Here is a 72,089-nt window from a genome sequence, read left to right as displayed (position 1 = left end):
ATAAACCATGACTTTCAAATGAACAGTGTTGATGCAATATGTACTTCATTGCGCAGCTTTACTCCATTGTCCATGAGATCTAATTTTTTGTGCATGAACATATCTTTGTTATATTTATCGAATGGATTAGATTTGGTTCCGGATGACACGTTCATATCCGTTGCTTGTGACATATTTTGTATGTGTGTGAAAGTCTATTTTATATTGCTAATGACGATGTACCTCATTAATATGAATATAGGGTCTAATAGTTCTAGGAAAAGGTTTGCATGTTCGGGAAAACAATGAAACAGGTCTCTTTTTTCTAATAAAAATAGCATAGTCCCTTTGGCAGAAGAAGGAAAGGCAGAGGTAGAACGAGCGATAACTTACTTCATCTTCATTGAAGAAAACTTCCTACACAGCACCAACTTCATCCTTTCAATTGTGTCATTATTTCGTTCATGGAGGGTTGAAAGAAAAAAAAACGAACAAGGGTTCCCTTCTTCGGCAATAACAGTTTCTTTACCTTCCTCCCTCTTCCACTCATTCCTGGAAACCTGAAAATGGCGCGAACATTTATCAGAAGTAATAAATCCCAACACGGAAGAGCCTACTGGCATAAAGTTGACTCAGAGCGCATGCGCCAGTATCTGCAATCAACTTTAGCCTGACTGGAATATGAACGAATAATCCACCAGTCGACACAAGTTTTTTCCGACGGCATTCTCAAAATGAACAATTCGTTCGAACGAATCGTTCGAACGATCTGACGAATAGTCGACTGGTCGTTCGACTATACCGATCGTTCGATCATGCACATCTCTACTTTCTCGTCAGCTGAGCCGTTTGCTTCAACGTTTAGAATGTACGGACTATTTCCCGACTCGGATTCTGACCATTGCGGCGGTGCAAGGGATTTTGGCTTGAGAGAATCTGCCAATCTCGTGACGTATCTGCTACGTCAGTGGTAAAAGCCACGCAAATAACATCTCAAAAATCACGCCCTTTTTACCCCTGTTCCTCGGTTTTAAGTTTTCACGCTTGTATGACGGAGCCTTAAGAAAGCTTCATCCTCAACCATATAAGTGTCTACACGTTCAGCCGAATCTTTATCGAATTCATCGTCTGAACCGTCTGAATTCTTGTCAGCTTGTCAGAATTTCTCTCGAAACTGTTTTCGTATTGAAAACATGGATAAGTTCCGAAGGCTTTTGGCAACAACAGATCCTTTCATTTCTTCTTTGGGCAAATCATTTCATAGGAAAATGAAGAATTTGTCATCTGAACCTTTTAATTATTTCCAACACGGAAGCTGACAAAAATTTAGACGACTCAAACGAAGGTGATGAAGGGAATAACTTCCATGGAGATTCGGCTGAACATGTAGACAATACCTATAGAGTTATTCCATGTGGAAACGACAAATTATGCCAAAATCTTCGTGCGGTCGCATTCGAGATTTGAGTGTTTGAACACTTATCAATATGTGATAGGAAGGAAAATGGAATGGTTTGTAATGCACGCCATTCATGTTGAAGATACGGCTATAGTTGAATCTTAAGTTATGTTCATTTTCTTGGAGCTCTATCGAAAATGAAAAATAAATAAATAAATAAATAAATAAATTCAAAATTGCACTATAGATATGTGGACAGTCCTTTTCTTTTACCACGTAGTAGTGACGCAAATACACATTTTAGGTTACGAAATATTTCGATCTTTTTAGTCCAAGTCGATGAATTACACCAAAATTATTATTTTCGGAAGAAATATTGAAAAATTTGTTGCGTCAAAGGGAACGTAGTTTTGAGAGAATAATAAGTATCATCTGTACTTTCTATAGAAAAAAAATCATCTTTTGTGTTTCTAATTCCTATTAGTGCTAGTGGTATAAAGTATATAGTGCATAGAGAACGGATGCTGAGCTATGCTCCCTCTAACTTCTGATCGGAAATCACTAAAACGCTCAAATTTGTGTTTCTGAGCCTCACTAAAGTATCTGTTTTCATGTTGTCACTTTATATTGTTGTTATTGCTCCAAAATTCAAAAAGAAGAAGAAGAAAGAAAGAAAGAAAGAAAGAAAAGAAAGCAATACATATCAATCTCCAAAACAGATGTGACCATTACAGCCTTTTGAAGCTCCAACGCTACATCAAGATGGTTGTGTTGTCTGCATTCCAGGGTCTGAAACCGCTACAAACAAAATCAAATTTTCCAAGCAATTACAAACAATCGTGAACTGAAAAACAGAAAAACACGACTCTCGTTGGTGATTACATTCCTTTTTACACCCGGACTTTGTTTACAAGAATTTTTTGTGGAATTTTACAGCTGCTAAGGAACGTGAAGCAACAAGGAACGTGCAGCCACGTAAACACATGCCGGGACAGAAGTAAGTTGAAATACAAATTGAAATTTTCACCACTTGTGGAGGAAGCATATTTCTTGCTGGAATCAAAATATTGTTAGTATTCCACTGTGCCTTTTTGTTCCACACGGTTTAGAACTTTATATATATATATATATATATATATATATATATATATATATATATATATATATATATATTCTGGTTATTATCATTCACATAATCGACCGTCTTGCTCGATTTTTCGCTTTCAGGTGGAATGACTCTATATGGTTGAGGACTAAGCTTTCGAAAATAAGGGGGAGAAGAACAATTGTTTAACTGAAAAATGAATAAATTAATAAATAATATATTAATTAATAAATGACTGGTAGATTGACTCTGTCCTAGCTATTGAAGTAGACAAAGTATCTTTCCCTCCCGAATCTCAAACTTTTTCAGACGCAGTCCGCTATATGGATCCGCCATTTTGAATTTTTAAATTTTAATGTCAAATTAGTAAGTTTGTAATCAACAAAGTCAAATGCACCAATGTATCAAGTCCAGTTCGCCAATTTTACTTTTTCCAAATTTGGTCCTCCATTTTTTTTTTTATTTGATGTCAAATTGATAATTAACAAGATCAAAAGCCTCATTATAGCAATTTTTTGTCCATTTTTACTGATTTTGAATTATGACCACGTTTCAAGCATTTGATCCATAGATTATCGATTTCTGTGCGTCGCCCTTTTGGACCGTCGCTCTCCTGGCTGTCACTTTCTTTGTGCGTCGCCTTTTGACCCGTCGATCTCTTGGCTAACGCTCTCCTGGTCGTCGCTCTTTTGCCATCACTCTCTTTGCTGGCGCTCTGCTGTCGGTACACCCATGTTTATTACAAAACTCTATCCTGACATTATTAACTATCTTCTCTTCAACATGTATGATGGTACCTTCAAAAGAGTACCATATCAATATCACAAATGTAAACTATGCGAGACCGCGAGAAGTCTCGCGAGACTTCTCGAGCGAGACTTGCTGAAGTCTCGTCTCGCGTTCTCGTCTCGCAAAAGATATCAGGTTTCGTCTCGCGTTCTCGTCTCGCAAAATATTATAAGTCTCGTCTCGCGTTCTCGTCTCGTTTGCGAGACGAGACGAGACGAGACTTCTCGCGTTCTCGCGTCTCGCGCCCATGCCTAAATGGTACCGCCTGAAAGGCAGTTCTATTCTGAAGAAAATGATGGGCGAAAGATGACCCTAGGGTAATTAGGGATGTGTCAGGGAATTTTTATCAAACTATACTTCTGTATAGGGGAATATGGGACAATTTCGGTATTTTTTTTTGGCGAGCTTATTTTTGCACCTAGAAGATTGAAATTGTGCACAAACATTCAGTCCACCGAGTAGTATTTAACAGAGTTTTTTTCAGATTTCTGCGTTAAACCAGGGGGGTCCAGAGGAGCTAAAAGTTGAAAAAAGGGATATTTAGACCAAAAATCCCATTTTTCGGGATTTTCCCGCCTTAGATACATGATGGAGACATGTGAATGGTACATTCTCAAAGGAAGTTCTATTCTGAAGATAATTGTTGGCGGATTATAGTCCTACGGTAAATAGAGATGTCTCAGGATTTTTTTTTACCTGAGATCATGGTGTTTTGCGGTAATTTGGGGCATTGTGGGAATTCATGGTAAAATTTCTCCCGCCCTTAGTATTCAAGATAGAAACTTGAAATTAGGCACACACATTCAGTGTACCAAGTACTATTTTCCAGATTCTTTTGAGATCTCTACGTTCAAACAGAGCCGCTCCAGAGTACTCCCCAACACTACCAGTAGTTTGAGGTTCATTTCTGTTAGATGTTGCTTGTTACAAGAGTTGTATTTGTTACATTGTTATGCTTGTTGGTTGCAAAGAGGATTTATCGCTTTCGTTGTAGGCCCGGTATACAGGTTCCCAGACTATGTTGTCTCCAGTTACTAATAATCATAACTACCGTAGTAAAGTTGAAATACTATGAATCTTTCGTAAGAATATCCCGGTCTTTATTCTATCAGGTATAAAACGTGCTGTTAGTTTAGGATTAACATAAAGTGAGAAATTTAGATCCCCTTAAATTTGTAAAATCACGCTTTTCTTTCGATCAACTCCTACACATTCATTTTGTAACCACTTTGTTACAGTGACATCTTGACCATTGCAGTACGCAATTGCCTCCCCCCTCCTTTGTAAAAGGAAACGCTTTTAATAAATTATATACTAAAAGGCAATCATAGGTCAACAACCTTCACAACAATGGCTAATTCAGAAATGATACAACTGCTTTGTGAGCCGCGAGCACAACCGATTGCGATAAAATAATTGAACCTAATGGAGCGAGTGTGGTGATGCTGTTGATTGGTTAGAATTAAAATGACTATGGTCGCTTTTGGTATTTGAGAACACAAAATGGAATAAAACCTGTTATTTACACATTGCGTTAACATTGAAAAAAGTGCGGCACTACTCATGGACTTAATTAGTCTCCAGATCAGGCGAACAACCAGAAATCTTTCTTAGACCGGAGAGGGGCCGAAATTTGATCATGGAGTCCAATTTTTCAGGACACATTACATCTATGTACTATGCACGTTGTATTGAGCCGAAGTTATTCTACACCGAGAAGAAAATACGTAACTTTTAAGCTGCTACTCTTGCTTTTAGAAGCGCCCGCCAAGTGAACTTTGTGGTGGACAAACACCGTGTGCGTGGTTTTTCTCGGGGTTCTCCCGTTTCCTCCCACTTTCTTCATTCCACCATTTCATTCATTACTCGTCATCACCGTCTCCTTTAGCCTAACCGGCATAATCGTGGGACGTAAAACTCAAAGATTTCATTTCATTTCATTTTTTCTTGCTTTTAGAAGAAAATTATAGAACCAGATTGTTTTTGTAAGAAAGGATAAATGTTAGCGTGTATAAGAAATCTAATATCAAATTCTCAGGTTACACTATCAGTCACTTATCTTCAGAGTTACACAAACACACAAATTACAAACATTTTGCTTGAAGCAAGGGCATAAATTACCCATTGCTGCTTCTCTAAAAAATAAATCAATAAAACAATGAAAGCGTTTAGGAGTGGAACAAGGGAAAACCTCTTTCTTCTTTTCTTTTTAATGTTTACCCCTTCAAAGGGTTGCACCCTTCCTTCGGTAAGAGACAGAAAAGCATAAGAGGTCCAAGTTATCATTAGAGGGTCTACGTGCTACTCAATAATCAATTTATTTGAAACTTTATTCATTCAACCGAATTTTTTTGTCCAGCTAGCGGACGCTAGCTACTACCCGAAGAGGGTTACGTCATCTGTAGGGGAAGAGATGCAAGAAAATGTAGTACAATGTACAGGAATCAATGGTGGGGATATGAGTAGATCCAAAAACTTTATTGCACAAACTTTAACCGTCTTTATGGAATTTAACCATAAACATGAGGTAAGGTAGGTACATACTTCAGTGAAGGAAGTAGTAACTGGTAATGATATGATGTGAGATGATGAAATGAAGTGCGAAACACATCACAACATATAGGTTCGGTTAGTGGAACAAATGCAGGTTATCTTCTCGCCTAGGGGCAGCGCTAGGCATTAATGAAGACACAGGAGCCCTGTTAGTACAGAAGTGTTACTGTGCGTATGATGGCCATATGTGAGGTAGATAAGCGGCTGTAGTGTATGGCTCATAGTAGACGGCGTCAGGGTGGTCTGGAGGCAGAGTGTAATGGTTCAAAGTGAATAGTAATGAGAGCGGAGGGTACAGAGCAGCAACGGAGGAGGTACTTCGAGCGTGGTCGGCAAAAGTTTGCTGAAGGAGTGGATGATTGTTGTGCAAGCGCTGGGTGATATATTTAGTACGTAGTGTTTCTAGATGATATAAGTTGTGCGGAAATGTGAGTCTATGGTAGAGATCTTGAGTGGGACTAGGCAATTTGATACGAAAAACGATTCGCAAGGCATGACGTTCCAGGATGAGTAATTTCTCGTAGTATGAGGTCGGAGCAGATATCCAAGCTGTAAATCCGTACGTGAGAATAGGGCGGAGAAAAACTTTGTATGTGTTCAGAATTGTATGAGTATGGAGTTCCCAGGTAGTTCCAGCAAGACTTTTCAGAAGATTGAGGCGAGAGTACGCCTTCTTGGAGATATCTTTCAGATGTGTTGTCCAGGTTAGATGGTGATCGAAGGTTACTCCTAGATATTTGACACTGCGAGTAGGTTTTAAAGGTACATCTTGTACAGTGAGGTTCAAGAGTGTTGGGTTGCGATGTACACGGGAGCGACGCTTCGGAGCAGGAAATACAATAGATTGAGTTTTTGCTGGGTTTATTTTCAGTCTCCAGTGAGAGCACCAATCAACAAAGGCATTGATAGCATTCTGGAGGGTCAAATTGAGCTGATGAAATGTTTTTCCCGTGGCAAAAAGTGCAGTGTCATCGGCATACTGAAAGAGCTTAACAGAACCTGGGATTGCTGGGAAGTCAGAAACGAATAGGATATATAGTAAGGGTCACAAAGCCGATCCTTGGGGAACTCCAGAATGAAGAAAAATAGGAAATGAAAACTAGTGTTGATACAGACGTAAGCCAATCGACAGCTAAGAAAATTCAAGATGAATCGAAGATAAGCAATAGGCAGGCGAAGCTGTTTGAGTTTATAGATGAGAGCGGGATGCCAGACCTTGTCGAATGCCTTCCCGAGATAAAACAGGACCAAGCAGGATGGATTGCCTGTGTTAAAATGATTAGATATGGAATTTGTGAGGCGAAGCAATTGGTCATTAACATTAAAAGAAGGTCTGAAACCAGCTTGTTCGAGTGAAATGAGGTCATGATGTGCCAGGTATGAATGAAGACGTTTGACAATGATCCGTTCCAGTATTTCACTGAAGGTCGATGTTAGTTGAATAGGACGGTATGAGCTAACAGATGCAACAGGTTTATGTTGTTTGAGAAACATAAGAGTTTTCGAAGTTTTCCAGTCAGCAGGTACAAAGCCAGTGCGAAGAATAAAAGTAAAGATGTGACAAAGCATATTTAAGACTATACGGACTTTCTTTAATGTGTCTATATGTAATACAATCCATGTCAGGGGCTGCGTTACGTCTGTATCGGTATGCAGCGGAGTATTGTTGTCGATAAGAGGATATGTTGTGCGAGTATTGTGACCTGTAAGTTGCCGGAATCGTTTCCAGTATTGAGTAGGGTGTGAAAGTGAAACGAGATTGTTGCAAGCTTTGACCCAGCATCCCAATTTGTAAGCTTTAAGGTAGTTGTGCACCGTTCGTTGCAACTGCCGGTAATGATGAAGAGAGTCAAGGTAGATGAAGAGAGTGGCAGCATAATCTCTATAAAACTGTCGGGACCGTTGGATCAGTGGTAAGTAGTGAGGCGGTAAAGAGGGGCGAAAAGTCGAAACTGTTTACTTAGGGATGTATTTGTCTGTGGCGTTATGCATAGTATTGACCAGAGAATCCCGAGTTTCAGAAAGTTCTGATTCTGCAGTTGGTGGAGGTAAATGATGAAGATGATCCTGAAGGTACGATCTGTAGGCAGTCCAATTTGCTTTATCGTATCGATAGATAGTACGGCGAGGACAAGGCTGAGAAGTGGTAGTTACACGGGTCTGAATGTCTAGTTTGATTGGAGCATGATCGCTACCAATGAGATCAAGAACGTTAACACAGCTACGATGTGATATGTTGCTCGAAACAATAAGTATATCTGGAGTAGTCTGACTCGTGGGACGAGTCTGTTTTGGAAGTGGCAGAGTCACTCCAGTAGTATGACTGGTGATGTAATTGAGGAAACGGTTCCGTTGCGTATGTGTCCGGTTATGTAAATTCACATCTGCCATAATTATGTTGGTGTGGAAGGTATTGGAGATATACTGAAAGAAACTGAACGGAATATCGTGCCCAGGACGGATGTATATGGTTGCTACAGTCACATACAATTCCTGGTAGTATAATGATGTGATAAGGTGTTCAGAAAGATTGTACAGAGCCGGAGAATGACTCCGAAATGGGATAGAAGGTGAAAACCCAATCGCTACTCCCCCGTTGGCTCGCATAGCAGGTACAGTGCTATCTTGACGTAACAATTGGAAGCGACGTATGCGGCATGACAATCGGGATGTGAGATGTGTCTCATTAAGGATAAAGGCATGGATTTGTTTTTCGAATAAAAGTGCTTCGAAGAGCGGTTTATGCTGTGGTAAACAACGGATGTTTAAGAACAAGAAAGAGAGCGCCATAATGCAATAAATAATAATATGGATGGCTAGAGGATAGCTCTTAACCCTCGTGTTACGAGTGCATTTGAGTGATAAGACATTATTGCCGGAATATGTTGGGCAGATATTGGCGTGGAAAATTGCCTTAGCCGCGGTTTGAATTTGTTGGGCGATGTGATCTCTAAGGAATGGATGGATATTTTGTAGCGAGAAAGTAAGAAATGTGAGAAGTTGATGGACAGTTATAGGTTGTTGTAAGATTGGATTGGCGGGTGATCAACCGAAAATATATTTATTTTTTATTTTATACGGGTACGGGAATAGGGTAACATTGAAATCTTTATTCATCAAATTTTGTTTTATCATTATAAAATAAGTTCCTACTCCCAGTCATTAGAGGGTTACGCCTTCTCTTTTCAACCAATTTTTTTAGAGTGGTGGGTAGTAACAGTACTTTCTTATTGAGGTGGAAGGTGATGGGCATCAATTTTAGTAAAACATTTATTGATTGCTGAAGAACTTGGAATGAATGGGTGTAAAGAAACGGCCACTAGAGGGTTTCGCCCTCTCTCTTGGCCAGGGGTGTGGGAGCATCAATTATTCTTTATTAAACTCATAGCTGGTCAAAGAGCTGTGAAACAATCATTGTTATCATACACTAACAAAAATCAAAAAATAAAGATATTAAACAACAATAACATTAATAATATATGAATAATAACGAACTAGTAAGGAAGGTGCACATACAAAAGATAACAAAAAGGTGCGGAAAAAACTGAAGCTAATGAATAACGTAGAAAATGGAAAAATGATGATGAGTGAGGTGCTCGTAACGCCACAACACAACATATAGATGTTAGTATAAACAAATGCAGATTGATCTTCTGTCCTGGGGCGTCTCAGGACTGATGAGAAACATGGGGTAAGCCCAGATTACTGTTGTAGAGAGACAAGTGCTATGATGGAAAAAGATGTGGAAGATGTTGACGGGTGAGTTGTTGACGGAAGAAGGTGGCGTGGTGGTGATCTGCTGGAAGAGTGCGGATGTACCTGGAAAGCAAAACTCTGAGTTGTGTATAGCAGTACTTAGGTTGAGATTCTTGTTGCAAATCAGTAAATATGGTGTCAAGAAAGATATCCTTACGATTATGGAGACTGGTAGTTATGAACTTATGACGCAATTGTGCTATGTGTTGAACAAGCGGAGGAAAGGTAATTTTGTCATACAAGTCTGTATTATGATACGGAAGTTTGATCCTAAATGCAAGACGAATGACATGTCTCTCTAGAATTTCAAGTCTATTGTAAAATTTCGGAGGCGCTGAACACCAGGCTGTCTCTCCAAATGTAAGTATACTCCGCATAAATGCTTTGTATGTCCAGGTGGTGTATCAAGACGATTAAATTGATGGAAGATATATATATATATCTTCCATCAATTTAATCGTCTTGACACACCACCTGGACATTTAAGCAAAATAATTTTTTTTTTCATAAACTATATTTTTTTCTCATAAGTACCGGACTTAGTTACGTGTTTCTTTAGAATTGCAGACACAAAAGAAGTACCGGCGAACTCATAACAATACTTTCCGATTTCAGTTTAAGTGAGTCACCTCACCGTTTGTTTGGATGGGCACATGACTAGTGAAGGGCAGTGGGAATATTCTCGGTGGGAATGAAAATAAAAAATAGGAATATTCCCGGTTTTTCCCTGGCATATACAGTCCCCAGAAGGAATTTATTTCCATTATTTTCCAAATTTTCAAACAAAATATGAGTAATTACTTTATTTTCATTTATTATCATTTACTTCTAGGGTTTAGATAATTTGGAGGTTTAAAAAATGAAATTCGTTGGCTATACTTTATATTACTAATTAATATAATTTTTTAAATTCCATTTCCATTTGTACTCGAAAGTAGCAAAATACTAATTTATAAATTATAAAAATGAACCAGTTTGAAAATTATCTAGAATTTCTTTAGAGATAGAGGTCATGTGTTATCAATACACCCCGAAGCACCGTTATTAATAGACGTCGGTCTGTCTGCTCTCTCTGACTCGAATTTCGTTCACTGAGGAAGAATCAGATATTGAATAAAGAATTCTCTGTAGTTGTAAATACATATACATTTAAAATGTAATGTTTTCACATCAAAATCAGAGTTGCTTCTCAGGATGTTTCTTTAGTACCATTGATTCCGGACCTGTGTTAATTAGGATTTGTTTGCTTCTTTCTACGTGTCTATTTATGTCCGAAGCGTTGTTGGAGAATTATTATAACACTACAAATATTGTTCGAAATAGCTTATCTTCTTAAATTAGAGATTTAATAGTACACAGAAAGAAGACAGTAACAAAGCACAGCGTATCTCAAATCAACATTGTATATATATATGCCACAGGTCTGTAGCCAGCCAAAAAATGTAGGGGGTCCCGGCTGAAGTTAGGGGGGCCCGATCCAAGCATATTATATTTCATTTGCCAGCCTACCGTGAAACTTTTAGGGTGCACCCAAAATTTAGGGAGGCGACCCTTCTAGACCCTTACTGGATACGGGCTTGATATGCCATCCCATGCACTGGGAACCTTACAAATTTCTCGGGAGACTACGTATGTTTTCCAGCAGTTACCAAACTATTTTGTTTATAACATTTTAAAATTTAATGATTTTAAAACGCGTATTAGTAGTAGGATTAAATTTACAAGATCCACTTACATATAAATTTAAACTATTTAGCGGTGTAGAGGTATAAGGACTTTCTATACCAAATGTTTTTCCTGCATATTTACTCGCATGAAAGATGTAATTTAACGTATATTTATGTGTAGTCTCTAAAAATACATAATATATTAATAAAATAACACGATACAGTTCTTTATGTACATTTTATAGAATCCTCTGGAGACAACAGTAAAAGGTGTACTGTGATAAAAACGAATTTTAGTTTGAAATCATAATATAGTAATAGAATGTAGTTTTCTTTGTTCATAATTCCCGGAATATTCCCATTTTGGGAATCTTCCCGGGAATATTCGCTGGGAATTTACCCATCACTACATATAACTAATTCCCTTCTGTCGTATGACCCTTACCTCTAGAACCAACGCAATTCAACACGGTTGTCTGGTGAAGTTCTTTCTAGACAACTGCTTTTAAAAACAAAAGACAGGAAAAATATAATAAAAAACTTGTATTTCCAACTTAGAAATTACTTTTTCACAAACACTCTTTTACATTTTCAAAAAATTCAACAGTCAGTGTGTATGAAAATGGATTTATTAAAGGTATATTAGAATAGACTTTCCAGCGAGGGTATGTCTTTGAACACTGAAAAATCAGAGACGGTATGCACCAAATACAACCAAGTTAAAACCTTGCGTTTAACTTACAGGACATACAACATCAACGAACAGTTTATTGAAATTAACTTACGGAAGCTTAGACATAACAAATCTATTGCTTCTTCAAAAACAAAATATATCGGCAAGTGGAAGTTATCACGCACTGCGGGCATACGTCGACAATTGAATATAAAAGTGAGTAATCTTGAAGTAACTATGGCCGGCTCTGTGTGTTATGATATAAGAAAGCAAAATGTATTACATAAACAAAAATAACATACATTTTATGTAAATGTATATTTTTCATTAGCAATTATTCTGTCTTTTAACTTTGTCTTTTATCCTGAGTAAATATCCTTAAATTTCATCCTGATGCACTGTTGCGCCATCTCTGGGCTTTGTTCTTATTTATTATTTTAAAATTTATATATTTTTCTCTTTTTATATTACTAAGTGAATTTGCTAAGTTTTAAACTCATTTTTATAAGTTCGTTCTTTCTGCTTGAACCTTAAAATTATTAGTAGAGATACAAGAGCTTCGGAAAGAAAGTAGTTTTGTAAATTCACCAAAAGAGAACGATACTAATTTTTCATAATGACCATCGGCCCAAATCTGTCTTTAACATTGGGGGGGGATGGGTAAGACCGTTCCCATATTATATATATATATATATATATATATATATATATATATATATATATATAAGCGATGTTCAAAATATTTATGAAGTTGAAAAACAATGCTGTGAAGGATCGATCAGGGGAGCAGAATTGTCTTCAGTGGCGTATTTAGGAGGCTATCGGGCTCAAGTCCCCCCTCCCGAAATAAATTTGTTGGTTTTTCGCATTCCACGTACAACAATAATCCTTCTTACCATTTCTAAGAATGTAATTCACTTTCCATTTCCTTATGCTCTTTGTTCAGAAATAATACTGTATTTGTCAAATTTCATTCCATGTAAGAACTTAGTCCTTTTGTTCTTTCTTTCGTCCTTTCTACTCTTCTGTTTCTTTTTCTTGACGTTACTTTCTTTCATTTTGCCTATCATACTTTATCGACCGTTGTCAGTTGTAATTCAATACGGCCGTCATCAGTAACACCAAATCTAAGAGGAGTTGATACGAGAAACTGATGTTCCACACAAACTTGTGCGGATATCAACATGACAGAACTTTAGTTATTATAACAAAGGAAGAATTATATCGTTTAGTTATTTTTAAAAGAAGGAAATATTTGAATTTAAGACAATCAAAACGGGGGAATAATTAGCCCGGGAAATTAGGAAGGTCAAGAGAATGCTTTCTTTTTCTTGTATGAATATAATAAAAGGTTAGGTTCACTCCTAAATTTTTGTATCATATCATATAGGATTTATCGGTCTGCAATTCTTGCCATTATAACTTCAATTTATGCATAAATTAAATATATTTAATCCTCAAACTCAGATGGGCAATTGCCCACTTCCTTCCTTGTGTTGGGCATAGCCGCTCGAAACAAAATCCTAAATACGCCTTATTCTAGGCGATGTAGATGAAGTAGTAGTACATATCAGTATTACAAACCACTGCCGTGAACACATTCTGAAATCTGAATACATGTATATTTATAATTGGTGTTTCTAATTAGGCATCCACAAAGATCCACGTTAAAATTATTTTATAATAGTATAAATAATGAATTTCCCAAAACTATGAAGATAGAATATCAATTATGTATGACGCAACAATACTCTTTGAGCAAGATGATGATAATCTCAATAACATTACAGGTATCGTTACAGAAATCTGGCGCATATCATATACTCTTTAGTTAACAGATGTAACATTAAGATTATGGTGAAAAATATTCCAGCAAAAATATTAAATTCTTTTCTTTGCTTACGAAGCATCCTCTCTCAAAAGAAAAATTGGGACACGCGGAAATACGTAGGAACAAACCATGGTTCGAACTAGCAGAGAAGAGAAAACAGGCAAAATTACGTTGGCTACAAAATTTGAATGAAAGAACTAAAAAAATTTTCGTAGACATCAGGCGGGAAACTTCCCAAACCTTTAGAACAAAAAAACGCGATTTTTTGAAAGCTAAAATTTAGGAACTTGAAGATAATAGTAAAAATAAAAACATTCGGGACATGTATAAAGGGATCAACGAATTTAAGGAAGGCTGTCAACCTCGTGCTTATATTAAAGAAAGCTGATGGAACAGTTTTCACTGATACAGATAGCATTTTAAATAGATGGAAAGATTTCTTTGACGATTTGCTTAACACGCAGTCAAAAACTAATGTTCTTGGTGAAAGAGAGATACTCATCGCAGAACCGTATATTCCAGAACCCAATCGAATAGAAGTAGAAATCGCTATAAAGAAATTAAAGAAACACAAATCTCCGGGTGCAGACGAAATTCCCGCTGAGTTAATTTTAGCTGGAGGCGAAAATTTGTGGAACAAGATACACAAACTCATTTTCCTTATCTACAACAAGGAAGAATTGCCACAAGAGTGGAAAGAATAAATCATTGTTCCAATCCACAAGAAATGCGACAGAGATTAAACTGACTGTATTAATTAATTATCGAGGCCTCTCTCTTCTGTCAACATCCTATAAAATCCTTTCAAATATTGTATTAGCAAGATTGACCCCATTCGCAGATGAAATTATTGGAGATTATCAGTGTGGATTTAGACGAAATCGATCAACTATCGACCAAATATTTACCATTCGTCATATACTCGAAAAGAAGTGGGAATACAGTAGCCCGGTACATCAACTATTTATTGATTTTAGAAAGGCTTACGACTCAGTTAGGAGAGAAACATTGTACAACGTTCTTACAGAATTTGGAATATCGAAAAAGCTAATTAGATCAATTAAGGCATGTTTAAATGAATCCCAAAGTAAAGGCCGGGTAGGAAAATTTTTGGCCACGAGCTTTCACGTCGAGAATGACCTGAAACAAGGAAATGCGTTGTCGCCATTATTATTCAACTTTGTCCTGGAATACGCTATAAGGAAAACCAAAGATAGCAACCAGGGTTGGAGCTGAACGGTGTTCACCAGGTTATGCGTACGCTGATGATGTAAATTTAATAGATGATAGGAGAACAATAGAAAGAAATGCAGAGGTCTTATTAAACGCTTGCAGGGACAGAGGTTTAGAAGTAAATGCAGAGAAAACTAAATACATGGAAGCAGTAGCGTACCCAGGAATTTATTTCGGGTGGGGTTCAAACTAAATATGAAGGTATTTTATATTAAAATTCCTAAAATTGCCCCTAAAATTACACTGAGAAAAATCCATTATCCGGACAGCGGTATATTGTACAAATACAAGGATTCGTTATGTTTACTAAGGAAATCTGTACGGAGCGTACTTTATCCATATACTACATAGGCACTGCCTTTTACCCGCTTAGATATTACATCATGTCTCTGCAGGATGTCTGATATCTAACAATCTTCTGTATTTTACATACGTATACGTATGTTAAATACTTCAGCTATATGTTATATACGTCCATCTGTGTGTGAGATCCAGACCGCCTATAGACACTCTTTCTTTCGAAATGGCTGACGTCATTGAACTACCGTCTTTTGCTTGCGAAACGAGGTTGTTTACAAACGGAAAAGAAGAGAGGAAGGAAACAAATGCTTGGGTAAGTACACTAGTTAACTATTACTTTAGTTAAATATTCCATTAATTATATATTCTTTTAGTGTAACTTGCTTTAATATAGTACTAAGTAAGTAATGTAGTTTATGAATACAATTCTTACTATTGTAAAACTCGTTAATGATTGAGGACAATGGAATGGGTGAATCTGAATTTTGAGAAATCTTTGAATATTAATGTTTTGAAACATTTTACATTTCAAGGTAGCAAAATGAATGTTATGTGTTTATTCATTCCGTTTTATATGTGACAATTTATTACTTGTTGCAGATTTAGTACAGGGCTGCTTAACATAATTGCTAATAAACCGTTTTCAGCGCGAAAATTCCCTTGTGTAGTGAAGATTTAGGATTTAGATTTCTGGGCTTTCGGCATCAATGGCCTTGTTAGCCCGTCGCATATGAGGGATGACTTCCCTCGGTGATCACACTATCCGGGGAAAGGAAGGGAAGAATGGATTGGGGAAAATGGGGCCGCGGTGGCTCAGTGGTAGAGCGTTCACCTCTGGTGCTTGGGGTTCCGGGTTCGATCCCAGCTCCCGCCAAGTGAACTTTGTGGTGGACAAACACCGTGTGCGTGGGTTTTCTCGGGGTTCTCCCGTTTCCTCCCACATTCTTCATTCCACCATTTCATACATTACTCATCATCACCGTCTCCTTTAGCCTAACCGGCATAACCGTGAGACGTAAAACTCAAAGATTTCATTTTCATTTTTGGATTTGGGAAGGAAGAAAACGGCCTGGGACCTATATGTTAGGTACCACTCCGGCATTTGCCTGCTGTGAATGAGGAAAAGCCAAGGAAACCTCATTCAGGATGGCTGGACTTAAAATCTTTTGATACTTTTTCGACCGAGTTCCCCCACCGGGATCGAACCCGGGACCGTTCGCACCGAAGGCGAGAGCGTTAGCGAATACGCTACGCGGGGCCACTAGTGTAGTTTAGAAAACTCATTTTTACTAGGATATTTGCAAGATTTTTTTTTCTTTTAGTTTAACGTCCCATGATTGTACATCAATGTAAGAGAGAAGGTGACGATGAGATACATGATAATGGTGGAATCAAGAAAATGTAAGGAAACTGGAAAGTCTTAAGAATAACCACACCTACAGTGTTCACCAAAAGCCTATTTGTCGGGAGCAGGAATCGAACCAGGGACCTACCGCGTCAGAGGTAAGCGCTCTCAGAGCTTTCTTTTGTTTAAAGAACTTGTTTACAATGAAATATATATATATATATATATATATATATATATATATATATATATATATATATATATATATTACGAAGATATTGACATATTTTACAGCCTCACTGAAATTTAAAAAAAAAAAAAGTAGTCAGGGAGAGCTTACTTATCAGGTTTTTATTTTTTAATTTAATTTATTTTTATTTATTTATTTTTGCTTTGTTATGTTCCCTAGTTAATTAATGTTTGGGTTACTGAAAATTAAAACCTTTTTAGTATTATTGTTATGTCATCACTTTGGAACCAAAACGTTAGATTTTTTTCTTGTGTTTTCATATAGGAAGTTGGTGAGTTTGTGCCTTAGCACTGGTTTGGTTTCTAGAACGTAATTGAAGGTCATGTTGAGTTGAGTCTTGGTGGGTTTGAGTTCGTGAAGTGTCAGGCACTGCTTGTGCCCCTGTCTTCTGTTTGTGATTTTTCCTGGCTTTGGGCTGTGACGTGTTTATGTTGAGGAGTACCAACGCAGGCCGCGTGATATACAGGTAGCTACAACACAGCTTCAACAGTTACGAGTGCCAGGTCTTTGAATTTCAGCTTTCGTTACGGCGTGACTAATGCAGTATAGTGCTAGGTTGAAATTCTATGGGTGGTAAAAACGGTATGGTAAGAAATACAACGTAATTGTTATTAGTTTAATTAGTGTTTCTTCATAGTATTGTTTCACTATTTCTAGAAGGAATTAAGTATTAACGAAGTAATGAATAAGCAAAAGCACACATTGATTGACGTTTACTATTTCTCATACTCCATTGAGAATGTTTTGATCCTCAGTTGCGCAAACATCCAGTGTGCGTTTATTTTCTTTCTTTTTTGGGGGGTTTACACTGCCTCACAGATGAGCTCCCTCGTGGCTAAGTGGTTAGTGAACACGCCTTTGGCGTGGGACACCCGGGTTCGATTCCCGGCCGGGGTCCGCGGTGGCTCAGTGGTAGAGCGTTCACCTCTGGTGCTTGGGGTCCCGGATTCGATCCTAGCCCCGCCAAGTGAACCTTGTGGTGGACAAACACCGTGTGCGTGGGTTTTCTCGGGGTTCTCCCATTTCCTCCCACTTACTTCATTCCACCATTTAATTCATTGCTCATCATCAGCGTCTCCCTTAGCCTAACCGGCATAACTGTGGGACGTAAAACTCAAAGGTTTCATTTCATTTTTTCTTAATCTCTTGCACTGACCGACCGATCTCGATCAAATTTCCAACGTAGATGCGGTTCTGGCCTGGGAGTGTTTTTAGCTATTTACTTTGACAGTAGAACTTAGGGGAGGGGGAGGAGGGGGACAGAAAAAATAAATGACTTAATTTACTTTGAAGTGTAAAAGTGCGAGCGTTTTCTTCTCTCTCTCTCTCTCTGTCTCTCTCTCTCTCTCTTCACTCCTCCAGTCTCCTCTCACTTTTAGGGCCGCGGTGGCTCAGTGGTAGAGCGTTCACCTCTGGTGCTTGGGGTCACGGATTCGATCCTAGCCCCGCCAAGTGAACCTTGTGGTGGACAAACACCGTGTGCGTGGGTTTTCTCGGGGTTCTCCCATTTCCTCCCACTTACTTCATTCCACCATTTCATTCATTTCTCATAATCACCGTCTCCTTTAGCCTAACCGGCATAACCGTGGGACGTAAAACTCAAAGATTTCATTTCATTTTTTCCTTCACTTTGATTTCATGATTTCGCACTCTGATGAAAAGTATTAAATACCGCCAGGAAAAGTACTAATATATAACCTCTCTTTTAGGCGCCCCTCCAACCACGCGCCCGGGACACGTGCTTTGCTTGCTCGCCCATAGCTGTGGCTCTGTGAGCTACATAAGTAACATACAATGCTTACGTAATACTTTGGGTCATAAGTACTATTAAGAAAGGAAGAATTGCATTTTTTTAACTTTGGGAAAGGAGCTACTATGGGATTAAAGATAAGGTAGGAAAGGCAACACATTCCAGTCTATGCTTTCACCCAGCAGACATATTGTTTGGAACCAAAAAAATGTGACTTTTGGAATCTTGTACTTAGGTTCACAGCGGAAGCGACGAAATAACTTGAATCATCCATTGTAGCTCTCCCCGCAACCAGTTTCTAAAATGTTGGCAATAAGTTTGCGAAACGAGAGGTGACGACTCCAATTTTGGGTGAAAAGTCGCTATAAGAAATAATCGAGAAATTCATTGTCTATAAGCATTGTAAAAGTTGTAGATGTAAACTAAGCAATATGTTCTACTCACTGGCGCAAATCCCGGGGGGGGGATGACGGATACATGTCCCCTCCAATCTTGGAACTGAGGGGGACTTCTCCCAAATAATCCGATTTGAAATGTGTTTTTTTGGGAGAAATTTGATGATTTTTGTCCGATTGCTACAAAGGAACGTGAGATGTCCCCCAGAATAAGCCTCAAATCTGCAGCCTCCTAACGCTAAAGACAACTCTGATCCTCCACAACATTGTTTTTCAACTTCATAAGTATTTTGGACATCGCCAAAAAAAAGTATGGTAACGGTCTTACCCTCCCCTCCCCCCCCAATGTTGAAGACAGATTTGCGCCGCTGATTCTATTCACATCTTTGTAAACAGGGCGCAACCAATCCTTTAATTCAGGGATCATTTCAGGTTGTTTCGGGTACTTTTGTTCATGTTGTGGTCAAAATAGTTCCGAAATAATTAACACTACAGTACTTACGTTAAGCAATTTTTTGTAAAAGAAAAAGTGCAGAATAATTAAAAGACCCCAGAGGACAAATATAACAAACACCTTCTTCGCCTTTTTTCACGCATCTATAGCTAATCTTGTTGCTATCGGTAATGATGTATTACGAGTGTCTCTCAACGGAAACTCTGCGAACTAAAGGACATCAAGTTTGTAGTTATTCTTCGTTAGAGGGCAAGGGTAACATAACAATGCAGGATTGTGGAGTAGTGAGTACGCTGTATTTCCAAACTCTTCATCACTTGCGCTGATTAAAACAAACAAACAGAAAAAAAGAACGTAAAAACTGTTTTGAACTAATAATGCTTCTCTACAGATGAACATTTTGTTTGCAGCAAAAAGTCGCTAAATGTGTAAGTAGGTAAATCGTCATTTAAAAATCACCCAAAAAAGTCTCCAATCGGATTTTTTTTTTTGTCGTTATCGTAGGGCGACCATACGTCCCGTTTTAGGGGCGTGTCGCGGCCGTCCCGTCAGTAGATGGAAAAAAGTAGTATTCGTCCCGTTTTATGTAAATGAAAGAAGTAAATAACAAACCCAGTACCTTTACTCCTTTTTAAAAGTATTAATAATAACAAAGCGGCAAAAATTGAACTGAAAACCCCTATATTAAACATACTCTATAGTTCGCAGTACTGCTCGAAAGGCAGCAGAGGTTTTAGCAGTTGGTTGTGTGTTAAACAAACTTCAACGTGTCTTTCCTTTTTCATAAGTACCCGCTCTGTAACGAAGAGAGAGAGGAGGAACTCTGATATCAAGGCACTGATAAGAACAAAGGTAGATCTAAAAGTCTAGTGTTGCAAGAACCTGTCCCGTTTTTAACTGAAAATTTTATGGCCACCCTACGCTATCGTTGAGGTCGAATTCCCCTTATTTAGCGACTTTACCCAAAATTGCAACATTGACCCCCACCGAACAACACCCCGTCATCTTGAGCCTAGCCTGCATAATAGTGGGACGTAAAACTTAAAGATTTCATTTCGAACAACACTCCCAGAAACCTACTGTTATACTATTCTCAAACCACCCTTTCGTACAGTTCTCCCTATTCGAAAAAAAAAATTGTAAATAGCAGTGTTCATACATAAATATGGAACTCAATTTCCCTGAATTTTGCAGGTTTTCCAGGTATTAATTTTGCAATTTCCAGGTCTAGTGGAAGAAACTAATAGTACGAGAACACATAAATTTTAAGAATACTATATTTATATATTTGAGAATGGCCACCCTTCTCCCCAATGAACGATTGCAATTAAATATTGAGTCACAAGAAAATAAATAATTAAAATAAATAAAATTTAAGTTGAAAAATATTAAGTTGAGAAGCCTACTAAGGGAATTATATAATACTTTTGTTCCATACTTGAATACATTCAAAATATACAAAAAAATATTGGCTTGGGGAAGAAAAAAGGGCCCGCGAGATTTTAACTGATTCTTGTAGTACTCGACGACAGAAATAGATTACTGAAAGAATTTTCAAAATCGGCACAGGCAAACATGAAGAAAATCGCATTTTCAGGTACCGGTTCAAAATGGGAAGAAAAAAGGGCCCGCGAGATTTTAACTGATTCTTGTAGTACTCGACGAGAGAAATCGACTAGTGAAGGAATTTTCAAAATCGGCGCAGGCAAGCATGAAGAAAATTGCATTTTCATGTACCGGTTCAAAATGGGAAGAAAAAAGGACCGCGAGATTTTAACTGATTCTTGTAGTACTCGACGAGAGAAATCGATTAGTGAAGGAATGTTCAAAATCGGCGCAGGCAAGCATGAAGAAAATCGCATTTTCATGTACCGGTTCAAAATGGGGAAGAAAAAAGGGCCCGCGAGATTTCAACTGATTCTTGTAGTACTCGACGACAGAAATAGATTACTGAAAGAATTTTCAAAATCGGCACAGGCAAACATGAAGAAAATCGCATTTTCAGGTACCGGTTCAAAATGGGAAGAAAAAAGGACCGCGAGATTTTTAACTGATTCTTGTAGTACTCAACGGGAGAAACCGATTAGTGAAGGAATTTTCAAAATCGGCGCAGGCAAACATGGAGTAAATGTCATTTTCATGTACCGGTTCAAAATGGGGAAGGAACAAGGTCCCGCGAGTTTGAACCGCTACGATGTATGTTCACGAATGTGCCCGTCTTCTCAAATTTAGTTAATTACTGTGACACTGAAACATGTGACACAGAGTCACATTGTGGATGACTCTGCAATCGGCAACCACTGCACATATACTCCTCCCGCCCCACAGTTTGATTATTTCGATCCATTCCTCACGTGCTAACGGCATGGTTCAACATCTGCAAGAAAGAGGTAAATGTAACGTTCAATTGGCAATAGCTTTTCACCAAATTAAGCTGCATGAAATCTGATTGCATATTTGACATACTGAGAAAATTCTAGCCCGTGGCCATATGTATCACATATCCCACCAGTTCATAAAAATTTTGAACACAAAATTACGGTCGTCCGTGTGACGTACTCCCAAAAGGCCTAATGTGTATCACCCACCTCACATTCAATGAAACCACATCCGTGTAGAATTAAGAAAGGAACCTCTTATGATGTATACAGGATGTCTCAAACGTTCCCTGACATAGGGTAACTCTGTTATTATCAGAGTTACGACAAAATGTAAGAGGAAAAACATCTCGAAATATGACGTTTTCAATCTAAAGTGAACACTTGTTTAAAAAATCGGACAAGATGAATGTGCTGTATACTCTTTATGCACCCAATTTTAAATGAAAATGCAACGTTGTCATTTACCTGGACCCACGACATAAGTGAATGAAGTTACTGTTTGAAACGGGGGCTGGCCATCGACATGTTAGCGTAAAAGACAGTAACTTCACTCACTTCTGTTGTGGGTCCAGGTAAATGGCAACGTTGCATTTTCATTTCACATTGGGCGCATAGAGAGTGTACAGCGCAAACGGGTCATCCGATTTTAAAAATTCCTTCACTTTAGATTGAAAACATCATAATTGGATATGCTTTTCCCTCCTACATTCTGTTGTAACTCTGATAATAACAGAGTTACCCTATGTCAGGGGACTTTTGAGACACCCTGTATACCTTATTTAATGTATGTTTGATGTCACTATAACTGTAGTATAATTTAGTTTGTTTAAATTTACAATTTAATACAAGTAGATTCGGATTTACATGCGTAGGATTTTGTATGCATCTAACTAATGAATTCTTTTATATTTATGCTTAAGTTAGTGACTTGGCTTTGGACTGCAACTGATTATTGTAACCCATTATTGCTTGAGAAGAAACAAGATATCCGAATCTTCATTTGGAGAAATCAAAGGTCTATTGGAAAGCTGGGGATTGCAATCATTAATTTCTACATTTCAAGGTGCGTAGTAAATTATATATTGTGTTTATTGTTAAATTACTATTATTGGGTTTAGAATCAATGAAGCACTTCATGATATTTTATGGGGATCAAGATGGGTGCCGGATAGATAAGTATTTGAGCGTCAGGCTCTTATTTCTTTTCAATTTAATATTTAATCAATGATTATTTTTCTCCCTCATTATTCCACCAAATCGTATTCCAAGATGATATATCCATTTTTGTTCGATATATCCATATTTTTGATCTCTTTCATATTTCTATATTTTCGATTTTTGATATTGTTTATATTTCGATATTGCTGTATTTTTCGATATTTCGAACAAGTTTCGATAGTTTGTCGACATCGATTATCTATATCTAAATTCGGATATCCCAAAGCCCTATCGAGCACCCTCCGAAATGAAGTTTTTGGCTATGGACCTGATTAGGGATGCGCACGAGACAAGACGAGACAATTTTTGTTACGAAATTCGAGACAAGATAGAGCTTTTCCAATAGAAACGGATCCAGTTTTCGAGACGAGACAACTTTCGCGGCACCTTTTCGAGAGGAGACAACCTCAAATCTTTTCTCTTGCGCATCCCTAGACTTGATCATGAGTTATCAAAAAAAAAAATTGTTAATGAGAAATAACATGTAAATACAATATAGGTAGCTAAAACATTTTTGTTTTCATTCTTCAGTAATGCATTGTTATTAATCTCAGGGGGGGCGGTGGCTCAGTGGTAGAGCGTTCACCTCCGGTGCTTGGGGTCCCTGGTTCGATCCCAACTCGCGCCGTGTGGACTTTGTGGTGGACAAACACCTTGCTCGTGGGTTTTCTCGGGGTTCTCCCGTTTCCTCCCACTTTCTTCATTCCACCATTTCACTCATTTCTCATTATCACCGTCTCCTTATCCTAACCGGCATAACCGTGGGACGTTAAACTTAAAGATTTCATTTTTTATTAATCTCAGCATTTTATAGTGTATTCTTAAGCTTAAGGTGATGTATAATTAAATTTTGAATTCAGTTAACTTATTTTGTTTCTCAGATTGTTTTTAAAATGTATGTACAAACGTTTATGTTCATTCTCGAGAGTTTAAAGTGACGTATAGTTATTAAACATAGTATTTAATATTGTACTCTTAACGTGGAAGTGATATACAATTAACTTTTGAATTCAGTTAACATTTTTCTTTCTGAAATTGCTTTAAAAAGTATGTAAAAACGTTTTTATTTTCTTTCTTGAGTGCTAAAAGTGATGCAAAGTTATTAAGCTTACTACTTTATATTGTATTCTCAACCCTAAACTGATACACAGTGCGTTTTTGAATAAATTGTCAAGTTATTTGAGTGATGAACACTGGTAGAAAATCCTGACTACTACTGGAACATTTTGATTTTAAGGTGACGACTACTGGTGCAAGGATTTTAAAATATTGTTTTTCCTTCAAGGGCTACTCCTTTTTGAATTCTGACTACATGGTCACTATAGGAAGGATCAGTGAGTCTTTCCAACTATGGTACAGCTCCGACAGATTCACGATGCTCAGAGAAGAGACAAAATAGTATGTTTTCAAACTTAAAGTGAGAACCACTGGTGTTTTTACCTTGCTATGCAAAAGTAAGTGAGTAGTCCAATGGGGTTCCAATGCGGTACCTAATTTCTGCATTTTAGATATATGGAAATACATGTCTCTAAAATGTAAAGAACTGATTTTTTTTTGGGGGGGGAATAAACTATAGGTATGTGGGGCTTGCATACTTGACGCTACAATTCGGAAATTGAATTAAAATATGACTAACGGCTATCAAGATGTTGTCAAATAAAGGGAGGACCAACACAGTTAAGGGGTTTTCGTGTTAGATGCTAAAATTTCCGAAATCGGTCATGGAAAGTTAATAAACACCAGTAGCAATTTCATCTTAAAGTAATTAGATATCTTCATGGGGTGTTAGAACATCATGGAGTCTACCAAAATTAAATTTTAAAAGCTTTTGAAAATATAATCTGACATTTGTAAACAGTATTTGAAATATGTATTTACCCAAAACTTCCAGCTAGTACATCTAACATCTGGAGAAACACTGTGAAATAAATGCTTGAAATTTCGGAAACAATTATTGGTCGCAACAAAATTAAATAAGATGGTACTTCTATGGGTTAAATCAGTACCTCAGTACAATTTCGATCGAAAGATTAGTTCAGTCCTAGGTTTTCTTCAGGCAATTCCAAGGGTTCATCGAGCTGTGCAAAAGAATGAAAATTCGCTGTCAATATCTAAGATAGTAACTAAGATATAAGGAATTATATATTTTATGACGTGAAAATAGAGATCTTTATGGATTTGTACTTTTGGGTCTTTCCTATAAGAAAAAAATTCAGAAAACTACTGTATATACCTTAATAGACAATTCAGTGGGCGGGGACACAGTAGCTTAGTGGTAGGGTATTTAACTAATCTTTTTTTTTTTTGCAGAAACTATTGGAGTATTCACTTAACCCATAGAAATACGATCATACTTAACTCCCTATTTAATTTTAAAATTAAATAAAAGGAAATATTTCAGTGTAGCGACTCACGATTATGCATTTTAGTCTCAGGGAGATTATGATTAAAGCAAGTGAATGTTGTTGACAGAATTGATGGAATGCAAAGGTGGGAGGAAAGAGAGTACCCCGAGAAAACCCACGAATACGATGTCCACTACAAACTGACTTGGCCGTGGATCGAACCAAGAACCCAATACACCAGAGGTAAGCACTCTACCACTAAGCCACTGTGCCCCCGCCCATTTAATTGTCTATTAAGGTATATACGGTTGTTTTCTGAAATTTCTTCTTCTTACAGGAAATACTCAAAAGTACAAATCCATGTGGGTCTCTATTTTTACGACGTCATAAAATACATAATTCCTTATATCTCGCTTGCTATATTAGATATTGACAAAAAATGTTCACTTTATTTCAGAGCCCGATGAACGCTCGGAATTGTCCAAAGAAAATTTAGAGCTGAATTAATCTTTCGATCGAAATTGTACTGACGAGTCTGAGGTACTCACTTAACCCATATAAGTACCATCTTATTTAACTTTTGTTAGGATCAATAATTGTTTTCTGAAATTTCAAGATGGTGTTTGGTGTCTCTCTAGCTGCTAGATGTACTAGCTGGAAGTTTTAGGTAAATACATATTTCTAATACTCTTTACAAATGTCAAAATATATTTTCCAAAACTTTTAAAATTTAATCTTGGTAGACCCCATGATGTTCTTAAACTCCATGGAAATACCTAATTATTTTAAGATGAAATTGATACTGATGCTTATTAACTTTCCATGACCGGTTTCGGAAATTTTACCACCTAACACGAAAACCCCATAACTGTATGGATCCTCTCTTTATTTGACAATATCTTGATAGTCATATTTTAATTAATTTTCTAAATTGTACTGTCTAATATGCAAGCTCCACGTACCTATGGTGTCGCTTTTTATTTCACCATATTTCGGTAACTGTTAGGCGTACCGACTTGCGGTTTCGGTAAACACACGCCTCTAACGTTATTTAAAACGTTATTAAGACATATTTTAGAATATTTAGAAATGAGAGTTCTGCGAATATCATGACACCCGAAAACCCCCATCAGGGCGTGTGTGTAGTGTATTTAATTGAAACTACTTTTGAGGTTGTTGTAAGCCCTCGTAATTACGTTTCCGAAACTGCACCACCTAGTACGCAAACCCCACACTTCTATGGTGTCGCTCTTTATTTTCCCATATCTCAATATCCCTAAGGCTTACCGAGTTGAGGTTTTCGGTAAACAAATGTCAGTTCCCTACATTTTAGAGACATACATTTCCACATATCTAAAAAATACAGACATTAGATACCCCATGGTACCTCGAACACCATTGGGGTACCCACTTACTTTTGAATAGTAATACATTTTGAGTTGTTGTTCAGCATCAATAAACACTTCATAGTTTTTCTACGTGCAACCCAAAAGTCCATACCTGACCGAACAGATTTTGTCCATTTAATCTCAAAAATGTTAAGATACTTTGTATTGTTAAGTACAACCAAGTTAAGCACACTGAATTTAATATTTTAAATATTTTCTGATTTTTGTTGCAGGTATTTCGTGCATCAAACCAGGATTCTGCTTGAAAGACAGTCAAAAGAAGCAGTGTAGGTTGTGGCTAAAAGTACGTCCTTTCTGAAGACAGACCCAATTGTATTTACATTCTTTTGTACGAATATATAACCCTAATAAAAATACTGTACTACAAATTATTATTTCTTTCTTCCATAAATTAGAATAAAATATTATCTCTGTTTAAAGAAAATGTTTGTTAGTGTTAAGTCATTTCAACTGTTTTTCTCTGTAATAAGAATATTATCCCTCGCAATATTTTTATCTTTGTGCTATTATGATTGGATGAAGTAAAATTCTATACGAAGCACTATTATTTCAGACATGCATTAAGAACTAATGTATTGTTCTGTATGTAAGGCAATGTGTATACTGAACATGTCTAGCGAAGGTGTTGTTTTAATATAGAATCTATAACTCAGCTTTTCAGTAGTCAACTTTATTGGGAATCCGAAGAAAGAAGTATAAAAAAAAAAGTTGGACTTACCAACGTATATGTGTTCGAATTCTGGACTAATCCAAATTATCCAGAGAAACCATTATATATTTCTTTGTTGCTATTTTCAGATGTATATTTTATCCAAGTCGTATGAAACGGAGACTTCATACATCGCTATACTTTGTATGAACTATGTTCCGTATTTACTTAATCACTTTGTAACTTTCTCTAGGGTTGAGAAGGCCGCAGGTGTCAATCGAATAGTTTAGTATTTCACTCATGTCACCTTGTGACTAAGGTACGTCCTGTCGGTATATATATGGTACTGGGTTCAATTAGCGATAAAATACATTTTTAGCATTAAACAAATGTAAAAATCTACACGAAATGAGATACCATGATCTCTGACTTACGGATAACACCAAGCAACTAATGGTACTGAGTGTGATTGAGTTTACTATCTGGCTAAAATCAGTGTTCCTTTAGCTATACTTCTTTTCGTGCTCTGAATTGCAAAGATTGAAATAACCGTTTTAAATTATTGCATATATATCTTCTGAGTAATTCTGAGAATCATTGCTCTTTCTTTAAGCAATGTATGAGACTGTTAAACTGCTCGTTGCTTAAAATGTTGCACTAAGAAGGATGCATCCCGGAAAGTCCAAATTTGCAGAATGTCTAGAGCAGGGAAGGATAAATATGTTTAGTCGATGGCTGCACAACGCCTCCGCTGTCACCACGTTGTCACAGCGAATACAGCGGACGTTTAAGAATATTCTGCACTTACTATTAGGTATCTGCCTGGGAACTTTGGTGAAGCTACCCAGTCTCCTTCTTGGTGTCGCATTTTTAATGGCGAGTACTGAGTAGGAATCATCTTGTGAGCGAACACGTTTTCGGCTGTCAGCATACTTTTAATTATTGCGATATTAAAAAAAAACATACCTGTTAATTAAAATGTACAGAGAAGTTATTTCTGGAAAATTCTATTCAGGCCTCTTGTGGTAACAACTGCACTTTAGAAGAAGATACTATTAAGGAAAAGAATGAGGTAAAATAATTTTTATATCGTACAAGCAATGGATGATAACAACTTAATAAATGATTGTACGTAAATCTTGTTTGAGTTTGAATATAGGATTGTATATGGCTGTGCATTTTGCATTATTATTGAAGTGCTGCAACTAACTAACTGCAAACCATATGATAAATTCTTACAGTAATATATCACATATTGATTTACTCTGTATGAAAACGAAAATAGTTTAACATATGGTTAACCTTCTTTGTGCCCATAATTTTAAAATTAACACTTGTGTCACTTTTCAACACTTGGCTTTGCAGTAGCTTTCCAACGAATTAGCAGGAAGCCCAAACTTACAGGACACCCTGCAGGTAAATACATTTCTTTTGACAGTTTCACTGCTCCAAACTAAGATTTGAAAAGTGTAGTATTGTTAATTTTATTATTATTGGCACAAAGGAGATCAACCATATTTTAAACTATTTTTGTTTCCATACAGAGAAAAACAATATGCGACAACATTACAGTAAGAATGTATCATGCATTTTGCAGTATGTTGTAGCACTTCAATAATGGTGCACTATACGTACAATCTAGATCCTGAATATGTCCAATCCATATATTACAACAAGGCAATACGTATGCGATACAGGTAAAATCCGTATATTTCATATGGACATTCTATAAGCTACATACATCCAATCCATACATTACATATGGCCAACCTGTACGCGACATACGTATAATCTATATGCTGCATGCAGACAGTCTATAAGCTACATATGTGCACTCTGTATGGTGCATACGGATATTCTGTATGCTGTATCGGGACAAGCTGTGTGCGACATAAGGAAAATCTGTATAATACATACGTACAATACGTATACTGTATCTAGTCGTACGTACGGGGCACAAGTACATTATAGATGCTGTCTCGGGATTGAACGCAAGAAACATACGTACAGAACGTATATTGCATACTTCTTGAAATTATGCTCCGTCCTGATAGTCAGTGAGTATCGTCATTATTAACCGACATGCTACATACGATCCTGACGTCACAAAGCTAGATATCACCTCCGTATATACTTGTTACTGCAGATGACGTCACACGAATGACGTCATTGCACTTATGCAGACAGTGCGTATAATACATACTTTTTCAGTTATACGTTTGCTGCAGGATGTTATATACGTTTGTACGTTAAGTCCAGAAACTACAGGAATTACGAATGTAACCTACGTTTTTAAGTATGCCACCTACATTTTTTTTCTCAGTGTAGGCTAAATTTTAAAAAAGTCGAAATTTCGGGGGGGGGGGTCCGGACCCCCGTGACCCCCCCCCCCTGCGTACGTCCCTGCATGGAAGTGCGTCGGGACCGTAATTCGACAAATTATGAATGCTTTAAAATATTAAATAATACTTTTGATAGAGTGGATACTTTCAAATATCTAGGATCAATATTAACAGACGAAAATCCTACTCACGAAGAAATTAAATGTCGACTAAAAACAGGGAATTCGTGTTATTATTCAGTTCAAAATCTCTTGTCGTCGCGAATTCTGTCGAAGAATTTGAAGCTTAAAATATATAAAACGATAATCATACCTGTTGTTCTGTATGGTTTCGAAACATGGTCTCTTGCTCTGAGGGAAGAACATAGACTGAAAGTATTTGAGAACAAGATGCTCAGACGAATATTCGGACCGAAGAGGAACGGGAATGCGGAATGGAGGAAACTTCATAACGAGGAACTACGTAGATTATACGGGTTATCAAACATTGTTAGGGTCATAAAGTCTAGGAGGCTTAGGCGGGCAGGACATGTAGCCAGGATGGAAGAAAGTAGGAACGCTTTCAAAGTGTTAGCGGTAAGACCAATCGGCAAACGACCATTGGGAAGACCTAGGCGCAGATGGGGAGACAATATTAAGATGTATCTCGCAAAAATAGGAATACAAAGTAGAAACTGGATCCAGTTGGCTAAGGATAGAAGTCAGTGGAAAGCTTTTGTGAACGTAGCATTGAACCTCTGGGTTCCATATGCTATAGAGTTAGTTAGCTTACGAAGCATGAGTAGATACCTAGGCTGATACTACAAATAGATTAAATGCACATTTACTGAAAAGATGTGTTCTATTGACATTGGATAGTCTATATACTCTTCGTGTGCTAGGGCCTAGGGGAGAGGAGGAGGTAAGATTTCATATCAGGTTAAGTCACGCACAGTCGCACGCCTTCATTTTCATTAAAAATGGAAAAGCCAAGAGAAACAAATTTCATCTCACTTTCCGTTGTGGCAGTCGGACACAAATCATCACACTTATCTGCAAAAAGCACTTTTCAAATCGGATTATTGAGAGAGCGTCCAGTTCCAATGTTGGGGGGGGGGACGTCTTCCCATTTCCCCGGAATTTGTGCCCATACCTACAACTGAGACAACTTTCCAGCATGAGGAGAGGGGCATATCCTCCTCTGGCATTTATTGTAATTTGTGCCCAAATAGCGGAAGTGGAATTAATACATATTGATGAGACTACTAAACGCACTACAGCACGAATTTCAGTTTGAAATACTACAGAATATGATTCTTTTTAAAAAAATGGAAAAATCAACAGAAATCAATTTCATCTTACATTCCTTTGTGGCAGTCGGACACAAATCATCACACTTATCCCAAAGAGCACTTTTTAAGTCAGATTATTGGGGGGGACAGTCCCCCCCAGGTCCAAGATTGGAAGGGACATATCCCCCTCGTCCCCCCGGGATTTGCGCCAGTGATAATGACACTTAATAGCATTTTTGTTGCTGTATTCTCCACAAATTACATTAATAAATAAGAAAATAAAAAATAAGATTTAAAGAAATTAGTCATTAATATATATATATAAAACAATTTGATAGACGCAATAGGCTCTTCACCTCCAACGAATTAACTGTGGAACCATAGAGAAACGTTCAGCAACGCATTTTTCTTTTTAGCAAAAATGTTTAATCCTGTGAGTAATAATTGGTCTGGAAACTTAATTCTTTTATTTTATGACTGAAAATAATTTATAATAAAATATTTAATAACACACATATTAGTAATATGGTTTAGGAATTAAAGAAGTAGTATGATATACACACGAAAGCCAAACAATTGGGAAAGTCAGGTGTATACCATGTGAACTATTCTTATTTGAATTGCGTGATATTTCAAAATTAGGGGATGGGGATGGAACATACAGACACCTACTCCTAGGAAACTTAATTCATTGATTCCAGCGTCTGGCTACGGGGGATATATATACGAGGTGATATCAAAATATCCGAGGTTTCTTTTTACCGGGTAACCAGTAGCAGCATGACATTGCGCCGCTAGATGTCTCGAATTGTCTTGTCTTCTGCGCTATTAACAGTGTTGAATAGGCGCACCGGTGTCCAGCAGTATGTGCTAAAAATGCAAAGAAGGAAGAATGATTATTTTTTACAACTAGTAAATATAGTTAAAAAGAAATTGTATGAAGTTCCAAGGAAGTAATATATCGGGGCGAACTTTTTGGGCAACTGAGGCTACCGGCGGTAGCGTCTCTACATTAAGAAAGAAAGTTAATATAGAAAAAGTAATTTAGAAACATAAGTTTACAGTCTTTTCGTGGTACTAGTTTCTCTATATTTTTTTACAAAACATGAATAGTACTAACTGCACAAAACACAGCTGTTAACGCTCCGAATGCAATCCTTCTTCCTTTCATAGACTGATAATGTAGCAACCCACTGGGCTACCACTCTCTATGGCCTGCTGCTTCCAGCAAAAGAATTGTATCATAGCTTCTGTGTCCTTGTGAAATTCCCGGCTTTAATAATGTGCTATGGAGGTACAAGCTGGCAACAAGGCAGGTTAACGCTGTGTGAATCATTTTCTGTAGGTGGAGCGACAGAGTAAATGGAAGTTATAGAACAAAGACAGAGCAGCCATTTTGGGGATATCTGAAAATATCGGGGTATCATTCCATAACAGCTTCGGTCATTGCAATGCAAAATTAGTCTTTCATTTTGCAAGTGTACAATTTGAATGTATGTATTTTTAACTTCACTAAAGTACAATAACAATGTTAAAAACAATATTCATACTAGTGGACTGTAAGGCTTGATTCGTACACCACATGAATGCAACCAAATATCAATTCACTGTATTTAATGATTACACCTTCAGTTTGCACACAAAATTAATACACGAGAATAAACATATTCACAAGGTCTTTAGTTGTAAATGTTTGTAATGCGATGGCTTACTGTTTGTGCTATATTGTACGATGTTCTACCATGATATATGGTCCACCAAACTGTATGCTCTTGCTGCCTCCACATTCACCCACACCAAAACAATAGAAAAGCGTTAAGCAACTTGAACACTGTTGCCAGCTAAAGGCACACACACTGTTAAATACACAAATAATCCCAAACATACTCCCCCCTGTTGGTCAGCTAAGGTCTGACCAAATAAAACAAAATGATACACATAAAAAACGAAACGAACACAAAACTTGAAGCAATGTTACAACTGTACTTATTTTTTATTACTCAAATCTCAATTCTAATCCTTGTTATATGGCAATGCAACTAGTTTCTTGATGGAACGTTTATATGTTCCAGTTGTAGTACGAACCGTCACTACACGAACTAAGAAATCCTTTCCTGGGAACACCTTTTCAATGATGCCCAATTTCCACTGCAATGCAGGAACGTTGTCTTCAATCAGCAAAACTACATCTCCGACCTTGAGATTGTGTTGCGGTGAAGTCGTCTTAGAGCGTTGTTGAAGACCATGTAAATAATCTCGGGACCATCTCTTCCAAATGTGTTGTTTTAGTTGTTGTATCTTCTGCCAACGAGATAAGCGGTTGTATGGTAGATCGGTGAGGTTAGGCTCTGGTAAAGCTGTAAGTGCTTCTCCAATTAACAAATGTCCACGTGTGAGAACACTGATGTCGTTAGGCTCACTTGATAGCACTGTAAGTGGTCGAGAGTTGAGACAGGCCTCAATCTGTGTGAGTAATGTTGCAAACTCTTCATATGTTAACACTGCACCTTTTGTAATACGAAGTAGATGGTATTTCATTGATTTTATACCGGCTTCCCATAGTCCTCCAAAATGCGGCGAATTTGGTGGTATGAAGTGCCACTGAATTCCTTCGGTCGATGTAAAATCATGAACTTGAGAACTAAAAGGATCTGATGAAAACAGCTGATACAATTCTTTCAATTCGTTGTTGGCTCCAACGAAATTTGTGCCATTGTCGCTGTATAGATTGAGACATCTTCCTCGTCTGGCTATGAATCTGCGTAAAGCTGCTATGAATGACTGCGCACTAATATCTGTTACCAATTCCAGATGTATTGCCTTGGTGGATAAACAAACAAATAACGCAACATATGCCTTACGTACAGATCTATTTCTAACTGCTCCTGATTTTATGTAAAATGCTCCCGCGTAGTCCACGCCTACGTTTAGGAATGGTCTGGCTTGCTGCACACGAGCTGCTGGCAACTGTCCCATAAGTTGTTTTGAACCACTGGCCTTTAACTTGAAACACGTGAAGCAATGATGGATCACTTGTTTTACTACCTGTTTGCACCTGATGATCCAATATTTCTGGCGTAGTGATGATATTAATAATTGAGGTCCAGCATGAAGTAATCTTAAGTGTTCTGCTTCCACTATAAGTTTTGTCAAGTGTTGGTTTGAAGGCAGAACTATTTGATGTTTGGCGTCAAATGGAAGCTGACTATTCTCCAATCTTCCTCCAACTCGGATCATGCCTTCACTATCTAAAAATGGATGTAAATTGTTCAATTTACTTCTTGACGGAACAATGTTTCCATTACGAAGATGCTGCAATTCGCTGTGAAACCCAATTTCTTGTGTCCATTTGATGCAAACATGGAGCGCTGTGCGGAGTTCTTGTACTGAAAGACCTTCTGTTAGTTTGTTTTGCTTGTGTCTGATGTTATGAACAAAACGTCTACAATATGTTATTGTCCTAACTAACCTTGACAATTTTGAGAATCTTGTTATGGTTTTATTGCACCAATTGTCTAAAGTGACTGTCAATGTTATGGTTCCCTTACTCTCTGGAACTTGATCTGGTTGCAATGAATCCTTACTTGTCACTGACCAATTAGATTGTAAACTAGAAAGCCATTGTGGACCGTGCCACCATAATGAATTGTCCTTTATGGAAACTGCATCTATTCCTCTTGAAATCAAATCTCCAGGGTTGTCTGAAGAAGTTACATGTTTCCAACAGCTAACGTCAGTTAAGTCTTGAATTTGAGCTACTCTGTTGGCCACGAAAGGTTTCCATTTGTTGCACGGAGAAGCTAGCCATGCCAACACGATTTGGGAGTCGGTCCATAAATGGACGCTACTTATGTTCAATTTTAAAATTGGTAAAATCTTGTGAACTAACTTTGCCAAAACAACTGCTGCGCATAACTCCAGACGTGGGAGAGTGATTTTCTTGACTGGGGCCACACGTGATTTAGCACATAATAACTTAACTGATATTTTTTCTTGTTGATTGATCGATCGCATATAAATGCAAGCTCCATATGCTCTTTGAGAAGCATCTGAAAAACCATGGATCTGAATCTCCTCTATGTTTCCTTCAACAAGTACATATCTGTCAATTTTAATCTGATTGATTAATGGAAGTTGCTTGTACAATTGAGTCCATTTCTTTGTTAATTCCATTGATATACTGTCGTCCCATTGAACCTTTTGCCGCCACAATTCTTGCAAAAATATTTTGTATGAAATGACAACTGGTGAAATTATTCCTAATGGATCGAATATAGAGGCAATGATTGAAGCAACCTGGCGTTTAGTAATGCACTCTTGAACCTTCATTGTTGACGTCTTGCTTTCAACGAGAAATATATCCTTGTCTGGATGCCATGACAATCCTAATGCCTTGACGCCTTGGCCCTCATGGAACAGGATTGGACGCTGCACTTCTCGAAGCTCTGGCGAGATGGATTCCAATAACCTTGGATCATTCGAGCTCCATTTCCTAAGTATAAAACCTCCCTTTCCCAGTAACTCTATCAATTGCTTCTGGACCTCTAAAGCTTGCTGTATGTCGCTCATGCCACTACAAACATCATCAATATAGAAATCTCGACGTAATATTTCTGCTGCTACAGGGTAATTATGCTCTTCTTCGTCTGCTAATTGCTGTAGGCATCTTGTGGCCACAAATGAAGCACATACCGTACCATACGTCAGTGTTTTCAACTCAAAAACTTGAATCGGTTCATTTCTAGATCTTCTCCATAATATACGTTGTAATGGCGTGTCTTCTGGATGAACATTGATCATGTGATACATCTTAGCGATATCTGCAGTGAATACTACCGAATGAGTTCTGAAGCGCAAAATGATAGAAAATAAATCTTGCTGTATTGTAGGACCAACTAAGAGAATGTCGTTGAGGCTTTTTCCGCTGTCAGATTTTGCTGAAGCATCAAACACCACACGGAGTTTCGTTGTAGAGCTTGTAGGCTTAAAAACTGCATGATGTGGCAAATAGTATGCAACGCTGACGTCCTCCTTTTTACTCTCATCTATCCTTACCATGTGACCAAGATCTTCATATTCTTGCATGAATTCCGTATATTTAGCTTCAAAATCCGGGTGTTGATCGAATCTTCTTTCCAATTGCTTTAATCTAACCAATGCCTGCTGATAAGAATCGCCTAAAACTGTACGGTCTTCAAGCAAAGGCAATCGTACAATGAAACGCCCTGTATGATCTCTTGTTGTATTCTGAACGAAATGTCGCTCACATGCAAGCTCTTCGCTTGATCTAGGTGTAACAGTAATTTCTTCTAGTTCCCAAAATTTTTGAAGTTGTTGCTGTAGATCTATGTTTGTCTTCACAAAACATGTTGTTAATGGAATATGGGGGTTACGTTCTTGAGGAATGCGTCCTGCCACGATCCATCCCAATTCTGTCTCCTGAAGCACTGGAAAATCACCTGGCCGTGTTTTGTGTCCTGACTTCATAATTATGTAGAATACTTCCGCACCTAAAAGCATATCTATGTCTCCAGGCGTATTAAAAGTAGGATCTGCTAGAACAGTGTCCTTGGGAATGTTCCAATCGTCATAATTAATTCTTTCTTCCGGTAGTTTACTTGTAATGTGAGGGAGAACTGAACAACTTATATTCAATGAAAATGTGTTAACACATGAATGGACACTAATATCTACAGAGTACTTTGTATTAGATATCGCTTGATTTATACCTTGAATTGGAGTATACTGTCTATACCGTTTGATGTTCAATTGTTGCACCAAATTCTCTGTTACGAAATTGGTCTGACTAGCACTGTCTAGAAGCACGCGACAAGGAACCAAATTTCCCTTATTATCCCTTACTTTTACTATTGCAGTAGATAACAACACTCTTGCGTTAGGCCTAGCCTTAAATGCACAATATGACACTTGCCCTAAATTTTCACTGGAATCTGAGTTGTTACTACGCTCTTGCACCACGGCACTGCTTACACTTGGAAACCGCACTGATTTGTCTTTTGTTACGTCTACATGCAATAATGTATTGTGCTTTTTGGAACACTTTTTACAACCTCTCGATTTACAATTCTTCAAAAAATGATTACTTTTCAAACAATTCATGCATAATTTATTTTTACGAATGCACTCTAATTTTTGGCTGTGTCCCGCATTCACGAAAGACGAACAAGAATATAAGGGATGCTGGCTATTACAAAATTCGCATGCATTTGAAAATGTTGATAAATAAGTCTTTGATGACTGAATACTTTTTGCTTGTTTGTTTTGTACGCTACTACCCTGCTTCACACCATCAATACTAGTTCTCATGTTTTCAAGCACCTGACAACGTTTCTCGAGAAACGAAAAGAATTCTGATAAAGCAGGAAAATTAGAATTCGTATTTTGAAGCTCCCATGACTTTCTAGTAGTTGCGTCTAATTTTGATACAAAGTGTTGGGTCAAAATTACGTCTGTGAGGTTTACGTTTGGCTCAAGTGCTTGTAGCGCATTTATATTACTAGTAGCTGTATTTATAAAAGCGCGAAGTTCACTTACATTTTCTTTATACACTGGCTTGATTTGTAGTATTTCGTGAATGTAAGAAGAAGCAATTAGCTTTTTATTTGAATACCTGTCAACGAGTAATTGCCATGCTACTGAATAATTTGTTTCGGTAATTGGTAAATTTTCAATTAGGTTTAACGCTTCGCCCTTAAGAGAAGTTCGGAGGTACTGAAACTTCTGTACTGTGGAAATGTCTTTATTCTCGTGAATAAGAGATATAAAAGTGTCCTTATATGATAACCAATGTTTACAGTTTCCGTCAAATGCAGGCAACTGTATGACCGGTAACTTAACTTGTGCGCTACTGCTAGTGCTATTATTAACAGCTGATTCTTTATTTCGATGCTTTAAAACAAGTGCTTGCATTTGAGCCTCTAAAGAAAAATACACATTTTCAATTTCTGCACGAACGTTTAATGCTTCCGCTTCGGGTTCGATTTGATCAATTTCAATAGTATCTTGCACCTCCTGCAACTTTGACCAGACGTTATTTAGATGTTTTAAGCGTGCACGTATTTCTTCTATATTGCCTTCATTTGGATCAAAGCCCTGAACAAAAGTGTTTATTCTAGTTAACTGTCCTCTGTATGCAGATCTTTGCCTTAAAAGACGCTGGTGTGATTCACTCATGATTAAATGCTACGCAGAAATATGAAGAATAAAAAACTACTGACCTGATGATGATGTTTTTTGTTTTCTTTTACCTATGAAATATACTCCAGAAGCCTGGTCCTGGTACAACAGCTGTCCGCCTACACAAACGTGATTATTGTCCAACGTACGTGATAGCACCACATATAGCCCGACACAAACACATTTCTCTTCACAACAGCACAGAACAATTCTCAGAAATCTTTGCACTCATGTGGCCCGGATAGGACCAATGTACAATTTGAATGTATGTATTTTTAACTTCACTAAAGTACAATAACAATGTTAAAAACAATATTCATACTAGTGGACTGTAAGGCTTGATTCGTACACCACATGAATGCAACCAAATATCAATTCACTGTATTTAATGATTACACCTTCAGTTTGCACACAAAATTAATACACGAGAATAAACATATTCACAAGGTCTTTAGTTGTAAATGTTTGTAATGCGATGGCTTACTGTTTGTGCTATATTGTACGATGTTCTACCATGATATATGGTCCACCAAACTGTATGCTCTTGCTGCCTCCACATTCACCCACACCAAAACAATAGAAAAGCGTTAAGCAACTTGAACACTGTTGCCAGCTAAAGGCACACACACTGTTAAATACACAAATAATCCCAAACAGCAAGTGTTGGTATTATAGTTACAATTACTTACTGCGTTATGTGAATTGCATGGTAATCAACAGCTTTAGAGCAAACTTTTAAGAAATGAGGCAATAGAAATCAGAAATCAGGAATATTTTTCGATTGGAGAATATGTTGACTTTTATTTACTCTTCTGAAAGTTGCCATTCATACCTAGCAGGAAAATGAAATAATACAGTGAAAATTGACTAATTTTATTTTTGTTACAAAGCAAACTGATTACAGCACGTTTGTTTGTATGCCTAAAATCAGTACAACAGTGGATTATTGTCAAATATCTATATTATTATACTTAATTCGTAACGCAAACTGATGAACGAAAAATTGCTCTTGGTTTGTTTAAACACGAAGGAAACATTGCATGGGGTACCTGGCACTTTCTAAAATTATTTGCGTTAACGCAACTATAAATTTGTGATTTAGGTTTTGATAATCCGTATAGCAATTATAATGACTTTTTGAATTTTTAGCGGTGCGTTGCTGTACTTAAAATTTTGTAAAGACTGGTAGCGAATGATGACAAATATCAGTAACAGAGGCGGCTTTTGACGGAAATGATATTGGTAAATATTAACTTTTTATGGATACAATCCACGACAAGTTAACTGCGCAGAGGTATGATGGCATTTCATTTTCTGTGGAAAACATTAATAGTCTGAGAACAAAAGTTCAAACTAAACAGATCAACCTCTATTTGTTCATTATTGTGGATATTTTGTAAAATATTATTACTAGGTCAGTGTAGCCCATGGCGTCAAACCAGTATTCCCACTGGTATTATAATTCCCATCCTTTAGTAATGTTTCTGGTAGTCGGTCTTTACTATGATTTCAATCGTTGTCGAGATACCCTGTATCTAACATTAATAAAAGGACGAATATAAAACATTTTTTTTTTTTTAATTCTTGATTTTTCACATTACTTAGCTGTATTTCATGGGCCTTATGCAGAGTCTTTCTAACGCGTGATTAAAGTACGAAAGGAACAATGTCGTTGGCGTCCCGCGAAAAGTTGTAGAGACGTTTATGGGAAGTGGCCAGCTTGTTTACTCGTGGCTCGCTGAGCGCCGTGAATGGTGGGTGGTGATTGGAAGACCCACATCCCCTGGCAGGTCCAAGCACGGGAAGCCAACGACGTTATACCTTCTGAACCATACTAAAGAGTTCGACTAACATATGTTTCCGGCAGTTGTCAGACCTTTAGTATGAAGCTAATCGTATGTCAAAACGACTCTGCATAAGACCCCATATGTCCAGTTGAAAAGTTTATTCAATAGATGATTTTTTAACTTGTTTCTTTTTAGCTAGATATTATAAGGAAATGTATGAAATCTTTAATTGATGGTCCGTTGTTGACAGCCAACATATATTTATAAGAAAATGGTGCATATCCAATATTTTATATAATTGTATTAATAGCTGTAAGCGTAGAGTTTGATGCAATTCACATTCAAAAATAATATGAATAAGTGTTTCTATTCCTTTATCGCACCAGCAGTGGTATGTAGGTATTTTCGTAGTTGGAATAATTTTATAGGTGTTAGCGCTGTTCTAAAAATAAGTCGATAATAAATTATGATTTCTCGACGTGTGCAGTTTTTAATTATTTTTTTTTTTAATTTGGTCTTGCAGTAAAGTATAAGTTGTTCTATAATATTTTCCAGGTATTGGTTACTGCTTATTATACCAGATAATTAAATTTTCCATGTGAAATTCTTTGATATAATTATAATAATTTCTTGGTGATGATGTAATATTTAATAGAATATTTTATAATTATTCTTCATCAGTCTTAGATAAAGATGTTTAATATTTAAAAGAGTCCAAATTATAGAGTTGTTTAAGTGTATACAATTTAAAGCTATTAACACAATGATTCTGAACATTTAACAGATTTACTAATTTTATGTTTTTTTTTAATATATTATATGATTTTAATGCATCTGTATAGATAAATGTGACATTTTATCAAATTGTTGTATTAATTCCATCCATAAGTGTTGATAAATTTTAGTTTGAGGTCTTTATTTCCATTGTATTATAGTTAGTCTTTTCTTTGTACAATTGGCCATATTGAATAATGTTTTATAATTTTAATATGTAATATAACTTGATTAACATTGATTTAAACCTTGTTTGTGAGTAATTTAAGATATATATGTCGTGGAAAATAAAGAGAATTTTTCTAATGCCTTCACGAGATTTCTTTGTTGAATTTGCATATTAAGATTTGAATTAGAAGAAGAATCTGTATCCATCCTTTGATCTTGATCTTGATTTTACGTTGTATATTTCCAACCTGAGTGGTTTATATAAGTTGAAGGAAACATAATAGGTGATCACTTAGGGGTTAAATCTAAAGGTTGATTTCTATTTTGAGAAGCTTGATGAGACAAGTACATTTTTCCTTTTGAATTGAAGTCTTCTTTGTTTTGAGTTTTAATATTATTTTGTGCTGATCCAAATTCCATTGAAGATAGCTTGACTTTGGGAGTAAATTCAAAAGATGTTGATGGATGTGCATAATTATTATTTTTGTTGTAAATTTTGGTGTTTTCACTAGGTTTAAACTCATTAGGTCTTTCCTAATTGGTTGAATTTCCAGGTGACTTATGTGTCTTCTTACCGGTGGTGAGAATGGTGTATCTTTCATAGAATAACCCAAAGTAGGTATAGGAGTCATTAAATGAGGTAAATGTGTTACCAATAGGGGCATATTATCACAATTAAGTGCTGACACATATGATTTGTGCTAAGTAGAAGCTGAGTTGTTCTCAGAGATTAAATTATAACTATTATTATATGAATGAATACCAGGATAAGATTCATAAATCGTGCTAATGTCTTTTTTTTTTTTTTTTTTTTTTAATGGCATTAGTCACATTATATGATATTTTTCCCTAGTCATGATTTCCATCTGTTTAACTTGTCTAATTCTTTCGGGGTACTGTGGATAGACCGCTGAGTGTTTCCACAATTGATGCAGTGAAGTGGATTTGTACAGATGTCTACTGGATATAATGATCCACATTTTACACATAAGCGACAATTACGTTTTCTATGGTCAAATTTATTACTTCCCATGATGCATTGTCGTATAGCAAGTATATATGTATATAGACTGCGTTTAATATAATACAATTTAATATATGTTGAAAGTTGATTGGTTGGTTGAATTTCATTCTTTTCTTTTTCCGTGTGTTTTTCGAGCAGAGGTAACAGGAAAATCATATTTTAAGACTTTTAAAACACTTTGGAGATCCGATGGTACAATTTGTACCATACGGGTGTTTCATGGTACATTGCGTTACAACTCTCCTATTTGAGTTTTTTGTCTGTTTTTTTTTTTTTTCAAGTCCAGAGGCATTGTAGAAGACCTTACGTATGGTTTCACACTTTCCTGCTTCGAGACATAGGAGGTGATGACGTCATAATTCTAAAATGTATATTTTCTTTTATTAAGCTTATGTTCATTATATACGAGACACGTGAGTCATACCGTCTAAAAGGCAGTTCTGTTCTGAAGAGAATGATGGGCGAAACATAATCGTAGGGTAATTAAGAATGTCTCAGGGAATTTTTAGAAAATATCCTTCTCTATACGAGAATATGGTACATTGTCGGTATATATATTTTTGGGGGGCTTACTTTTGCACCTTCAAGATTGAAATTTTGCACAAACATTCAGTCCACCGAGTAGTATTTACCAGATTTTTCCCTCAGATTTCTGCGTTAAAACAGGGGGAATCCAGAGGGGCAAAATGTTGAAAAAAGGGATATTTTTAGCAAAAAAATCATATTCTTCGAGATTTTCCCCCCTTAGATACATGATGGAGACACGTGAGTCATAACGTCTAAAAGGCAGTTCTGTTCTGAAGAGAATGATGGGCGAAACATGATCGTAGGGTAATTAAGAATGTCTCAGGGAATTTTTAAAAAAAATATCCTTCTCTATACGAGAATATGGTACATTGTCGGTATATATATTTTGGGGGGCTTACTTTTGCACCTTGAAGATTGAAATTGTGCATAAACATTCAGCCCACCTAGTATTATTTATCATATTTTTTCAGATCTCTGCGTTAAAACAGGAGTTTCCAGAGGGGCTCAAATTTGAAAAAAGAGATATTTAGACCAAAAAATCCATTTTTTCGGGATTTTCCCGAGTTAGATACATGACGGAGACATGTGAATGGTACCGCATGAAAGGCAGTTCTATTCTGAAGAGAATGATTGGTGGGTTATAATCCTAGGGTAAATAGAGATGTCTCAGGAAATTTTTTACCTGAGATCATGGTGTTTTGCGGTAATATGGGGCATGGTGGGAATTCTTGATAAAATTTCTCCCGCCCTAAATATTCAAGATAGAAACTTGAAATTTTGTACACCCATTCAGTATACTAAGTACTATTTATTATATATTTTTGAGATCTCTACGTTCACACAGGGCCGTTCCAGAGGGGCCAAAGTGTAAAAAAAAATCCCCAGAAATTTTCCTTTTAACATCATTTTCCCCTTTCCTGGTATACGGTATGAGCATGCAAGTGATACCGTTCGAAAGCCAGCTCCATTTTGAAGAGAATGAGGTATGAGCCATGATCCTATGATAAATAGTGACGATACAGTAGCTGCTTGACTGAAAGTCTAAAAAATACCCCAAAAACCCCGGATCCCGTAAATTAAGATATCAGTCATTTCTTTTTCTGTTTAGTTGGCTCAGTGGTTGAGCGTTCACCTCTGGTGCTTGGGGTCCCGGGTTCGATCCCAGCCCCCGCCAAGTGAACTTTGTGGTGGACAAACACCGTGCTCGTGGGTTTTCTCGGGGTTCTCCCGTTTCCTCCCACTTTCTTCATTCCACCATTTCACTCATCTCTCATAATCACCGTCTCCTTTAGCCTAACCGGCATAACCGTGGGACGTAAAACTTAAAGATTTCATTTCATATTTATTTTTCTGTTTTGATACCACGCACTACTCCGGCAGTATAAACTAAATGATGGGGAATATATACTCTCCATTTATTTTGAAAAATAATGGGGTGCCCAAGGAGTTTGTTTGCTTGTTCTCCCGACTTGAATTTAATTTTTAATAAGTCTTTTCCTATTTTATCTACATTTTCTATACCTGGGATTTCTGCAAGAAACAGTTCCCTACTGGTTGACATTATATGTTGTTTCCCCAAGTTCTCCTGTGGATAATTTAACAAATATATAATAGGGAGGTAAATCATGTGATGAGCCTTTTGTTTTACCCATTTACGTGATATTGTAGTTAGTGTTATATTATCAACTGGAGTGTGAATGCCACTTTTGGAAGTTGACATCAAATTGACCGTCTGTGAATATATATTATCTGCTTTAGTATTATTAATTTCTTCCGTATCCATTATATGATTATCTAATTAGATGTTGGATTCTGTGGACTCTATTTTAATGTCATTAACCATTTTAATTTATTTCATTAATATATTTCTTATCATAGTATAAAAAAACATTAAAAGAAAAAGACATAATTAAATATTAGTAATATCAGTTGATGCAAACACGTATTAAATAAAATAAAGGAACAGTCGCACAAATAGTTTATTGTTCTGGAGCAGTCTGGAAGAATCCACCGTCCTCACTTAGCACTTTATGCTATATAGTGTCTGTGAGTTATTTTGATGTTTTCTCCACAGTTACTTTTCAGTGTAAGTACTTCGAATAAACTAAACTTTTCACTCAATATATTATGGAGTTTAGATTGGATGAACTGCACTATAAATGAGAATTTCATTATTACGCAACATAACTTGCTCTGTAAAGTGCCATCTATTTTTCATTTTAGATATCACGAGATACATGTATTATTTACTGCGAAATAAAATTGCGTCATTTTGGCACATTCAGTTATGAATTGTAATTGTCCATATCAGGACTGTTTTGTGCTTCTGCTATTGGCCAAATGGCTGACGTTAAAGAGCAATGGATTTCCATCAAGTTCTGGTCAAGTTGAAGAGAACTGCAGCCGAAACTTACCGCATACTTAAATAGGTATTCGGTGAATGCACTGCGTGAACAGGGTAAAACAAGAACATTTGAGTGGTTCCAGTGTTTCAAAGAAAGTCGTGAATCTGTGGAAAATAACACATTCTGGTCGAATGTCAGTGTTCACAATACCGGAAATGAACATGAAAATGCGTGATAGGATTCGCGAAACAAAAGAAAGACAATTCACGATGATTGTAACAGACTGTCATATGCTACATATCAACGAATTCTATCCGATGAACTGAATATGAGACGAATTGCAGCAAAGTCTGTCCCTCTGCTTTGCAGCATCGACCAAAAATCCTCACGATTCACACGTGCACTGAGCAGCAACAAAGAGTTCGAGAGTATCAAACCTCTTATCCAGAGTCATTACCAGGCGATGATTCTTGGATTTATAGCTATGACACTGAAATGAAACAACAGTCATTAGAATGGTAGACGCCACACACTCGAATTCCGAAAAGGGCTCCTCGACATTCGAGGAATTCTACATAAGGAGTGTGTTCTACCTGGCCAGAATACCAATGGAAAGTTTTAATACCACATTTTAAACAGCACAGACAACTAGAGCTGAGGCAAACGAAAGACTGTTTGCTGCAGCATGACAACGTGCCCACGCAAATGTTGCTCGTTGTGAATGAATTCCGGACCAAAAAATGCCATCGATTCCCGATCGTCCCTACTCCCCTGATCTAGCCCCATGAGATTTCTATCTCTTCCCGAAGATGAAATTCCCGATGAAAGGGCGACATTTCGACTCTATTGAAGATATCCAAGTGGCATTGCAACGGGTCCTTAACACCCTTCACTCAGTGGACTTCCAGGAGTTCTCCCAAAGAGGGGCCAACGCTGGGATTGGTGCATAGATGCCGGAGGGGACTACTTTAAAAGGGACAGAGGAGATTAGGAAGTATGTATATTTTTCTGATTATTTCAGTGACATTTCTGGATATTTTGTTTAACATTTCATATATATATATTTCGTGTATATACAGATAGATACATAGATAGATAGATAAATAGACAGATAGACACATTTGGAACATTTTATTCTTAGTTAAGAGCCGCAAAGAAAAACAAGGAATATGGAACAAACCGAAACTAAACTAATCAATTCTAACCTTACTGATCCTACCGCAAACTAACATAATTTACTCCAACCTACGCTAGGCTAGCATCCTGGACTACTCTGTGGCACAAAGTTCTATATTGCGGATTACGTATTCTTTTAAACAAACAATAATTAGCAGAGGTGGTTGGTATTAAATCTTGTATGGTTGTGTAATCAGACATTTTTAACACTAAATTTTTTTATGTATTAGAGTATCGTTTCTATTAAATTAACCCTTCCTCTTGATCGAAAAACACTGTTGTTAAATCTCTAAGAAGTAATTAAAATACTGAAATATGAAAGAGAAATTTACATTGGGCTCCTTCAAATCGGACTGTGTAGCATTGAGCATATGCCAGGGAGATCTCATTTCTCAGCACTGAAAATTGCATTTGTACCAGCATCGCTGATTTCTTCCTGTGTGTCGGAAGCAGCAGCTGCAGCTTCGAAAACCTGAAAATCCGTAAAGAAAGTTAGGGATTACTGCACTTGGAAGAGCTTGACTCAATTTGTAAGATGGGGGAGCCGCAGCAACTTTGAAGAACAGAAGGCTAATTCACATAACACGAACTCGCAAGCAACAAATATGTGTCGGCAATAGAAGTGTTTCTTCCAGGCGTAATTTTGGATTGGTTTGTAAAATCGTCCAGAAGAGTTAAGAAAACTTAAAATGTCTATTCACTTCAGCCACATCTTGATTCTGCGCCCCAGAAAAAAATCTTTCTGAAGAGTGGTTCGAAGGTAGTGCAACAAAATATAATTTTATGAGTAACAGAGCTCTATTGCTAGCAATCAAGACGGGCTTGCCATGGTTTAATGGCCCACACACTACATCAGTTTTTTATTGAAAGTTGCCAGATTATGCCTTACTGTTTTTTTTTAGTTTAGTTTAGTTCTAAGCACAGTCGGTAATAATTGTAAGAATTTTATATGCATCAAGGTCTTCATATTCGCGAATTTGCTTGATGGGGAGAACAATCTTGCCAGCGTCTCTTTTCCTTAATATTGATTATGTGTAGGGCCTAAATGAGAAAAATTATCAGACTATAAAATAATTTCATATTTTAATATTGCACTAAAGTCGGTACAGTTTTTAAGAATGCTTCCGCATATTCAATAAGAGCTCCCTAATGACTAAGTCGTTAGCGCACATGAATTGGCCTAAGAGACACGGGTTTGATTTCCGGTAGGAGCCAATGCAGTTTGGATGCCACAATAAGCTAGAAGTCCACGTTTCACATAACGTTGCAGCTGAAAGGGACGGTAAATTGAAATCAAACTCAACTCTATAAGATTAACATTAAAACAATAATCGATAACTGATAACCCATCATTTCTTCTTAGAATAAAAATAAAATAAAATTAGAAAAAAAACTTTTTTTCACTGCTAGACTTTCGTTATAGAGCATAAGTATGTTATATTATTCATAAATTCTTTCATAAAGCAAAGGCATAAGTACCCATTCTTGCTTCTCTAAAAATAAAAGTAAAGATTATTATATAGTAAAACTCCTTGCTCGATGTTTTTTTTTTTATTGCTAGCCGCTTACGACTAGCACCCACCCAAAGGGTCACACCCTTTATTGAGGGATGAGGGAGGAAAGGAAAACTGAAAAGAGATAGGTAAAAGGTGGATGGTTAGAACCCAGTTTTTATTTTTTTCTTTATTTCCATATAAAATAAAAAATCAAAAAACAATGTGGAGGGAAGCATCAATTTGCAGCAGCGGGACTGTCTGTGAGCTGCAAGGACATTATGGCCTTTGACCATAATCATTCAATTAGGATGGGATGAGATGACAATGAGGTGCAGTAGACATCACAACAACAGGAAGATGGTTAGAGTAGACACATGCATGTTATCTTCTGATCCAGGGCTACTCTGGATCGTGATGTAGACAGTGGGAGGCCTAGTGAAACAGTAGGACTACTGTGCAGTAGATGGAAAGATGAAAGATGAATCAAGATGCGTGATGAAATCAGCTACGAGAGGAAGGTGAAAACTATCTGTCGGTAGGGAATAGTAGTAGAGTGTGAAGAGTAAAGATAAGGGGGTATGGCGAAGTAATGTCTTTTTACGGAAGGTGGCGTCGAAATACATAGTGTCTAAGAGAAGCGGGTGGTGGTTCTGGAAGCGTTGAGAGATGTATCGTAAGCGGAGAGTTTCAAGATGATAGAGAATATGGGGAAATGATGTACGGGCGTATAAATCACGAGTGGGGCTAGGAAGACGGATTCGGAAAGCGAGCCGGAGTGCATGGCGTTCCAGAATTTGAAGGCGTTTGTAGAAGGAGGGAGGAGCATCGACCCAAGCTGTAAAGCCATAAGTGAGGACCGGTCGGAGGAAAGCTTTATAGGTATTCAGAAGGGTGGTAGCAGAAAGACCCCACGTGGTACCGGTCAGGCGACGAAGAAGATTAAGGCGAGAATAGGCCTTTTTACAGATATGCTTGAGGTAGGGAGTCCATTTGAGGTGTTGGTCAAAAATAACGCCTAAGTAAGTGACTGTTTTACTGAGAGTAATAGGAGTGTGCGAAATGTGAAGATGGAGGTTGGCGGGGTTACGATAGACTCGGGACCGTTTACCAGGTGGTAAGAAGATGATCGCCTGAGTTTTTGTGGCATTGATGGTAAGTCGCCACGTGTTGCACCAAGAAAGAAAGGAATCGATGGCGGGTTGGAGTAAGAGATTAAGGCGAGACATCGTATTTCCTGTAGCAAGAAAGGCAGTATCGTCGGCATATTGAAAAAGGGTGACATTGGCGGGTAGAGTAGGAAAATCTGCGACATAAAGAAGATAGAGAAGGGGTGAGAGCTTGCTCGATGTTTTTTTTTTTTAGAGGGTAGTGGTTGGAGCTAACACTTTATTTCTATATACGGAAGTATGAGGGCATCTTATTATGGGTGGAACAAACTTTGTTTTTGGGAAATTTGAATAAACATTAGTTGTATATAATCTGCCACTAGAGGGTTTCGCCCTCTCTCTTGGCCTGGGGTTTGATATCATCAATTATTCTTTATTCATATTATGGTCGGTCAAGGAGCTGTGAAAGAAATATTTATTTTATTCACTAACAAAAAGAAAATACAAAGATTATATCAAAAAAGATTAATTTTATATATCAATATCATAAACGAAACGAAATATGAAAACAAAATGTTATTAAACAAAACAATATTAAACAAAGCATGAAACTAGCAAACAAAGATGCGAGTGCAGAAAAATAACAAGTGCAAAAAAGTGATAATAGAAGTAAAGCAGAATAAAATTTTGTGAAATGTATAGAAAGTACTGTTGAAAGAGATTATAGTACAAATTTATGACAAATGAATGTTGATGAGTGAGGTGCTCTGGACGTCACAACACAGTAGATGGATGTTAGAATAGACAAATGCATATTAATCTTCTGTCCTGGGGCGGCTCAGGACTGATGAAAGACATATGGATAGCCCTTATTAGTGGTGTGGAGAAACAGTGCTATGATGGGAAAAGATGAGGAATGTGCTGCTGGATAAGTTGGTGACGAAAGAATGCTGTGTGATGATGATCTGCTGGAATATTACGGAGATATATTGTAACCAGGACGCTGAGTGGTGTATAACAGTATTTATATGCGGAATCTTGCTGTAAGTCTGTAAATATTGTATCAAGAAATATATCTTTACGATTCTGGAGATTCTTGGCTATAAATTTCTCACGCAAGTTGGCAATGTGGTGGACGAGCGGAGAAAAGTCAATTTTATCATATAGGTCAGTATTGTGATAAGGAAGTTTGATCCGATATGCTAAACGAATGGCGTGTCGCTCTAGAATCTCAAGTCTGTTGCAGAATTTTTGTGGGGCTGAACACCAAGCTACGTGACCAAAAGTAAGGACACTCCTCATGAATGCTTTGTAAGTGTTAAGCTATAATTTAGAGTTCAGTCCCCAGTTCTGACCAACATGTCGACGAAGAAGTTGTAATCTGTTTTTAGCCTTCGTAACAATTTTTTGTAACTGAGGTGTCCATCGCAACTTATCATCAAAGATGATACCTAAGTATATAACAGTTTTAGAGGGGTGAAGAAGGTGATCGCCTACTCGTATCTGTAACAAATTAGGATTACGCCTAACTTTACTACGACACTTTGTTGGTAGAATAACTAGTGTCTGAGTTTTGTCTTCGTTTACTGATAGTCGCCATTTACGACACCATTGCAGAAAAGCTATAATCGTAGTCTGCAAGTGTACGTTAATATGTTGTATTGTTTTGCCTAGTGTTAGAAAGGCTGTATCGTCAGCATATTGGAACAGGTAAGTATTCGGCGCTGGAGATGGCAAATCTGAAGCATACAAGATGTACAAAAGAGGCGATAAGCTAGACCCTTGCGGTACCCCCGTGTGTGGAAATATTGGATGGGATAGAGAATTATTGACGCTGACATAGGCAATACGGTTAAGTATGAACGAATAAATAACTCTGAGGTATGAGAGAGGAAGACTCAATTTAAGCAATTTATAAAATAATCCGTACTGCCAAATCTAATCGAATGCCTTTTCAAGGTCCATCAGTATGAGACAAGACGGAAGAGATTTATTGTAGTGGTTGGTTATGATGGTAGTTAGGCGAAGTAACTGATCATTTATACTGTAATAGGGTCTAAATCCAGCCTGATGAAGTGGTAAAAGTTGATGATCAATGATATAGGGGTGTAAACGTAAGACCAATATTTTTTCAAAGACTTTCCCAAGTGTGGACGTTAGTTGGATGGGACGATATGATTGCACAGAATGTGCTGGTTTGTTCGTTTTCTAAAACATACAGACTTTGGATACCTTCCAATCGGAAGGATAGTAACCTGTTCGAAGTATAAATGTATATATTGTAGCCAGAAAAATGAAAAAGTTGGCTGAACATTCTTTCAGAAGTCTGTACGATATTTGGTCAAAGCCGGGGGCAGTGCTACGTTTCCGTTTAATGACAGATAGAATATCTCCAGAAGTGATTTCCTGAGTTAAAGGATTATTGCTGTCTAACTTGTGATGGATGGAAGGCTGTAATAGCTGGTTTATTGTTCCTTCGGAAACTTTGGGACTGCTGCGGTGAATACAGGTAGGAGGTGTAAAGACAGATTGGAGATGGCCGGCGAAAGCATCTGCTTTCTCATTGTCCGTATGTAAAGGTTGATCATTCTGTATAAGGGGATAAGATGAACTTACTTTTTGCCCAGTTAGAAGGTGAATTTTTTCCAATATTTCGTTGGATGTGACACTGTGTTCAGTTGATTACAGGTTTTGCTCCAGCTAATTCGCTTGTGAGCAACAATATAATTATGCACCGCCCTTTGCCACCTACGAGCTTGCGTAGGTATTCCGGGTTTCATGTTTTTTTCGTATTCTCGAAAGTAATAGCAAGATTTGCGTACGAGAGTCAAATATTGAGGAGGTAACATTGGCTGATATGTTTTACCTCGATACTGAGGTATATGTTGGTCAGCGCTATTTCTTATAGCCTCTACAATGCTTTGCACGGTACCTTCAAGCTCTGATTCACTAGTAGGTGGTTCTAAAGGAGCAAGAGCGACATCTATATCAGAGCGATATTGATCCCAGTTCGCTTTGTGGTACAGCTTGATAGTTCTTAAAACTGGTTCTGATTGTTGTCTTTCATGGTTAACAATCACTTTTATTGGAAGGTGGTCGCTGCCAATACAATCCAGAATCTGTATGATGCATTTATCGACAATTGAAACAGTACTAATAACAACGTCAGGTGTCGTCTGACTGCTTGGTCGCGTGTGTTTAGGTAGTTGATAAACATGTCCATGCAAATTAAGTGATATATGATCGTGAAACTGTTCTTGATCTCGTACAGAGCGACTATGAATATTAATGTCGGCTAATATTATGAGATGTCTAAATTGATGAAACAAGTAAGTGAAAAATGCAAGAGGGATGACGTTGCCGGGACGAACGTAGATTGTAGCCACTGTTAGTGCAAGATTTGGAATGTAAACTGTTGTCACTAGGTGCTCTGGTAATTGATAATGCAGTGCAATAGAGTGGTTTCTATGAGTGATTTTATTACGTATTCCGATTGCAGCTCCGCCTTGATCTCTTGCATTGTGGTCTGGGTAATCACAGCGAAGAAAGTTATATCGAGGAAAACTAATATATGTAGTTGGTTTGAGCGCTGTTTCATTCAGAAGAAAGATGTCTATATTCTCAAGTAGTAATTGCTCAAACAGTATGCGATGTGACGGTAGGGAGCGAATGTTCATGAAAAGAAGTGCAAGAGCCATAATCGCATAAAACATTATGAACTTAGACTGCGGTGTCTCTTGGTACAATGTGGAAATGAACATAGACCCAGAATATGTAGCATACAGATTAACCTGAAAGATAGCTGAGGCTGCTGCAATAACGTGATCCAGAATAAGTTGGCGTTGGAAAGGAAATATATTTTGAAGGATAAGCGTAATGTAACGGAGAAAGTTTTCAACAATTAATGGAGTTGTAATGGATTGTGAAACTGGTACTGTTGAGTCTGTAGTCCGTAGTGGGACAGTCATCTCATGATGTTGGTTTAGCTGGTTTAGCTTTACATTTATAGCTATAGGTCGGATGAGTGTCACTGGAACAAGTAGAACAATGCGGAGCCTTTCCCGTATTTGGACAATCTTTAGTTTCGTGAGTGCCAGTACAGTATCCGCATTTCGCAACATTTGGACATTTTGCAGTTATATGTTGATTATAAACTTGGCACCGTTCACACCGAATTGGTAGAGGGTGATTGGTACGAGACGGTTCTACCCTGTGACGCTTTTTGTATATAAATGCGCCCTCTTGCAATCAATGGCTGATTGAGAAGTGGTCAAAACTCGTACCATATATGTTGCGCCGTTATTGTTTCTAATTCGGATACATTTTGAAACTTCAATTCCCTCAGCTTTTAATTCTTCAAGCACTTCCTCGTCAGTTATTTCCGGTAAGACACCTCGAATAACTACTGACATCATAGGAGTTCTAGGAGGTGGAGGATTTTGTTTGACTCTATCCGGCAGTTTAGATAACTGGGCAGCTTTACCGAAAATTTCATAACTCGAGTTATTACGAAGTGTTGTACCGAAATTTTCATCTTCAGACTTAATAATAACACCACCCCTGGTGAAAACAATTTGGTGAATACAGGCTCGTGGTAGGTATTTAATGATTTGATTAAATATATGACGAGTATTACTGTATTTAGGATCGAAATGAGTAAAGTTTCGGTCGTGCAAGTGTGGCTGCATATGACTGTTGCATAGCAGCAGTGGACGTAGTAGGAGTGGATGCGGTAGTCTGCATGGGTTCTGGATCTTCTGGACGTTTGACAAAGGTAGGAGAACGAGACCGGGTTCTCTTCTCAACAGACTCTAAACTACCCTCCGAGAGCTGTCGGCTACGCCGATTACTTCGGGGATCTCGTTTGGCATCCGCCACTGGTTTAGGTGTAGGTCCTTGAACTAATCCCGGTAGCTTATGCATGGTGCGATAAAGAATATGCACCGCATAAGTGAAGGTTTATACGAGTAAAGAACAGCAAGTTCGGATGTGTGGTACAATCCACGGAGAGCGACAAGAGTTGGTCAGGATATGAATACCACAATGGCCTTCAAAAATCTAAGTATAACCCTCCAGAAGATGAGAATCTTCTGTCAGTCTCCTATGTAGAGTATCTGTACTGTCCTCCCAAGTACGTTTGCAATACTTGTTCACTGCTTAGTACAGTAACCAACTACGAGAGGAGTTAGTTTTGAAGTATGGTTGCTCGAGCTTAGCTTAGCTTAGCTTAGCTTGAAAGTGTGGTTTTGTGTCGAGTATCGGACAAAAGTCCCTGACTCGATGACAGCTATAGAAAAGAAAATGATTAGACCTGTGGGGGTGAGTTAGAATATGAGATACGACGACGTCATGTGACCTTCAGCTGCAACTGTCGCAGTGAGGGGGAAAGTGTGGGTAAAGAGTTATGCTACAACCGTGGCGTCCTGTAAGTTCGTCGGTGTGTATGCGCTGTGCCAATGGCTGCTATAGCGGGGTTGACGTGGTGGGAGAGGTTGGCCCAAAAACGAGTATGGTGTTGATGTAACACGTCCCGGATAGGATATATGTTTAAGTCCTCTAAAAGTTGACGATTACGCGTGAATCGGTCATGGCCTGTTATGATACGAGCTGCCCTGGTTTGCACACTCTCGACCGTGCGCAAGTGACTGAGTGCCGCATGTTGCCATGCTGGACATGCGTAGGTGATTGTGGACAAAATTACCATTTTAAAGACGTGGAGTCTTGTTTCATGACTTAAGGCACTGCAACGCAGAATAGTATAGAGGGCAGACAATTTTCGAAGGGCTCGGTGTTTAATGTCCCTGATATGAAGACCAAAAGTAAGGCCTCGATCTAATATAACTCGCAAGTATTTAGCATGCAGATGGTGTGGAACTTCAATGTTGTCATAATATAAACGATGGATGGCTCTGCTGCGTCTTTTGCTATAACAGACTGCGACGCTCTTATCCGCGTTGATGTTTAGACGCCAGGTGGTAGCCCAACGTTGAAAGACATTGAGTTGCCGCTGCATGTAGTGGTAGCAAAGACGAAGATTGCTGCTGTTCGTAAAGAAAGCAGTGTCATCGGCGTATGTTGCAGGAAAACAGTGTGGCACAATGGGTAAGTCTGCGGTGTATAAGGTGTAAAGCAGAGGCGAAAGAACCGCGCCTTGAGGCACACCAGCTTGAATTGGTTTGGGAGCAGACTTGGTCTGTCCCACAGAGACATGGAGAAAGCGATTAAAGAAGTATGAAGTGAGGAGTTTGAGATAAGGTAAAGAGAAGCCTTCTAAGCCAAGTTTATAAATGAGGCCTGGTAACCACACTTTATCAAACGCCTTCGGTTGCTCGATATTTTTTTTTAGTCGTCTACCCGTTTAAAGGGTTGCGCCCTTTCTTCGGGAAAGTGTTGTATTAGGATTGCAGAGGCAACAAAAATGGTGGTTGGTCTAAGGGGTTTTCCTTTATTCATTCATTATTTTAAGTAAATAACATATATACATACAGTAGAGATAAATTTCAACAAGTAACACAAATCTAATAATAATAATAACAACAACATAAAGAGAATAAGTGCATGGAGACATAAATAATATGGAACAGGATAAATAACAAAATTTTCAGTGCATGAAGGCGAAGTGCGTGAATCTAAGAACAGATAAGAAAAAGACTAACAGCAAGAACAGTGCAAAGAAATAATGTTTTGAGATGATGATGAAAATGAGGATGAATTGTACTGGACGCCACAACACTAGGTTCTGTTAGTGAACGGATGCAGTTATCTTCTGTTCCTGGGGCTATTCAGGAACTGATGTAGACAGGTGAGGCCCATGTTAGTAGGTGATTACTGTGCATATGATGGATATATGGAGGATGACAGATGGCGTGGATGATATATGGCAAATACTTCTGGGTCTCGGTCGGCAGGATCCATTTGCAAGTGGTACAATGTGAGGTAATGCTGGAGCGGAGTATCGACGTATCGTGGTGGTGCATCATTGTCTCGGTCATAGCGTATTACATCTAGAAGCATGGGGTGTTGTAAGCCAATACGATTCATAATGTATCGGATACGAAGCCGTTCTAGATGGGTGAGCAATGGTGGAAAATCTATGAGATCATAGAGAAGCCTGGTTGGGCTTGGTAATTTAATTCGATAAGCCAGTCTGAATGCGTGTCGCTCCATTATAGATAATTGTGTGTAAAATTTGTCGGGAGCTGCGGCCCAAGCTGTATGGCCATAAGTTAGAGTAGCCCTCATAAAGGCTTTGTAAGTATGGAGGACAGTTTGTGGTCGTAAACCCCAGCTTGTACCAACTAAGCGCTTAAGAAGATTTAGTCTATTCTTGGCTTGAAGAACAATTTTCTTAAGATGCGGAGTCCATGTGAGTTTCGTGTCAAATATCACCCCAAGGTAGGTAAGAGATGATGAAAGAGGAACGGGTGTGTGGTCCACATGGATGTGTAATAGATTCGGATTGTGAAACACTCTGGATCGTCTACGAGGTGGTAGAAATACGATAGATTGTGTTTTCGCAGAGTTAATACTGAGTCTCCACACGTGACACCAACGGGCAAATGTAGTTGCTCGATATTTTTTTTTAACAGTCTACCCGTTTAAAGGGTTGCGCCCTTTCTTCGGGGAAGTGTTGCATTGATATTGTGGAGGCTATAACAATTATGGATGGTCTAAGGGTTTTTCTCTTTATTCATTATTTTAAAGATATGAACATATATACATTAGAAATAAACTTGAATTGGTGATATACATAAATAAAATAATAATAATAATAATAATAACAGAAAAAGTGCAGGGAGGCGATGAGTAATATGAAACAAGAAACAAGAAAATAACAAAATTAGTGCAGTGCATTAGGTTCAGTGCGTGAATATAACAACAAATATGAAAAACATTAAAAGGAATAACAAGGCATAGCAAAACATAGCAGGAATAATAGAACTCACAGGAATAATTATTTGAAATGATGATGAAATGAGGATGAATTGTTCTGGACGCCACAACACGAGGTTATGTTAGTGAACAGATGCGGTTATCTTCTGTTCCTGGGGCTATTCAGGAACTGATGTAGACAGGAGAGGCCCATGTTAGTAGGTATTTACTGTGCATATGATGGATATATGAAAGATGACAGATGACGTGGATGATATATAGCAAATACTTCTGGGTCTCGGTCGGCAGGATCTATTTGCAAGTGGTACAATGTAAGATAGTGCTGTAGCGGAGAATCAACGTATCGTGGTGGTGCATCATTGTCTCGGTCATAGCGTATTATGTCCTGAAGCATGGGGTGTTGTAAGTCAAAACGTTGCGTAATATAACGGATGCGAAGCTGTTCTAGATGGGTAAGCAATGGTGGAAAATCTATGAGATCATAGAGGAGCCTAGTTGGACTTGGTAATTTAATTCTATAGGCCAATCTGAAAGCATGTCGTTCCATTATTGATAATTGTTTATAAAATTTGTCGGGGGCGGCGGCCCAAGCTGTATGGCCGTAAGTTAAAGTAGTCCTCATAAAAGCTTTGTAAGTATGGAGGACAGTAGGTGGTCGTAAACCCCAGCTGGTTCCAACTAAGCGTTTAAGGAGATTTAGTCTGTTCTTGGCTTGAGTAATAATTTTCTTAAGATGCGGTGTCCAAGTAAGCTTTGTGTCAAATATCACCCCAAGGTAGGTAAGAGAAGATGAAAGAGGAACTGGCGTGTTGTCCACATGAATGTGTAATAGATTTGGATTGCGAAGCACTCTGGATCGTCTACCAGGTGGTAGAAATACAATAGATTGTGTTTTCGCAGAGTTAATACTGAGTCTCCATACGTCACACCAGTGGACAAATGTGTCGATGGCTGGCTGCATTAGTCTGTTGATACGTTGGATAGTACGAGCCGTTGTTAGAAATGCTGTGTCGTCAGCGAATTGATAGACTTGGACGTGAGGAGTGACTCTGAGGTCAGCAACGTAAAGTAAGTACAGCAATGGAGACAAAGAAGAACCTTGAGGTACGCCAGAGTGTAAGAAAATTGGGTGTGATAGAGCGTTGTTGATAGAGATGTATGCAATACGTCCGGTTAAGAAGGCATTGATTAAGCGTATATAAGATATGGGTAGCAGATAATTATGCAATTTGTATATCAAGCCAGGATGCCAGACTTTATCAAATGCCTTTTCCAAATCAAATGTAACTAAACAAGAAGGAAATCCCGTATTGTATTGGTTATAAATGGCAGTGGTAAGTCGCAATAATTGATCTAGTGTGCTGAAACGCGGTCGGAAACCAGCTTGATGGATTGGCAGAAGATTGTATGTAAGGAGGTGTTCGTGAAGCCGTCGAACGAGTATACGTTCGAATACTTTGCAAAGACAGCTTGTTAAATGGATTGGACGATACGACTGGACATCAGATGGTGGTTTCTTTGGCTTAGGAAATAAAAGAACTTTGGAGTATTTCCAATCGAGCGGAAAGAAGCCAGTTCGAAGGATGAACGTGTAAATATGACTGAGAATCAGAATGAAAGAAGGAGGTGCATGTTTGATGAGAGTATATGTAATAGAGTCGAATCCAGGCGCCGTATTGCGTTTAGTTGCTAAAATAGTTCTGATGTCATCTGGGTCTATAGCCTGAGTTAGTGGATTATGAGGTTCCAGAACATGCTGGTCAGATGGTTGTAAATGAGCAGATGAAGGATCAGCGCGACGGTTGATCGAAGTTTGAAGGCGTTGCGGTGTGTGCCATCCAGGAAGCGGAGTGAAGATATCTTGAAAAAATGCAGCAAAAAGATTCGCCTTGTCGATGTCAGTATTAGGAGCTTGATTGTTGTGAATAAGAGGATAGGGCGTGCGGGACGCTTTGCCAGTGAGTTGATGGAATTTTCGCCAATATTTGCTGGGATGAGTTTCCTTGCTAAGGGTGTTACACGTGTGAATCCACTGTCTTTTCTTGTAGGCTATAATATAGTTGTGTGTTATTCGGAGATATTGACGGTGTAAACGAAGTGCCTCCAAGTTGCCGCTTGTTCGATATTCTCGATAAGCTCGACGTGAAGCAGAAATTAATGTAAGATACCTTGGCGGCAAGGTAGGTTTATTCGGATGAAAATGAGTAGATGGAATGGAATGATCCGCTGCCCCTTTAACTGCGTCAGTAAGTTTCGTGATGACGTGATCAAGACTATGTTGCGAGGTAGGTACAGTGAGTTCGGTAATGGCATCATCGATGTTAGATCGATATTGATCCCAATTAGCCTTATGATAGAGATAAATCTTCCTAGCTGGTAAGGGAGTTGTTGGCTTTGCTGTACATTGTAGTTCCAGCTTAATAGGAACATGATCACTACCGATTGAGTCCAATACAGTAATGTTGAGAAGAGAAGATAAAGAAGACGAAGTTATTACTACGTCAGGCGTCGTGTTACTAGATGGTCTCGTAGGCTGTGGCAAATTGTGAAATTCCCCAGTAGTGGATGTATGTATAAAATCAAGGAAGAGCTGCTTGTCACGTTGTGTTCGACTATGGAAATTTAAGTCAGCCATGATAATATAATGCCTAGATTGTGTATCAATGAAACGAAAGAAATCGTAATTGATAATCTTTCCTGGGCGAACATAGATTGTAGCAAATGTGACTGTGCGACCTCGAAAGTAAATAGTTGCTATATTGTACTCAGGAAGATTGAAAGCGTGAGCCATCGTAACAGTGCGGTATGGTAGACGAGCGCTAATGCCGATAGCTGTACCACCATATAGGCGCGGTCCGGATGGAGCATCATGGCGTAGTAAATTATATTTTGGTATGTAACATTGTAGGTAAGGAGCGAGGTATGTTTCATTGAGCGCAAAGGCTGAAATTTGTTCTTCCTGTAATAACTGCGTGAACAGCACTTGATGTGTCAGCAGAGAACGGATGTTCATAAATAATAAATTGTAAGCCATAATGAAATAACAGAAAAGATAGCAAATGAAAGCTGCCATATTAAACATAGACTTCGACAGGTTGGATTTGAAAATGAACTGTTGGACCAGAATAGGTGGCATTGAGTTGAAGATTAAATAAGATTTTAGCTGCATGAATGATTTGATTGAGAATGTGAGTGCGAAGAAACGGGTGGATGTTTTGTAAACTAATAGTAAGAAAGCGGAGCAGATCTTCAACCGTAACAGGATGGAGTAAAGAATTAGCAGGTGGAGTTGGACGATCAGCAGACCTTATGGGTGCAACAAGTTCTGGTTTGGATGGCTCAGGTGGTGGCTTAGCCTTACATCTGTAGCTATAAGTCGGATGTTTCTCAGGACATGTACTGCACTGTGGCGGTGCTTTTTGATTGGGGCAATCCTTGGTAGGATGCTGCAATGAACAATAGCCACATTTAATATCGTTAGTACATTCGGATGTGGGATGTGCATTATACATTTGACATCTCTCACATCGTAACGGTAGAGGAGGAGGTGTACGAGAGGGTTCGACCTTATAACGTCGTCTATAAATGTAAGCTCCTTTAGATAACAATTGGTCGATCAACTGTGGCTGATCTGTGAGTACCCGCACAAGGTATGTTGCACCGTTATTGTTTTTTATTCTGATGCATCGTTTTACGGGAAATCCTTCCTGATGTAATTCCTCACATATTTCCTCATCGGTGAGGTCTGGTTCCACTCCTCGTATTACGACTGATAGCATTGGTGATCGTCGAGGAGGAGGAGGGGTTTTGCGTGTGCTGGGTGTTAGTGCTGTTAATTTAGCCTTTGGACCAAAGATTTCAAAAGTGGCCTTGTTACGCACGTGCGATACAAAATTGGAGTTCGTTGATTTTAAGATTATGCCTCTGCGAGTTTTGACGATTTCGCGTATTTCTGGACGAGGCACATATTTAACCAACTGTTGAAAAACTGCGCGAACAGTGTCATACTTCTGGTCATATTCGGTTAAGAGAAAATTATATACAGGCTCTGGATGGCGCTGTGTGTAGGTGTTTTCGACTGAACTTGATGCCCAATCCATGTTATGGCTGTTACTCTGATCAACTATAGGTGTTACACATTGTTTCTTAGGATCCATAGATTGTTCACCATCTGAGAGAGACCGAGAGCGAATGCGTTGTCCTCTTGTAATAGATTCAGCGTAACTAAGTGAAACAGAGGTGTTGAGTCCTGATCTTGATGTTCCGGTAACAATACGAGGCTGAGTTTTTTGACGACCGTTTGGGCCTATATGAAGTGGAGTTTGTTGACCGAGATGCGATGGTCCGGTAGCGTTGCTAAGATCCGTCATAATGAGAAACAAGCCTAGGGCCAAAGCCCAAATGAAGATGGAAGCGAAAATAAAGATGATTAATGATGATGTTCAAAAAGCAAGCTTGCCCTCCGAAAGTGAAAACTTTCGTCAATCCCCTAAGTGCGTAAGTGTGCTTTGCTCACAAGTACGTTTTGCAATACTTGGTCCTTGCTGGCACAGTAACTAACACAAGAGAGGCTAGGCTTCTTGGTTAAAGTATGGTTGCTCGATATTTTTTTTTTTTTTTTTTTTTTTTTTTTTTTTAATGCTAGCACGAGGCTAGCAACCTCTGAGAGGGCTACACCCTCTTTCAGGAGAAGATTTGATGGAAAAGTAGGATTTAGTTAAGGATGGCTGGTCTAAGTGAAGGGAATTTATTTATTTATTTACTTTATTAACTTTATTATATCAGTGTGTAAGCCATTATGATCTTTGCGATCATAATCATTAGGATGTGAGGAGGAAAACTGCGCATATATATATAACTTAACAAACACAGAAATTACATAGTACAAAATTACAAAACAAAAAATGAATGATAGGAACAAATATACATGTAGATAATAATAGAAAATGGAAAATATGAAGATATCGGGATGGAGATGCAGGCATAGATCATGAGTGACGAATTGATATAGTGGCAGAGAAAGGACCGTATGTAAGCTTCAATGATATTATGTTAAATCGTGATAAAAGGATGAGCGTGAAAGATGGGATGAGGTGCAAGCACAGGACAACACAAGGGAGATGTTAGGAAGACGAATGCAGTTATCTTCTGCCTAGGGGCGACGCTAGGCTAATGAGGACAGGAGGAGCCCTGTTAGTTACAAGAGGATTTACTGTGCACTATATGAAGGAAAAACATGAGGTAGATGAGCATGCAAACGATAATCTTCCAGAAGTGTGAGGTCTAGGTGATCAGGGGGAAGCGAGTAGCAATAAAGAGTATAAAGTAAGTGTAACGGTGTGTAATAATATCGGGGTCGGGTGGGGTGGAGTGCAAGATAGTGCATAGTGGCGAAAAGAAGAGGATGGTGTTGAGTGTAACGTGTGGTGATAAATCTTTGACGGAGTGTCTCCAGGTGAAATTTGAGAATAGGAAATGTGATGAGTGAATACAGGTCACGAGTAGGACTAGGTAGAAATATGCGAAAGGCAAGGCGGAAGGCATGCCGTGTTGCTCGATACTTGTTATTCCAAATTAATAACAAAATGCCAATGAAAGTAGTGTGAGAAGAAAAATATTAATCCCAGAATTCAACAAAATCTCTATTACTGAAAGAAAACTGAAGAGTGGTTGATAAGAAAGGCAACGAAATTAGGAATATGGTTTTTAATGTGTTATCACTCTCCTTGTGTTTCTAAAAATTCAGTATTGAGTTCACAAAGTACTACGCTGCCACCTGTGAGCAGCTTCTGTAGCTATAACACTGAAATTTCGGCAGTAATAAATTAAATATATTACCTTTTATATCATTATTAGAAGGATGGACATTACGTTTCGTTTATGTGTAGTTTACGTTTCCAAGACGAATCTGAACTTAGCAGGATCACTTTTGAAAATTATAAATATTTGCGTACCTTACGTTTGTACTGCTTTTGCACCGGTTTATACCGTAAAATGTTTCCTTTTTACCAGCAAAAAAAAAATCGAAAAATAATGTGTTTCTTCTAAGTTCACATGAACATAGCATGACCACTTTTAAATTTTTTACAAATTTCAAGATTTTTCTGTATGAATCGTTTGTACTGCGTTCGTAACGGATTGTACCGTAAAAAGTTTCGATTGTACTGGCCACAAATTGGAAAAAAATCGAAAAATAATGTGGTCCTTTTAAGTCCATCTGAACATAGCAGGACGACAAATAAATTTCTACAAATTTGGAGATTCTTGTATACTGCGTTTGTACTGGATTGTACCATAAAAATATTCCTTTGTACCGGTCTCAAATTCGAAAAAAAAGGAAAACTAACGTGGTCGTATTAAGTTCGTGTGAACACAGCAGAACCACTGAGAAATTTCTACAAATTTTGAAATTTTTCTGTACGACTCGTTGTAAGTTACTGCGTTTGTACCGGATTATAACGTAAAAAAAAATCATTTGTAACGGTCTCAGATTCGAAAAAAATAAATAAAAATAAAGTGGCCCTGCTAACTTCACGTGAAATGAGAAGGACCAGAATACAATTTTTTACAAATCTGGAGAGTTTTCTGTGCGAATCGTTTGTTCTGGATTTGTACCGGATTGTTCCGTAAAACGTTTCGTTTCTAACGGTCTCAAATTCAAAAGAATCGTAAAATAAAGTGGTCCTGCTAAATTCACTTCAACATAGAAAGACTACTGATAAATTTCTACAAATTTGAAGATTTCCCTGTACGAATCGTTTGTACTGCGTTTGTACCGGATTGTACCGTAAAAAATTTCATTGGTACAGTTTTCATATTCGAAAAAAAATCGAAAACTAAAGTGGTTCTGCTAAGTTCACGTGAACATAGCAGGACAACTAATAAATTTCTACAAATTTTAAGATTTTCCTGTACGAATCGTTTGTACTGCGTTTGTTCCGCATTTTAGTGTAAAAATTTTCGTCTGTACTTGTCTCATATTCGAAAATTTCGAAAAACGATGTGGCCCAGCTAAGTTTACGTGCATTTAGCAGGAGCAGAACACAAATTTCTACAAATCTGTAGATTTTTCTCTACGAATCGTTTCTACTCCGATTGTACCGGATTGTAGCGTAAAAGTTTTGTTTTTAACCGACCATCAATTCGAAAAATCGAAAAATAATGTGGCCCTTATAACCTCACATGAATTTAGCAGAATCAGAATACAAATTTCTACAAATCTGAAGACTTTCCTGTACGAATCGCTTGTACTGCGTTTGTACGGCATTGAACCGTAAAAAAATTCTTTGGACCAGTCTCAAATTCGATAACAGTGTAGTCACTACATATGCAATTCAATTTAGAATATCATAATTACCTTATTGCTGTTTATAAGACACTAGAAATATAACCAGTTGACAGAATGAAACCAAATTTTGTAAAAGTACATTTGAGAATACACAGAAGCAATTGTTACAATAAAGCTAAACCCAAGAACTCTCCCAGTGAAGGCAATCGCTTTTTGGACAGAGGCGAATCAAAGCAGTATTATGACCAGAGCAAAGTGATCTTTTGTTTCTCTCATAGTCATAGTCTATATTATACGTTTTATTAAAGTGATTTTAATATTTTAAACCTATTTTTTAGAAAAGAAATAATAAATAAAATATTTAATAAAATAATTCAGTACTTACAAATAGTATTAATTACATTGTGGTTTTAATACTATTATTATTATTATTATTATTATTATTATTATTATTATTATTATTATTATTATTATTATTATTATTATTATTATTATTATTATTATTATTATTATTTATGTGCTGATATGTACAAACAAAAACAATATCCAACACCATTTATTGAATAGGGTGTTACCAATGCTGGCAAAATTTATATTTTATTGTAAAATATTTTGTTATATCAATAACATGAGGAGACATTCTACCAAATATCCGACTATGTAACAACCTGTTCTAATAACGTGAAATACTAATTAATACATTTACCATAGGTTGAACCTCTTTAACGCATATCAAGATAAATAACTTTTATGTAGGTCCTAATAGTTGAAGTCCTTACTATTCACAAAACGTATCTCATGAATTTTTACAAAAGATGAACATCCTTGCAAGACTAAAGCTTAATAACAGGTTGTACGACGTATTTGAATTCTTTTAACCTTCTTAAGTTTGATAAGTAAGTAAACCATATTAAAGTCATTGTAGCGAACTTTATGAAAAAGCGTCCATATCTTTTTCTTCTATAATAGTCCTGTCAAATTAGGCTTTAACCCAGACATTTAAAATAACAAAACGAAACTTGTTGTAATATGTAGCACTAGTTATGATGTACTTCGGTCAAAAAATGCCCAAGAATCCTCTGACGGGTTTTGGAGCTATGACGTCATCAATATGGCTGCCTCAAAATTCATAGTTAAATCTTTGAATGTGTAGATAACTTTTCTCGTAATAAATCCAAGACATTCGCTTTTGTGACAAACTCAAGAGAACTGATTGGAAAATTTGTCGAATAAATTACAGTGGTTAAATCGAAGGTTTCCTTTGATATATTTCCGCATAAACTGCAAAAATTCACATTTATTTTGAATACTTGTTTTGAAGTTTTTACGTAAATATCTCGCTGACTACAGACCACTAATAGTCGGTTTCGCCGAATGTCGTAGGCTATCTTATTAGCTTTAAAAACGACACCAGTTTTATTTCTCTATCACAAAAAGTGAGGGAGCTACGTGAATTTACGTGGTGGAGCACGCGATCCGCAATATGTGCTAGATGAGCATAAGGTAATAATAAACACTTCTGACCAGAGTATATACACTCATTTATTAAAAACTAAATTACAGTGTAACGGTTTCTACTACTTAACGTTGTCTTCATCAGACACTAACTCAGAGTTACTAACCCAGCGACTGTCGGATGGCGTTTTAAAATATTTATTAACATTGCATTGTTGATGTGATTTGAAAGGAAATCCTCTTCAGACATGGAAAGCTCAACATCATCTTCGACGTTCACCTCAACAGAAGTACATAGCTTTGTTCTCCGTGAGTGGGTCACATCTCTTATGCTGGGTCCTCCTTCATAGCTATCAAACACTATGTGGCAACTTCTGTAATGTTCCATAATGTATGTCATATATTGCGTGCAGATATTTCTGTAAGTAGCTGGGCGTTGCCACGTAGCTCTGCGCAACAAATAACCACCCTCAATTGTATACGTTGCATTGCTTGGAATAGAAAAATCCGTAGATATTGTAATAATAATTTAAAGGAGAGATGATTTATTGCCCTTTCTCATCGAGATATCGTCAAACAGTGATGCTGATTGTGCTGCCAGTTCATAAGAGAAATAAGTCTCCAAATTTTTTCACTATGCACAATGCAGAACATTAAGTGAAAAACCTGGTTTGAATTAACTACAATGTCTTCGTTGTTTATTTGAACAATTCTTGTTCATTGTAGTCGACAACCTGGTCATATTTTTCCGCTGGAAATGGACTTCGTTGAAGACCTTACCAACATTATTCTTAAGAAAAACAGATCTCAGTTGTCAACAATAATTATGCTGGAAAGGGACACAAGTTCAGTAGAAGCTCTCTTGAATGGATGTTGGGCAAGAAGTCACTCTAGCAACGTGTTTGTATCTATCTCCTGTCTTGACAATCGTAGATCGATGTGTTGTTCTGAAGATGTGGTATGAACTCTAGCTTCTTCTTCAATATCCTCTACTTCTCTTAATCTTACTGGCACTGTTTGCAACCATTTTGCAACTGTAGATGCGGACATACCATGGCCATGAATCAGTCTTCCCACGCTCTTCATTGAACGTCCAATACCTGCTTTATGGTCATATCAGAACAAACACCAACCCAACATTTGCTTGATCGGCGAATTGTAAAGAAACCGCGTGCAGAAAATTTTGATATTAATCTTGATTTATTTTCTGCTCCAGAGTAAGCATTTCTTGAACATAAACATGTGCACTCTTTGTATGATTGAATTGGTCAGAGTCCTGAAAATACGGCTACATTTGTTGTACACAGAAAACAGTGTTTCCTCCAGACCTGTATTTTGGAGGGAGCACTGCCCTCTCCTGGAGAAGACCAAACTAATATGTCTACAATAAAATAATAAATATAAAAGTACAAGCAGTGCCCCCCAGGAATACTAAGTGTGCCCCCGGAACATTTTTCTGAAAGAAAGACTGACTGTAAAGATGTACTCTCCAATCACCATAGCGCTCAGCTCGATTGAACAAACATATAATTTTCACTATGTTTATGTACTGAATCAATAGTTTAAGTGTTCGTCAGCATTTCGCTTCAACTTCTTCCATTCTTTCCTTTAGTAGATCGGTACATGTTTTGACAACTTGGAATTCAGCAGGGCTTTAAACGTTAGTTGTGCTATTCAAAACTGAATTGTAACATTTCTTAAACTTTGAACAAAATTATTATCTTCAGTGCTTTCTTCAAGTAGAAGAGTAGCTAAAGCTTGAAGGGTCAACAAATGAGAACGAACAGCTCTAGAGTATACTCACCCACTTACACTGTTCTTTGTATACACTGTCTGCCACAAAACTTCCAATCCACTATCGCTCATAATTATACGAATGAAGGCCAGATAAGAGAGCAAAAGGTAGATAAAGGTAGATAAGAGATCTACGAAGTTGTACTACAACAGATTTAGGAGGGCTTACTGGAGGAGATGCTATATCCCGAAAATCCATTGTTTTTACAATCTTAACAATGCAATCTTTACAATCTCAATTAATTGTTTTAAACTTATAAGTGCTAATTTTATATAGTTATAATAAATATAATCCATTATAAATATTATTAAAATATTGATTAAATATTAAGAAAAAACAACGTCGTAAATGATCCATTTTTCCCGGCATCTAGTGACCTAGGTTGCACCACATTACTTCTCCTTTACATGAAAAGGGTATTCCTTGCTTCTATGTGTTTGTTTCGATTTACGTATCTCCCTTAATTTTTGCGATTAAGAATTAAAACCAGTGTCGTTTTAAAGCTAATAAAATGGCCTACAATATTATGGAAAAAACGTGTATTAGTAATCTATAGTCAGGGAGGTATTTACGTGCAAACTTCAAAACAAGTATTTAAAAGAAATAAATTTTTGCAGTTTATGTGGAAATATTTCAAAGGAAACGGTCGATTTAACCATTGTATTTTATTCTAGAAATTTTTCAATCAGTTTTCTTCAGTTTGCCACAAAAATGAACGTCTTGACTTCATTAAATAAAAAGTTATACGCATTCAAAGATTTCACTATGAACTTTGACGGCAGCCATATTGATGACGTCATAGCTCCAAAACCCGTCACAGGATTCTTCGGCATTGTTTTGCCAGAAGTGCAACATAACTAGTACTACATATACCAGCAAGCTTCGTTTTGTTATTTTACATGTCCGGGTTCAGCCCCAAAAATGTCTAATTTGACTGGACTATAGAAACAGTACCTTAAAATCTAGAATAATTTCCAGAAATTGCCTTCTTAATTTTGCAACCTTTGGCCTCAGGTGTGATAATTAATAGCATAAAGAAACTCAAGGGAAACTAAATAGAAAGTAAAATTCTACTATTACTGGAAATTTGCAGCAAATTAATCAATTTTAAATACATTTGTTTTCAGCACCTCATAACAACTACAATAACAGTCTTCCGGAGTTTTCTGTCTGCAAAATCTGACAATCATATCCTGTCGAAATCAATGGACATCTCGGAGACTCTCACAACGCTCTTCTGGCACATAATACAAAGATATCTAATTTTTAATTAATTTTAATTTTGAGAAGTTTTTTTCTTCTTTTTTTGCCTGAAACCATGCTGACAAGAGGAGTGGGGGAAATCTAAGTGTAATTGATACATTAGTGACATTTTCATTCAGTTGTTTACTCTTAAAGTATTTTAATTGTTCAATGGGGCTTTTAGCACTTTCATCTGGTAGTAGGGATAGTAAAACCAATAATAGTTCCTGTTGAAGTTGGAAACGCTCAATATCACAATGCGCTTCATCTGTTATAGCCACCTGAAGGTCAGTACTTTTCTTCATCAAGGAATCCTTGTCTTTATTTTTGATCCTGTATAAAAACTCAAATAGTTCATGATGGTAGTTTAGTTGAAAAGACTGCTCTTGTAGTAAGTTTATGACTTGATCCAAAATGTGAAAATTTTTGAAAACTACTTTTGAAAGAAATTTTGAGATCCAAAATGCGCTCATATTCAAACTGACGTTTGGTTCTCCGTGGTCGTAATTGTAACTCACTTAGAATTAGTGCGTCGATTTCGAGAGTCTCTGCAATTTCACTTGCATCCACCAATAGCTCTTCGAACCCTCTATCGATTCGCATTGATTTGAATTGAATTTTGGAAAAGTTGACATTGCCTGGGAAAAGTTCACAAAGAACATGACCTGCTATAAACAATATCAAATATCACTATTTCTTCTAGGGTAACGTCGGCCGAATATTGTCAGAAGAAAGATAAAGAAGAATTACTAAGAATTATCATATGATAATTTCTAGTTTTTCCTTGTTTTACACACATATCCTTATCTGACATTTCTCAATTCGTTTGCTCTTTTTATTCATAATTCTTAAAATAACAAAAAAGCCCTATATGCCCTATTCACCTACACCGTGTCGGATGAAAAGGATCAAGGCGTAGGGTGAAAGGGGTTATCAAAAAATACATTAAAATACATACATTAGCATTTTCAATCAAGACACACGTAATAACACTTCTGCTTTGTACACTGACAGACTGATAACCCACTATAGTAGTCTATAACTATTCATTGATAAGGAGATTGTAATATATTTTAAAGGTTGGATACACATTGTAAGAGGCACATAAATTTTAAAAAAATAAAAGATTTTTTTTTTTAAAGTAGCTAATACAAATTATATTATTTGCTCAAGATAAACTTTAGTTTTATACTGACACCCAAGATAGAAGGTGAAAAATATTTATTGTTGTAAAAAAGTAATGTTTTGATAAAGTCTGAGGCACTTTATTTCACTACAAATGTTGATGAATGTAATTAGTCTCTGGTAGATCTTACGTGAGTACACTTTCGTCACGTAGAAATTCCAAGAATAGGTATGACAACACTTGTCACAAATATGACTTTTTGCCATCAGCTCCGACGCAGGCTGCATGATACCATTCTTTACCTTTATCTTGACATCTGATCCAAGAACCCAAACTTGTGAACAAGGATCGTAGTATGAAAGGAAGCATATTTTGCACACTGTATTTTCTTCTGATTGCTTAGAACTCTGCGTTTCCACATTTTCTAGATCATCATCAGGCAATAAAAATGTTCGATCGATTGCATGTTACTAGTCGGTTGTGATTTTATTCATTTGGTTTTCAATCTAGCAGATTTTCAGGTGATGTAAAAAGACCGGAAAGCTGGGACTTTTTTTTTCTGGGTTACAGCTCTTCGTGTGTTTTTATTCTTCGTTGTTGCAAAAGTTATCAGAATTAAGTGGAAGCTAGTGAAGATTGTTTTTCACTAACAAGCTGCATCTTTTGAACATTACTTCCATTCTTAGCGATCTTAAGTTACTGAATTTCTAAATTATGTATTTTTGGGATCATCCCTCCGTTTCCATCCTTTTGATTTCGATGGTAGAGGGCAAATACTCATGTTCTTTAACGACTGTGTCGTTGAAAGGATACAAGCCAGCAGAAGAAATTCCTTATACTGCTATACATGGTGTGGCAGCTCACATCCTCGCACCGCTAAAATTCTGCCCGAATGAAAATGTAATTGTTTTCCTTAAAACACCTGATTTTGTAACAAATAAATCGTACTCGTGATCATAATAGAATTTGACGGGTTTGAAGAAGGATCGATCAGGAGGCTGGAGTCTGTGGGTGGCGTGAGGTGGAAGTCACATCAGATGTAATTCATTTTTTCAAAATAATCCAAAATTTATAAACTTTTGTGTGCACTGTAGCCATCTAACAGAAATAAACATTTGCTGGGTGTACGGTGAGCCAGGAAATGCCGCATGCAACGTAGAAATGTTTTCTGGGTTATCCAGCCAGAGGCACTGACTCTTACAAGTGTCGCGTTGGGAAAATCATCTTGAAATTCTAGGTTAAACTTCTTTCCATTACAGATTGCAATTGGTGGAATGAAATAACCACTTACGTTAGCACATGCAACAATTTTTACAATTTCTCCACTTTCAACACACAGACGATGTTCCTTTCTCGGTTAATAGTTTTTTTGAAGCCCCATTATTATTTAATTGAAGACCACTTTCGTCTACATTGTTTATACACTAAGGCTTATTTGTGAGATTGGGATCAACTAGTGTCTTTTCAAGCAAAGAAAGATATTCATTAACGGTTTCTTTGTTCAAACCGTCACTTCTAGCAATGGATAGCCCTTCTGGTTTGCGCAAGGACATCTGAGAATTTTGCTTTCGAAATAGTTATAAGCACTCAATACCAGCTTGTCGACTTACGCGTGAAAAGGTATGCTTCAACCCGTTACTTTCTGCAAATAAGTACGCAGGACGTCATACCTCATTACGTCCTACCCCAGAACCACAACTAGACAGCTCCAGAATTCTTGATACTAGTTCTTTTTCTTGCTCTTTAAAAATACTGTCACCGTTGCTTTATACTTTTCAATTTATCACATACCTGTTGTTGTAGCCTTCTCTGGAGACAAGAGTGTGGCACACTTAAACAAATCTGGCGCATGTGTTTGGCCCCTTCCTTCTTTATGTGCTTTTATTGCCAGATGTATCTGTTGTTCTGCCCATTGCTGTTGCGTTTTTCTCTGATATCTCTCCATCTGAAAATAAAAACAATATAAAATAAAATTAATCAGTAACTTTTCATCTTTTACGATTAAGTATGTAAATTTAATAAGTTTGTGACTGTGGTATGTTACAGTACGGTTAAGTATAATTAGTAACTGCTGTAACTTTAATAAGTTAATAACATTGATATACTCGAATTGGCGAAAAAATACATAAAACCAAGAATAGTATTCTAAATACCTGTAGCAATATATATTTTGTCATCGAAAAATGTGTGACTCCTTTCATCCATATTTTACAGACCCTAATCATCCATATCGCTAACGAACTGTTTCATGACTATTGTCAACACTGTCACGCATTTGCATCGCATAACACCACTACCTTAGGCCACACACACTATAAATAGGGTGGATATAAAATTTTCAGCGGAAAATGGGACAGATTCCTTCCAGGGGCGTTATTTGGAAAGGGGAGGAGTAGGCAAGTGACCCCCAAACGTTTGAGGAATACATATACTTTAATAGATTGTCTTCTAATATACTAGTAAAAAACATGATTATTATGTCAGTGGTGCTCTTGCCCTCCCCAAACCAAGTTTGAAAACGCCTCTGGTTCTGGCTTTTTAAAAATCATGAGGAATGAGAAAAAGGTTAGTGCGTAAATTAGTTTCTTAGTAATAG

General features: G+C 37.4%; 1 protein-coding gene across 1 annotated transcript; it reads right to left on the bottom strand.

The window, feature by feature from the left end:
* Nucleotides 1-33,106: 33,106 nt before the first annotated feature.
* Nucleotides 33,107-52,815, bottom strand: LOC145670141 (uncharacterized). Its single transcript, XM_081738512.1, has 3 exons — nucleotides 51,561-52,815; nucleotides 36,487-37,119; nucleotides 33,107-36,402 (listed from the first exon to the last, which is right to left on the bottom strand). Exons 1-3 carry the CDS (start codon nucleotides 52,813-52,815, stop codon nucleotides 33,107-33,109), a joined length of 5,184 nt encoding a protein of 1,727 aa, XP_081594638.1.
* Nucleotides 52,816-72,089: the final 19,274 nt, after the last annotated feature.

This window comes from Thermobia domestica, chromosome 14 (genome assembly GCF_964235325.1).
Source record: "Thermobia domestica chromosome 14, izTheDome1.hap1.1, whole genome shotgun sequence".
Classification (NCBI taxonomy): domain Eukaryota; kingdom Metazoa; phylum Arthropoda; class Insecta; order Zygentoma; family Lepismatidae; genus Thermobia; species Thermobia domestica.
This window is presented reverse-complemented; position numbering and strand designations above follow the sequence as displayed.

What these genes read in the sequence shown, in the direction of transcription:
- LOC145670141 (XM_081738512.1), bottom strand. Translation starts at nt 52,815, where the DNA reads ATGTTGCGAAATGCGGATACTGTACTGGCACTCACGAAACTAAAGATT. An exon ending in ACATATACCTCAGTATCGAG is followed by an intron (nt 37,120 to 51,560) that starts GTAAAACATATC and finishes TATTGCATGTAG; the next exon opens with ACGTAACAAAAGACAAATCA. An exon ending in AGGACGCATTCCTCAAGAAC is followed by an intron (nt 36,403 to 36,486) that starts GTAACCCCCATA and finishes TTTGGGAACTAG; the next exon opens with AAGAAATTACTGTTACACCT.